Consider the following 72,089-nt stretch of genomic DNA (forward strand, 5'->3'; position numbering starts at 1 on the left):
AAAACTAACAATGTATGAATTACCAACACCATTGATTAAATATAAATGTTCGTGTGCCTGTGAAGTGCTAAATGGTCACAAATTGATATGCACAGGTTATAAATTCGTTGTTTACAAGTTAAATGTAACTAAATAGATACCCGAGATAACATTCACAAATTAAAAGACATTGTGCACATCTCGCTAATTCATTTGCACATATTATAGATCAACATGTGACGAGATATACTGTGACGAAAACCTTCAATTTGTGACTAAATTGTCCGATTATTTTCAAAATAACAAATTCCGATAACAATTAATTGACCAGAGCCTTTAAATTGTTATCTAAATTGTCGATTCCTGCGCCAACAAAGGTTAATGGAATAGATCTCTTGGGTTGCATAGTGAATTTGTATTTTTGAGATGAGAATTTGTATTTTAGGGAGTCCGGCTTTAGAAGGTAAGTGCACGCTTGATTTTAGGAAACTAATTTAACATTACACACACACACACACTTGACTTTTGCATTTTGAAGTTTAATATCTGGAAATTGATTTGGTGCATACTTAATATCTGAGATGTGATTCTCTTCCCAATTATTAATGGGGAAATTAGGCTAATGACGTTCCAAAACAAAGAGAATTGATTAATAGACTTAATTATTAATTTATTTTATTTTGATTTTAACACGATTATTGATAATTCTTTCACAAGTAATAATTCTCTTCTAGTGCACAACTTTCGATAAGAAATTTTAATTTCTATCATGCTCTATTGCAATTACAAATTTATTTATTAGATAACGAACAAATGGTTAATTTGAGATATATGTCGATGGTCCTTAATAAAAAATGGCTTTTCTTAAAAGTAACAAGATAAAAATATGTCCAATCTCTAAATTTTTGCGTTTAAAAGAATTTTTATTTTATTTTTTTATATGTGAGAGTATGAAAAATATATATTTAGAAAAAAACAATTTATTTAACTCGTAAGCGAGGCTATTTTTTTGTGTTGTATCTATGAGACCAATAATATCTATGAGACTAATAAATTCATCTCTAATAAAAAAAGAAGGTATTTTTGATATCTCCGCTCTTAAATACGTGACAAACCGGTCTCACAAAATAAAATTGAAAACACTGGAAAAAGGGATAAAATCCATTTACCGTCATTGAACTTTTAATAAAATCTCAATTGTATCGTTAAGCTTTATACCATCTCGATTGTGACTGTATTTCAATTTATTCCTAAATTTTACTACAACGTCACATTTTGTTGCCTACTGTCCCTTGAACAGAAGAAAACTACTAGTTTTTAGTTATATTGTAGCTAATATTTCACATAATCGATAGGGATGGCAATAAGTGAAGAGTTCTTGGTCATCCCTAATTAATCGAGCCCTCATTGGGCTAAGAAATCTGTTTAGAGTTGGGGGACAAGGATCATGGTCCCTTTTCTGACACGTCCCATTAACCTATTTATTTTTTTATTAAAAACAAAAGAAAAATAAAGTGTACAAAATCCCAAGCACTTAAAGATCACATTGCAAAAATCAATGGGGAGGATTTTTTGTTCAAAATTTAGGTATTGATTTAACTATTAATATTAATAATAAAATATACCAACCCATTAATCTAATTCCAATCCCTAACAATGAAATTCATGTCACTCCATCTTTTCTCTTCACTCAACTGACACCTCCACCGCCGCCCACTGTCGGAGACCATCGCCCACATCAACAATCTACCATCGAACTCACAGCGATGATGGAGTTGACATGGTAAAGCAGTTCCACCGAGCGAAGTAGAACGTTAGCGTGCTTTTGTGGTTTTGAATGGTGGCCCACCACCCACGGCAACAATCCACCGTCGAACTCACAACGATGACGGTGTTGATATGACGAAGCAGTTCCACCGAGCACGAAGCAGACCACCAGCGCGATTTCGGGGGTTTGGATGGTGGATTATTGTGAGTTCTTAAAGAAGCAGATCCATCGAGCATGAAGCAAAACATGTCAACAAGCAAACGCTGAACTCACACCGCGAAGAAGACTACCCACTCTGGCGACTCTTCACAAGCGAAGCACACCACCAATTTGAAGCAGAAGCGGTTAGGGTGGTGGCAATTTTGTGGGTTTGGATGATATTTTGTGGTGTTTGTGTGGTGAAGGTGTTTGTGGTAGTGGCTTTGGTAGTTGGCGTTGGTTTGGATGGTGTTTGTGTGGCGACGGTTTTGTGGTGGTGGATCTGACAATTGGGGTGGATTTGGATGGTGTTTAGGGGGTGGTGGTTGTGGTAGTGGCGGTTTGATTGAGATTTATTGAATTTGACAGTGGTTTAGGGGTCGTTTTGGTGTTGTTTGAAGGTTTTATGTGGTTTTTGTTGGTTGTGCAAGTAGAGATGTTAGCGGGAATGGTGGATCTGGAGATGGTGCGGTGGTGGTGGTGTTGTGGTGGTAGCAGCGATGATTGCAGGGAGAGGGTGGTCACAAATGACGATAATGTTAGTGGCGATGATATGTGACCAATTATTTGGTCATCTGTGACTAATTACTCAATTGTGACAAAAAAAAATTAATAACATGTGACTAAAAATTAAATTTGTGACAAATTAAAAATAATATGTGACAAATTAATTGTGATCGACAAATGAACTGTGACCTATTGATTTGTGACCTTGAAATAAACTGTGACCAATACAATTTTTGATTTGTGACTTCAAAATAATTTGTGACTAATTAATTTGATAATATGTGACCAATAAATAAATTGTGACATTTACTTATGTATCTGTGATTATTAATTTTATAACTGTGAATTTATTATAATTAATTATTTTATATATACACCTGAATTTTGAACTTTTAAACTATTTACCTCACTTTTGAATTAGTGTAAATAATACACCTGAAATATGATTTTTTTCCCCAAAAAATAAATGGTCCAAATAGCTCAAATGCCCAATAAAGCCACGTCCAATGGTGAAATTATTGACTTTTGAAACATAATTCTAATTCTTAAAATACTCAAGAAAAAATTTATAGGCTCAATCGACACATGACACTAACTCCCTCATTGATTCACCCGTGAACACTAGTCCCTAGTCCTAACTTCGACTGTGATAAGTGTATTTTATACACTCATTTAGGTCGTTAAAATTGACTATTTGTTGATGAATTGGATGAAATATGGCTTAATCCTATGTATATATTGTGTGTAGGTTACAATCAACGGAAAATACGAGAATAAAGAAAATCAGCGAGAAAAATGACTCAATTACATCAAGGGCAAAGTTGGGGACTAGAATGCAATAATTCAAAAGTTGAATTGGACTGAAGAACGATGAGTTAAGAACACCAAGAGTCAATTGGAATTGAAGAGAAGCTAATTGGACAAGAAATTTTGGAAAATGACCAAAACACACACTTCAAAAAGTACAGGGACCAAATTGAAAATTTGCCTCTAAAATAATTGAACTATGCGTACGCACGGTTGGAGAATTAAACTTCGAAAACTCAATTGAGGCTACTATATGTACGCACCAAATGAACCATGCGTACGCATGGTTCAATTCCGACAAAAAAATTATGTTTCCTTATTTTGTTTTGTAGGGTCTTGGTTTGGAATTTTTGGCACCATATTTATACCAAGAGTCAGCTAAAACATGGGAGAACCTAATTTTTCTATCATCTTGCGAGCTGACAAAGAGGAAAGGAGAGAGAGATACATTGAAGAACAAGATTTCATCATCTGGATTCGGAATTGAAGGATTTCAGATTCGTTTCATACTTTAATGATTCAGGTGATGTCGTTCTTTTATTTTTCATGTATTTCCGACATTAACATGCTAGGCTAAGTATCTTTGTATTGGATGGATGACAAAACTGATTGATTCTTAGTTTTTAATTCAAGGCCTTATGTTTTTATCTTAATTCTTGTGTTGTGGTTCCTTTAATATGCATATCCATATTGTTTTAATGTTTGTGCACCATTAGGACAAGAAATTGCTTATACGTAGTGTTGGAAAATTCACGAGTGGGTAAAACACTGTTATTGGAACACATGAACAATGAATGTTAGGAATAATATTTGTGGCGCGTGCGATCATCTGTAATAATCCTATAAATCAATGCGTGTTTACCATATGAATTCAGATTAGGAATATGATCGTCTCATGGTAATCATAGATTTATTATATCTTGGGAAAGAATAATAAATAAAAGTGAAATTATCGATCGTCACAATTGCATGAGTTGAGATAAATGTCATAGGTTGAGAATTAGAATTAAGAGTTAATTAGTGGCGTCGGAAATCCAATACATTTACTCATCTGAATTTTAAAACAAATTCTCATTTGCAATTCTTAGTTATAGAACTTAAATAGCTATTCAAACAAAAATCAACATTTGGTTACTAATACGAATTTAATTATATCGAATACACTATAATTAGACCTTATTCTCTGTGTGATGATAACTTTTTCATCACAATTATTACTTGCACAACGAACCCGTACGCTTGCAAGATTCTGATGAACAAGTTTTTGGCGTCGTTGTCGGGGAATAACGGTGTTAATTTTAGTTATTAGATATTTTAGATTCGTTTTTATTTTATTTTATTATTTATTTAATTTGTTGTTTTTAGGCTACTATTACACTGCTTAATTCTCTTTTGTCTTGACTATTTGTAGGCTAATTTGGTATATACAAAATCCTGACGAGCCGGATATCTTTCCGATAGATCACGAGATAGAAAGAACATTTAGAAATCGTAGAAGAGTTCAACGTCAAGCGAGAATGGACGATAACCAAAATCAATCACAGAATCAGGTTCAGCTTCATGAGCAAATACCGTAGCCAAATCAATCGAGAGCTATCCAGAACGAAGCTCCTGTCTTAGTTGGGGATTATGTCAATCCAATTCTAGCACCAATGCAACCAGCTGTAGTATACACTCCCTTTGGACAACCTAATTTCCACCTTAAACCAGATGTCATCAATTTGTTCCAAAATCACCAAGACATCAAGTTCTTTGAAAAAGCCACAGAGAATCATCATGAACATATTTCGGTGTTTCTTATACTATGTGAGGTAATCAGTCACGAAAGAATATCAATAGATGCATTTTGAATGAGATTATTCCCTCATACCTTGAAAAAAACTGCTAGGGAATGGTTTCTTTGTTTACCACCAGGGAGCATTCAATCTTGGAACGATATGGTTCAAAAATTCACGATGAAATTTTGTCCACCTTCTCGAGTTCATCAAGTCAAGAATGAAGTTCACACTTTCAAACAGAAAGATCTCGAGCGCTATTCAAAGGCATGGGAGAGATTCAAGAATTTTTTCAGGAAATGCCCCAGCCTTGACATCCCTAAAAAGGCTCAGAAATATCTATTCTACTACGGTCTAAAGCAAGAATTCAGAAATATGATAGATGCTTCTGCAGGAGGATCGGTGATGAAACTTGATGTGGATGAGGCATATGACTTGTATGAAAAAATAGTTGAGAATCAATCGATGTGGCCAACTGATAGGGAAGCTCCAAGGAAGACATCAGGGTTGTATAATATAGATGCAGTGACAGCACTGGCTGCACAAATGGAAGTTCTTACAATGAAAATGGACAATCTATCTCAATTAGTTAACATGGTACACCAATCTCCACCGGTTTGTGAAGGTTGTGGAGCTGATCATAATACTACGCATTTTCATTTGGTGTCTACACATGTTAATCAGCCTAAAGAAGTGAGCTATACACAAAACTTTCAGAGACAGCAAAATAATCCCTTATCAAACACATTTAATCTGGGTTGGAGGAATCATCCAAACTTTTCATGGTCTAGCAATCAGGGACAAGGACAAGGAAGAAACAATCAGAATAAACAACCAGGGTTCCAACAGTAGCAACAACAGTAAGGAAAGAAACCATCGTTAGAAGATTTGCTGGCTAAGTACATTACTAAAATTGAGACCAACTTTCAAAATCAACAGGCCTTAATCAAGAACTTGGAACAACAGGTGGGATAGATTGCAGCCGCACTATCAGGTAGAGCTCAATGGCGTTACTTAGCAATACCGAGATAATCCCTAAGGAGCAGGTCAAAGCCATAACTACACGGAGTGGAGTCCACCTACCAGAAATACATGTAAAGCAGCCAGCAACTACTACAGAAAAGACACCTACCACAGGTGAGGAGCAAGATGATGAATCAGACAAAATAATAGAAGAAAATCGAATCGAGTCATCGGACAATCCACAAGTTAAGACAAGCTCTCCTATCAAAGTATATGTACCTCCAATCCCATTTCCACAGAGACTACAAAAACACAAGCTAGATAAGTAGTTTCAGAAATTTTTGGATGTATTTAAGAAGTTACACATTAACACACTGTTCGCTGAAGCCCTAGCTCAAATGCCCAGAGACGCCAAGTTTATGAAAGACATCTTATCAAATAAGAGGAAGCTAGAAGACAATGAAATGGTCATCCTTACTTAGGAGTGCAGCGTAATTCTCCAACACAAATTACCAATGAAACTAAAATACCCAGGGAGTTTTACTATTCCTTGTAACATTGGAAATTTTTATATAGATAAGGCATTGTATGATTTAGGAGCTAGCATTAATTTAGTGCCTTTATCTCTTTTCAAGAAACTAGGAGAGAAGAAAAAGCGCTACAGTTTCACTGCAGTTAGCCAACAGGTTGATCAAGCACCCACGAGATATTTGTGAAGATATTTTGGTCAAGGTCGATAAGTTTATCTTCCCAGTGGAGTTCATTATTCTGGATATGGAAGAAGATCGGGACGTCCCCCTCATAATGGGTCGTCCATTTTTGGCTACGAAAAGGGCTCTGATAGATGTACAAAAGGGTTGGTTGATATTGAGGTTAGATGAAGAGGAACTGACAATCAACGTGTTTAGAGCCTTCAGATTTCAGAATGAACCAGATTCTTGCATGCAGATAGACATAATAAAGGAAGCAGTGTTAGAGATATTCAAACTTGATCATCCTCAAGATCCGCTTGAGGCGTGCTTAGTGCATTATCAGGAATTGCCATCGGAAAAAGAGAAAGCAGAAGAATGTGCACACTATTTGGCAGCCATACCACCACTCTTCAAACAGCCATGTTTGGAGCTTGATGAAGGACACACAAAACCTTCACCATCTATAGAGTAAGCTCCAACTCTTTAACTCAAGTAGCTACCCACTCATCTGCGCTATGCCCATTTAGGATAAAAGAATTCACTTTCAGTAATTATCTCGAACAATCTTACAGAATCAGAGAAAGATCAGTTGCTAAGAGTACTTCAAGAGCACAAGACAACAATAGAATGGATGATATCAGACATAAAAAAGGATCAGCCATTCACTTTGCATGCACAAGATACTGATGGAAGAAGACTACAAAGCTTCAGTTGAGCATCAACGCAGATTAAATCCAACTATGCAGGAAGTGATGAGAAAAGAAGTATTAAAGATTTTGGATGTAGGGATCATCTATCCAATATTAGATAGCCATTGAGTTACTCCAGTACAGGTAGTGCCAAAAAAAAGGAGGAATCACGGTAGTTCCAAATGAAAATAACGAGCTCATCCCTACACGTACAGTCACAGGTTGGAGAATTTGCATTGATTATCGCAAACTCAACAATGCCACAAGGAAGGATCACTTTCTCTTTCCTTTCATTGTCCAAATGTTGGAGTCGTTGGACACACTTACTACTACTTCTTGGATGGTTATTTGGCGTACAACCAGATTCCTATAGCGCCTGATGATCAAGAGAAGACGATCCTTACATGCCCTTATGGTACTTTTTCTTATAGGAGGATGCCCTCCAGCCTTTGCAATGCTCCAGCCACCTTTCAGCCCTGTATGATGTCTAATTTTTCAGACATGGTGGGACATATTATTGAGGTGTTTATGGATGATTTCTCAATATTTGGAAAATTATTTAAGGAGTGCCTTGAATATTTGGGAAAATTTTACAGCGGTGTGAGGACACAAACCTTGTATTAAATTGGAAAAAATGTTATTTCATGGTTCATGAAGGGATTGTGTTAGGGCATTTGATTTCATCACAGGGTATTGAGGTTGATAGAACTAAGATACAAGTCATCAAAAAAGTACCACCGCCAGTGACAGTGAAGGGAGTTAGAAGTTTCTTGGGCCGCGCTGGTTCTACCATCGCTTCATTAAAGATTTTTCCAAACTCTCAAAACCATTATGCAATCTACTAGAAAAATGGGCCTCATTTCACTTTTCTTAGGAGTGTTTGATAGCTTTCAACACCTTAAAAGAAAATTTGGTTTCTGCTCCAGTATTTACTTATCCAAATTGGAATTATCCGTTCGAACTTATGTGTGATGTCAGTAATCACGAAGTAGGGCAGTGTTGGGTCAACGAAAGGAGACGAGTTCTCATGTTATTCACTATGCTAGTAAGACTTTGGATGAGGCTCAAATGAATTATGCGACTACAGAGAAAGAGCTTTTGGTAGTAGTGTTCGTCGTTGACAAATTTAGATCATACTTGATTGGGTCAAAAGTGATTGTCTATACGGATCATTTAGCCTTAAAATATCTACTGAGCAAGAATGATGCAAAATTGAGGCTTATTCGATAGATACTCCTATTGCAAGAGTTTGATTTGGAGATCAAAGATAAAAAGAGGATTGAGAATATTGTGGCAAATCACCTTTCTCGCCTCGAATCACATGAGTCAAACCCTACAATGGAGATCAATGAAGTTTTTCCTGATGAAATGCTTTTTCAGATTATCAATATACCATGGTATGCCGATTATGTCCATTATTTGGCCCGCTCCATCATCCCACTGGACTACTCAAGTTACCAGAAGAAGAAATTCTTCAGTGACCTAAAACAGTACTTTTGGGATGATCCAATTTTTTATGGAAGGGGTCCAAATTAGATCATCCATCATTGTGTGCCAGAAGTTGAGTAGCATCAAGTATTGGAATCATGTCACTCTACACCGTACGGGGCCACTTCACAGCAACCAAGACAGCAGCAAAGGTATTACAATTGGGTTTCTATTGGCCTACGTTATTTAAAGACGCACATTATATGGTGAAACATTGTGACAAGTGTCAAAGGACTGGAAATATCTCAAGGAAGAACGAGATGCCTTTAAATAGCATTTTGGAAGTTGAAATATTTGATGTTTGGGGCATTGACTTCATGGGACTTTTTCCTCCATCCTACGAGCAACACTACATACTGGTGGCAATGGATTACGTGTCTAAATGGGATGAGGTAGTGGCTTTGCCAACTAACGATGGTCGAGTGGTGACTAAATTTCTGAAGAAAAACATTTTCACTAAGTATGGAACCCCGAGAGCAATTATTAGTAACGGTGGAAAGCACTTTTTTAACCGTCTTTTTGCGTCACTACTAGCCAAGTATGGAGTAAAACACCGTGTTTCGACCCCATATCATCCTCAGACTAGCGGGCATGTAGAAATCTCCAACAGGGAGTTAAAGAAAATTCTTGAAGCTGCTGTCAATGCATCAAGTAAGGATTAGGCTATGAAATTGGACGATGCACTTTGGGCTTATATAAGTATACAACAGCATTTAAGACTCCAATTGGCATGTCTCCATATCGACTGGTGTTTGGAAAGGCCTGTCATCTGCCCATTGAGTTAGAGCATAAGGCATATTGGGCAACTCACTTGCTCAATTTCAATATGAGGGCAACAAGAGAAAAGAGGGTTCTATAACTTCATGAGCTAGAGAAATTTCGTTTAGATTCATATGAGAATGCAAATATTTGCAAGGAGAAGATAAGAGATGGCACGACAAACATATAAGAGAGAAGGATTTTGAAGTAGGCCTGCAAGTATTGATGTTCAACTCTTTCCTAGAAAGCTAAAGTCTAGGTGGTCAAGTCCTTTCATAGTGGCAGTCGTGCATTCACATGGTGCTGTAGAAGTGGTATCTCGGGATGAACAGAGGAGGTTTAAAGTGAATGGACAACGGTTGAAAGCCTATTGGAGAGGTCACTACTCCAATGGGAAGATGACCGTACCTCTTAACAGTGTAGAGTAGCCTGAGCAACAAAGTCAAGCTGTAGACTATAAAAATAACGCTTATTGGGAGACAACCCAATTCTCTTCCCTTTTATTTATTCCGCTTTGTTGCATTAGATTAGGATTTTTATGTTCCCTTTATTGCTTTGGCGTGTTAGATAGATTAGATTTCATCCATTCATTACTTAGTTGAGTCAATGCACAAGTCATGCAATTTCATATTTGTTTCACAAAAGTTTGGGGAGCTCAATCATCACATGCGTATAATTGGGGGACATTACCAATATCTAGGTAAAAACGAGATGTTAAGGTCATCAAGACTGAAAAATGTAATTTTGGGTACAAGGGTAACTTGTATAAAAAAATTTCGGGATTGGCGTTGAACTTTCATGTCACATTCATTTTGCATATTCTTAAAATATGTTATGTACTAGAATTCAATTAGGGGAGGATATGGGAATTAGTTTAATAATAATAATAATAATAATAATAATAATAATAATAATAATAATAATAATAATAATAAAATTCATGGTTTAACAGATTGGCCGTGTTTGCGCACGATTTAATAGATTGGCCACCTAGGGCCAATCTGTTTGGGCTGTGCATACGCAGGCCCAAGCCGTGCGTACGTACAGCCCAGTCAGGTGAAGGTTTAAATCCATCACCCACGCACATAATCCCCAAAATCTCCTTCATTCATCCACACACGTGACACTCATATCCTCTTCAACAACCAACGCCTCTTCTTCCCAATATCTCCCCCCATCTCTTGGGCATTACAAATTTAGCACATTAGAACACCTTGCACATCAAAGTCATCGAGTCAAATTCTCGACTTGCCAAGAACTCGAAGGTAACGTGTTTCTTTTTGCCAACTCTTAGGTTTAAATTTTTTATTTTTTTTATTGTCGTGCAATTTGATGGACCTTATGGATTAATGTGGAGGTTGGGCTTAGGAGACGATGGATTTTGTTGAATTTGTTGTCTAAATTGGTTAATTCATCAATGGCATGGAAGTATGGGTTTTTCTATCATACCATTGCCCACAAGGTGTTCGCTTAATTGTTTCAATGACTCATTTGTCTACATTTTCTCATGAATTCTTGCACAACACTTGGCCTATATACATATTAACTCCACCAAGTAGCCCCTTGCATCTACTTTCATGTATAGCCTAAAGTGACGAGAAACAACAGATTGTGCCTACTACCCTTCCACCACATTACATGTGTTCCAACCCACACACAGCACCACACTTTGCTCTTTTGTTTTGTACTCTCGGTATTTTCTTGATAACACTTATCCCGTTCATCTATCTCATGTTGCTTATTTTGAGACTTTTGCAGGAATGCCTCCCAAATGCAGACGCGACGCTCCCTCCACATCAAGAGGAACAGGCAAAGCCTCTTCTTCATCTAACCTGGGCCACTCTCGTGTTGATGAAGGTGGCTTGCAAAAATTTCTAAACCCAGAGCATAAGCTTCGATTTGAGCAAGTAGTCACAAAATGGATTGTTTTACCCGAGCAGGAAGTGGTATTGAAAGAATTCTTAGGGTTTGAAATTGAGACATTAATTTACCGTGCGGGCTGGGAAAAGGTGATAGCTAAACCATTTGCTAGTTATCCTACACCTGTTCAAGAGTTCTACACAAATTTTGACTTCTCCATTGACGAGCTTAGGATAGATCATCAGCACCGAACCTAGGTGCGGGATAAATGGTTTATGTTCACACCTAAAGTCATTGATGAATATCTTGAATTGAATCGAGAAGAAATCATCCCGATACCACTAGAGCAGAATTGGCCAAAGTTAGCACAGGTTTTATATGGAAGAGCAGATGCCTGGCTGCTTCGTCGACCAGATTTCTTATACAGTAATTTAACAAAGTCCTTCATGGTTCTAATGATATTTGTTTGCCACAATGTAGATCCCTCGAAGCATCTTTACAAGTTCGATCACACTAAAGCTGCTTTACTCTACCATCTAGCTAGAGGGCTCAAATTTGACCTGGGATCTCATATCTATAATTTGATCTGTGCTCACGCTGCTGAAGAAGACCCACAACACACACTCATATTTTCAAGCCTTATATGTGGAATATGCAAGGCTTGCTCCTACCAGCTAAGCAGGCAATGCGTCCTGTTGCCCAATCAACATTCTCTCTGCCCAAAACTCTTGAAGAAAAGTCAATCAATACAGACAGGGACGATGTGATAACCAAGACGAGGAGGGCCATGGGGATGACGTTGACATCCACCCGGCCCCGCAACATGAGCCACCAGTTGACACCTCCATACTGCGTCATATGTTTGCAACGATGACCGGGCTGAGTAGGGATTTTCAACAGTTGCAGTAAGCATTTACAGCTTTGGATTTATGGGTACAAGATATGCAAACTAACATTGGGATTGTACGAGCCAGGGCGAGCAGGACTCAAGAAGATGTCTCTGATTTACGTCGATGTGCTGATAGGCTAATTGGAAGGTTGGACCGTTATACTGGAATGATGGATGACATGTAATTTCGAGCTGATCAGACATACGACATGGTCAGTAACATGCAAATCGAGATGGGCCAACAATCTCCTTTGATGAGGAAGATTCTTTCCCATCTACCTCCACAGCCACCTTCCAATTGATCAGGGGAGTTATCAGTTCCTTTTGCACCCTTATTTTTGCATTTTATTCCCTATTGTGGTACATTGAGGACAATACACCTCTTAAGTTTGGGGTGGTTTAATCTTTTATCTTCATGTTTACTTCTTTTCGCATGATTTCTATGTTTTTATCTTTAAAAAAATAAAAATAAAAATTGTTTTTAACTTTTGTGTGCTTGTGTGGGTTGGATGGCCTTGCTGGAAATGATGCATATATTGGAACTGTGTAATTAACTAAGAACCATGGAAGAATTATATGTTGAGTTAGTTGACACTTGTTGATGTGAAACTTGATTTCTATTGAGCACGTTATTCATGTTTTGCATTATGAGTTGATGACTTGGTTTATATAAGGAGAAAGTTGAATATAGTTGATTCAAACTCTAACCAACACAAATAAATAAGACCATAAAACCTCTTTTAGGAGAATTTGGAGATGATTAAACTAGTATAGAGAAACATTGAGATAAGTAAGGATTCCATGTATGAAATGGTTGTGTGAATTATCTAAAGCCAATAAGATGAATTGAGACGAAAACCTCAAGTTAGGGGTTCGGTTTCGAGAATAGGTGTTTAATAAGGGGCATTGCACTAATCTTGGCAATTAAAAGAAGTAAAAAGAACTTCTATTCGGAGCCTTTTTTACTCAAGCAATTAAGCCTGCAAGGGTCCTTAAAATCTGGTGTCCTATTATTGTTTTGCATTTTACAATAGGAAAAATGGATGCTAAAGACATAGTGAACGTGAAGATAAGTAATAGATGTAGAATGAAATTGATCGATGAAGTTTTCTACAGCTTAGATGACAAGCATCGGGACCTATTCACCAACTCCTGCTTTGGACATTTGTTAAGCCTGAGAAACATAAAGTTTGCATCCTAATTAGTCCACCAGTTGATTCTGAGGTTGACAAGTACCTCAAAAGAAAATGAAGTATTTATTAAGGTTAGAGACAAGCTTGCAAGATTTGGATTGCAAGAATTCATACTGGTGACTGAGCTTAAAGTTGAGGATTTGGAGAACGAGGATCCGAAGCTAGGGCAAAATTGTAGACTGGTCAAAGAGCGTTTTAAGCGTAGCAATAGTAAAATAAAGAGAGGTTTATTGTTACAAGTTTTCAAACACTGTAAGCATAAGAATGATAAATATAAGTTGGGCCTCCTCGTCATATTGATGTACGTGCTTTTGGCAGCAGAGGAGAATACATTTGTTAACCCATGGTTTTTTTATTTGGTGGATGATCTCGATAGATTTAACGACTATTCGTGGGGGAGAAAGTCATACGAGTGCACTATTAAGGTCTTTAAACGTAATTTGGGAGACATTTTGAAGGGTTATACAACTTTTCAGTAATATCCGTATTCTCTGCATGGATTTCCACTTGTAATCATGGTAATATGTTCTAAAATCATATAAACTTTACATTTTCTTTAATTATGTTACTAAAAATTAAATTTATGATTGTACAAATTTGGGCATTTGAAGCAATTCCCAGTGTTGGAAAGAAATTCAATCGTGTAACAGTCGATTCTAGAATTCCAAGAATGATAGGCTGAGAAATGTCAAAGCAACTAAGGGGGGATATACTTTGCACAATTTTTGAATCGTCAAATGTGAGTTTTGTTTATCAAAATGTAAATGGCGTATTGATAACTAGAACAAAACAATTTGCTAAATAATTATACATTCTTGTTTTTTCAGATGGAGGTACATTATACGCTAAATCCTACAGACGATGAATTGCTGGAGCCATTCTGGAAGGAATCCAGACCTTTTGATGATAAAGTGGATCCTAAGTTGGATAATGTTGCTTCTAAGGATGAAGGCAAAAAAGAATCTCAAAGTGATGATGCTCAATCAAGTTTTGCTCACCCACAATGTCCTAAGACGTTCGATCGACCATCTATGTCTAGCCATTTACATTCATCCAAGACAGCTAGACGACCCTCACCTTCTTATGACTATATCACTCATATAATAAAACAAGAAATAAGATGTGTTGAAGAGAGGCTCCAAGGTAAGATGTCAGAGCGCTTCAATCAAGTAGAAATGAAAATTGATTTATTTCTCCAATTAGCTGGACGAGGTAGAGTTCAATCGGAAAGAAGTGAATTTGATGATCGTGCTTTTAGTACAGGCAATCAACAGAACAAAGAGGCAAGAGAGCAATATGATGTAATTATTGAAGATGCTCTCATGAAGAAGTCACGCCGAATAAGCAACTCGAGGCTTTTCCTACATATGATGATGGTATATTCTCTCTTGTACTTTTTGCAATAAGCTATAAGGAATTTTTATGTTAGGTCCCATTTGTTGGATTTGAAAGATTTTTATGTTGGGTCCCATTTGTAGGATTTGTGCCAAATCCTTCATATGTTATAGTTTTGTACCAACAATAGCCTTTAGTATGGACCGGAGAGACCTTTCGGATCGAGGAAGCTCGACAAGATGATCTCAAAGAGAAGGTAGCTAGGACAAAAGAGGATTCAAACATGTCTAACAAAGGTAAAACTAATTTACATTTCAATATTTCACTTTTCAATCTTGTATGTTAAAATGGATTGAATTGTGTTCCATCAACTTTTGTAGATGATTATGAGAAGCCTTCGACGTCTTCACATGTTTGCCAACCTAGTAATGAAATCATTGTCATCGAGGATTCGAATTCTAAATTGGCTGTAAGAAGGGGCATCGAGTTAAGAGAAGAGCAACCGTGCTGCTTTCTCCATACACTAATCCTTTAAAGAGGAGAAAATTGTTGAACATTCAAGCATATGACCCTTTAAGAGAAGTAGATCCTGTGAAAGTTGAAGACCTTTACAAGTGGTTGGCAAATGCATCTACGAGGTGATTTATTTTATTGCAGTGGTTGGCGTAATTTCGAATTTGCAAGTTAGCTTAGTTTGATATTATTGTTGTCACAGTGATACAATATCCTTGGCTATCTATGAAGTGCGAAGGAAATTCTTTGATGAACTATTGAAAGATAACGGGTGGCTTATTGATGATGTAAGTAATATTTGTATATTAGAATTATTATTACTAAAATAATGCATTTAATTAATCATGTTTTGGCGTATAGCATATCAACTCGACCTTATACCACATTAGGGAAAGGGCAATGACATATCCACATATATTTCAGCAAGATTGTCCTATATTGGATTGTTATTTTTGGCAACTTGTTAAGAAAGCCTACCTAAAAATGGGTGCACGTAAGAAGAAAAATGGTAACTACGTATTTAACCAAAAGCTCGTCGATTATGTTGAAGGGGCTTCACTGGTGCTCGGAAACACTAGAGTAAATGTAGATTTTTGTACGTTCCTTACTGTGTACCGGGTTCTCATTGGTTTGCACTGAAGATTGATTTGACGGAGCAAACTATTTATATTTACGATAGTTTGCCAAAACACATCCACGCTGCTCAACTAGCCGAATGCATGAAACCTAATCAAGTGGTAATTCCCTTGTTGATAAAGGAACACATAGCGCAGGAAGAAAATTTCAGCACCATCATATTTTCGTTATCAGAGGGTTGTAGTTCCTGGACAAACAAACTAGTAAACTTGGTTCAATATAACATTTAACACCAATATCTATGACTTCTTTCGTATATGTCATGTCTATCTAACTTTTTTCCCATTATTATTTTGTAGGTCTGATTGTGGGGTTTTCACAGTAAAGTACATTAAGTTTTTACAAACTCAATTGAATATGGATTTGATTCGTCCGGATTATATTTCTATTTGGAAGAACAAATTAGCTGTAGAGATATTTGCATGACACTTTGATCTGTAGATTTAGTGAATTTTTGATGTTATTTTTGTATTTATGCCTTGGAGATTGATTTTGTAGTCGTAAATGTTTGCTTCAAGTTGAATGTTAATTGTAGTTACAGCTTTTATGTCTTTCATTTAAATGTGCTTATGCATTTCTATGAAAATGACAATTCGATCATTATTTTGGTCAAGTTTTGTTCAAGGGAACGGCGTTTGTGCCGTTAATGATATGAGAAAAAAGCCATGAGAATGGCATAACTGTCGTTATGTTAAAACGGTCATTGTATACGAGAACGCCACTGGTGTCATTATTGATATTAAAAAGATAGGGAGAATGACACATGTAGCGTTATAAAGACACAAACATGTTCATAAGAACGGCACAAGTGTCGTTACCAAGCATAGAACGACGCTTGTGCCATTACTGGATTGCGATTAAACATTAAAATGTCATAACTGTCGTTATGTTTAAATATACTAGTCACTGTAACATGTGTTGCACGAATTTTATATTTATCGTATTTTTATTAGTGTATAAATTTTAGTTTTTTGGAAAGTTTTTGAAGTAATATCTAGAAATATTTCCACGATATAAAAAAATAATTGCTAATTATTTTTACAATTACATAATAGTATTGTGTCATCTAGAAAAAATATACTTGTATATTTCATACTTGAATAAGAAATATACGAGATTATACAAATTATTTTACTTGTATTCTTTGATATTGTTGATATGATAGAGTTGAATGTGAAGATTATATTTTCAAATTTTATGTAATTCAATGTTGGAAAACTGAAGATTAAACACCATATTCATATGCGTTTATATTTTGTGTCATCTAAAAATATTTTTATGATATAAAAAAATAATTGGAAATTATTTTTACAATTACATAATAGTATTGTGTCATCTAGAAAAAATATACTTGTATATTTCACACTTAAATAAGAAATATACGAGATTATACAAATAATTTTGCTTGTATTCTTTGATATTGTTGATATGATAGAGTTGAATGTGAATATTATATTTCCAAATTTTATGTAATTCAATGTTGGAAAATTGAAGATTGAACACCATATTCATATGCGTTTATATTTTGTGCTTTATATACATTTAATATTTATTTTATACTAATGCAAAAAAATAAAAATCTGGAAATTTTTCTGAAACTCGGTTTGATAAGTGAATATACGGTGTTCTGTATTCTCGATATTTGTAAGTGTCAAAATCGGTATATAAAAATACAGTAAGTTGCAAATACGGTAGGCAGCATATACGGTAAGTTGTAAATACGGTAGGCAGCATATATGGTAAGATGTAAATACGATAAGGTGCAAATACGATAGGCAGCATACACGGTAAGCTGCCTACAAATGCAGTAAAATGCAAATATTGTAGGCAGCATATACGTAAGTTATTTGCAAATACGATAGGTTGCAAATACGGTAAGCTGTATATACGGTAAGTTGCCTGCAAATACGGTAAGCTATATATACAGTAAGTTGTCTGCAAATATGGTAAGCTGCATATATGAGCTTATAATTTATTATAAATGTATAAAATTTATTTAAAATTGAATTTCTTAAGTATTAAATGTGGTAATTCAATATTATTTCCTTTTTTATAATTGTATTTTCAAGAATAAAAAAATAAAAAAAGTGGTTATGAAATTTCTAATTTTGAAATGTGTTTTTTTCTTAAAGATAAAAATGAATTTTTTTTGTTATTTTTTTAAAAAAAAATATATTGTAATTTTATTAGCGTAATAAAAAGATTTATTCTTCCACACACACACATCATGTCATCAGTATTAAAAAAATAATAATAATTTTAGTATATATAAATTTCATGAGACAAAAATAAATAAAAAATAAAAACTTGTGTCGTTAGACAAGTCTACGAGAACGATACTTGTGTCATTACTGATCTTGAAAAGATATGGAGAACGACACAACTATCGTTATAGTGACATAAACTTAATAACGAGAACGACCCAAGCAAAGATAATGTTCATATAACGATACGATACTTGTACCGTTATTGAGAAGCGAATGAGTATTAGCAGCGACGAGCCATCCGAGCCTCGATATTCCGTAAGTTGAACTCATTTGAGTCATGAGATAGACATGCCACTCACATAATTCGGAAGATACCCTCGTTACTCCACCAGCTCGACATCCAAAATTCATGCCAATTTTGCTGTTATCCATCACGTAATCAATAATTTTGACTTTCTTAAGTTAGGAGGTCCGATCCTTGAGGTCGACGCGGTGGAAATGAAGCGAAAAATGGGAGAAATCAACAGAACGACACAAGTGCCGTTAAACGTCACTTACATTGTTCTGTCCATAAGCACGAGTACGAGCAGCCACGAGCCTTTCGGGCCTCAATATTCGATAAGTTGAATGCATTTGAGTCGCGAGATGGATATGCTGCTCTCATAATTCGGAAGATACCCTCGTTACTCTGGTTTTCTAAAGAACGTGGATGGTGTCTTGTGATTTGACCAACTCGACATCCAAGATCCATGCTAATTCTGTCGTTATCCATCACGTAATCAATAATTCTGACTCTCTTAAGTTAGGAGGTCCGATCCTTAAGTTCGACGCAATGGAAATGAAGCAAAAAATGAGAGAAATCAACAGAACGACACAAGTGTCGTTAAACATCAATTGTGTCGTGTCACTTGTGTCGTTCTGTCCATAAGCACGAGTACGAGCAACCATGAGCCTTCCGAGCCTCTATATTCGATAAGTTGAACTCATTTGAGTCGCAAGATGGACATGCCGCTCTCATAATTCGGGAGCCACCCTCGTTACTCTGGTTTTCTAACGAACGTGGATAGTGACTTGTGATTTGACCAACTCGACATCCAAAATTCATGCCAATTTTGCCTTTATCCGTCACGTAAACGATAATTGTGACATCTCTTAAGTTGGGAGGTCCGATCCTTGAGGTCGACGTAGTGAAAATGAAGCGAAAAATGGAAGAAATCAACAGAATGACACAAGTGCCGTTAAACGTCACTTGTGTCGTTCTGTCCATAAGCATGAGTACGAGTAGTCACAACCCTTTCAGACCTCGATATTCGATAAGTTGAACTCATTTGAGTCGCAAGATGGACATGCCACTCACATAATTTGGGAGATACCCACGCTACTTTGGTTTTCTAAGGAACGTGGATGGTGACTTGTGATTTAACCAACTCGACATCCAAAATCCATGCCAATTCCCCCGTTATCCGTTACGTAATCAATAATTCTAATTTTTTTAAGTTAGGAGGTCTAATCCTTGAGGTCAACGCGGTAGAAATTAAGTGAAAAATGGGAGAAATCAACAGAACGTACTGTCTATAAGCACGAGTACGAGCAGCCACGAGCCTTCCAGGCCTCGATATTCGATAAGTTGAACTCATTTGAGTCGCGAGATGAACATGCCGCTCTCATAATTCGGGAGATACCGCCGTTACTCTAGTTTTCTAACGAATATGGATGGTAACTTGTGATTTGACCAACTCGACATCCAAAATCCATGCCAATTCCACCGTTATCCGTCACGTAATCAATAATTTTGACTTTCTTAAGTTAGGAGGTCCGATCCTTGAGGTCGACGCGGTGGAAATGAAGTGAAAAACAGGAGAAATCAACAGAACGACACAAGTGCCGTTAAACGTCTCTTGTGTCGTTATATCCATAAGTACGAGTACAAGCAGCCACGAGCCTTCCGAGCATCGATATTCGATAAGTTAAACTCATTTGAGTCACGAGATGGACATGCTACTCACAAATTTTGAGAGATACTCGTATTACTTAGACAACATGAAAAATGAGAACAACACTAGTGTTGTTACTGTTATGAAAACAACACAAGTGTCGTTAGTTATGTAAACATGATAAGAATGATTGATAACTTAAATATTTAGAAATAAATTGTTATTAAATCAATAATATTTAATTTCTGGACAATATTTCTTTATTTTCTAGGTAAAATACAAAAAATGACACTAGTGTCATTTTGATATAACAAAACAAAAGATATTTGTTTTTATGGCTTTATCGATTCTAAGACAATGACAAAATGAATTATTCCAATTATTTTAAATAGTTTACATTTACGAATGACGAAACCAGTACATCATAATTCCACTGTCATTTTTAATACTACAAAAGAAGCACATCATAAAAGTCAAAATTCAGCAGATATGCCGTTTTGTCTTTATCATTCATGTCTCTCGCTGAGTGGTACACGATCTGTACAAGTGATACGGTTATGCCTAGTTTTCAAGCACCTACTACACTTACGAGACTTGCGTAGCTCTCTTGCTGATTGTTTCCTTTTTTTGGTGGATGTCTTCTTCCTCTTCGTGTCAACGGTCGTATCACATTTCTTGATCGAACATTATCAGGAATTTCCCAGTCCGCCTCATTTGGCAGTGGATATATATATTCAGAATAAGCATGTTTCCAGTAAGCCCAGTCAAACATTGTTATTGTTAAAATAACCTTCCTTCAATGTTTTTTGATGAAATAGCCTTCACTTATAAAAAATAATAAAAAAATAAGATCAAATATCTAAAATACCCTCACCATTAAAAATACTCAAATACCCCTATCAATCCAATTAAATCTCTCAATTCCTCTACAAAAATCCGTCGACACGCTTTCTCAGTGGTTGCTTCCTTAAAATTTTGTTATTTATTGTATTCTTCATCTATCTTCTCTAATATTTTCAGTATTTGAACAAGAATTTTTGTGTCTATATTATCTACATTGAAATTTCTACCATATTTAAAGAAAGAAGAAAGGTATTTTTAGAAATCTCATTTACATTGGTACTTTTATTATTGAATATAGAATAAAATGATATTTTAGTTGATTTTATTTTCGCATTTGGTGTATATTTGTACTGTCTGCAACTATTGGACGATAACGACACTCCAATCGTTATTAGCAGTGTAGAACGACACTACAGTCGTTATCTTCATGTAAAACGACAGTACAACCGTTATCTATTATGATCTGTCCATTATTGATAATATATTGTGGTTAATTTGATAATTTAAATATGGTAACTATTTTCATATTACTTTGATATATACTTTAGTAAATTATTTAACTTTTTGTTTTATTTACAGCTATGGATTCTGTAGAAATGATATGGGTACAGGTATGCTATTTTGTCGAGTTTAAAAAGACTGAAGAAGGCAAATGGACATGGAATTATGTAGGAAAAGGTGAAGAAAATGTGAATATTCTTTATGTTCCATCTAGCATTTCGTATATAGAGTTGTACAACAAAGTGCAAGAACTTTTTAATGTGGATTCAAAGTTATATGAAATTGAGATGATGTCTCTTAATCCCGGAATGTCTAAGTTTTCAGTTCCACCACAAAGGATTAACAGTGACATGAAAGTGAAGTGGTTTCTTTCTATTTGTAAAAAAAATCCTCTTTGCGTGACTATTTTGAGAAAAGTTGCATATGAATGTGATAGTGTAAGGGAGTTTGAAAGAGATTATGGAGTAGAAACTAATGGTGAAGTAAAAAAGGGAGATGTGAGCCATCAAAATGAAGTTGAACAATATGATGGAGATCATGGAAATGATAACGTAGATGGAAACTCTGTGGATTGGGATAACTTACATATAATTGAAGGTAGTTCTGAACAACAAGATCTCGAAGATAAATCTCCTCTGAGAGATGAAAACAATGTTGATTTCTCCATGGAAGAGGACATTATTGGTACTTCAGCACGAGTCGTGTGTTCAATTCCTTATAGATCATCAGTTAGGATTTCAAAAAATGAGGATGTACATGATGATGAACTATTTCCAACTAAAAGTGCTTTGATATCAAAATTCTAGCTATTTGTCATGAAGTACCAATTTGAATTTAAATTGAAGAAATCAAATAATAGTGTGTATACAATCGTTTGTGTTGAGAAAACTTGTAACTAGCGTTTACGAGCAACGAGCATAGTTGAATCTGAGATTTTTCAAATACGAAAATATTCTAGCCATCACATTTGCTCCATGGGTGTTCGTCGCAGGGATAATAGACATGCTACCTATTCGGTAATTAGAAAACATGTAGCTCCAAACTATCAGGATGCCAACATAGTGTACAGACTAAGAAACATTATCAATAACGTTCATCGAGAGTTTGTCATAACTATAAAATATCACAAGGCGTATATGCCCAAAGAATTTGCTTACAAAGAGGTTCGAGGTAGCCCTGGTGATAGCTATGCAAAGTTACCATCCTATTGTCATGTTTTGGAGAGAAATATTCATGGCACGTTGACCTTTATTGAAACTGATAATGATGGACATTTCATGTATTTTTTCATGGCATTAGGACCAAGCATATGTGGATTCCTCTCTTCAATCCGATAGGTAATTTGTGTGGATAGAACATTTTTGAAATCTAAGTATCGAGGTACGTTACTTGTTGCCACATGCCATGAAGCAAATCGTCAAATTTACCCACTTGCGTGGGGCATAGTGGATTCAGAAAACAATGACTTATGGACTTGATTCTTTCAGAAGTTGCGACAGATAATCGGTGACACAGACGAGCTAGTCTTCATATCTGACCGTGCAACAAGCATATCAAATGGTTTCAATAGCGTCTATCTTAATACGCATCATGGACATTGTATATGGCATTTGCAAACTAACTTGAAAAGCAAATTTCTTTGCATAGATATTGTGACATTGTTTAGAGCAACCGCAGAGGCGTTAGTTTAGCAAAATTTGAGATTAATATGCAAGCATTGTGTAGCCTACACGAGAAAATCTGAGGGTACTTAGAGGATGATGTTGGTGTGGAGTATTGGTCAAGAGCACATTTCAATGGAATCAAATACAATAGTATGACTACAAACAATGCAGAATCATTAAATTCATTATTAAGAAGTGTTCGAGAATTTCCTATACTTGCTTTGATTGAGCATATCAGGGAAAAGATGCAGAGTTAATTTCATGATAGGCGCGTTGATGCCGAAAAATGTACAAGTGACCTCACCCCGCCCTTAGAGGAGAAAATGTACGATAGGTATAATGAGTTAAAAGGTTTCGAGGTAAAAGCTCTTAGCCCAGATGAAATGCAAGTGAGTGATGAAATGGGAAGTTTCATTGTTAGTTTGGAGAAGGGGACATGTACATGTAAGGAATTTGATCTTGACCAATTTCCATGTGCACACGCAATTGTAGTAGTAAAGGATGTTGGAGACTACTGTTACAGGTTTTGCTCTCCATTTTATAGCACTTCTTACTGGAAACAAGCTTATTCTGAATATAAATATCCACTTACATACAAGACGGACTGAGAAATTCCTGATAATGTTCGATCAAGAAAGGTGATACAACCGTTGACACGAAGAGGAAGTGGACATCCACCCAAAAAAGGAAACAATCAACAGGAGAGGTGCGCAAGTCTCATAAGTGTAGTAGGTTTTTGAAAACTAGGCATAACCGTATCACTTGTACAGATCATGTACCACTCCGCGAGAGACATGAATAATGAAGACAAAATGGCACATCTGCTGAATTTTAACTTTTATGATGTGTTTCTTTTGTAGTATTAAAAAGAACGGTGGTGTTATGAGGTACTGCTTTCGTCATTCGTAAATGTAAACTATTTAAAATGTTTGGAATGATTCATTTTGTCATTATCTTAGAATCGATAAAGCCATAACGACATATATCTTTTGTTTTGTTATATCAAAACATCACTGGTGCCGTTTTTTGTATTTACATAGAAAATAAAGAAATATTGTTCAAAAATTAAATATTATTGATTTAATAACAATTTATTTCTAAATATTTAAGTTATCAATCATTCGTATCATGTTTCAATAACTAACGATACTTGTGTTGTTTTCATAATAGTAACAACACTAGGGTTGTTCTCATTTTTCATGTTGCTCAAGTAATACGATTATCTCTCAAAATTTGTGAGTAGCAGGTCCATCTCGCGACTCAGATGAGTTCAACTTATCGAATATCGAGGCTCGAAAGGCTCGTGGCTGCTCATGCTCATGCTTATGGACAGAACGACACAAGTGAAGTTTAACGACACTTGTGTCATTCTGTTGATTTCTCCCATTTTTTGCTTCATTTTCACCTCGTCGACCTCAAGGATTGGACCTCCTAATTTAAGAAAGTCAGAATTATTGATTACGTGACGGATAACGACGGAATTGGCATGGATTTTGGAATCGAGTTGGCCAAATCACAAGTCACCATCCACGTTCATTAGAAAACCAGAGTAATGAGGGTATCTCCCGAATTATGAGAGCGACATGTCCATCTCGCGATTCAAATGAGTTCAACTTATCGATTACCGAGACCCGGAAGGCTCGTGGCTGCTCGTACTCGTGCCTATGGACAGAACGACACAAGTGATGTTTAACGTCACTTGTGTCATTCTGTTGATTTTTCCCATTTTTCGCTTCATTTCCACCGCGTCGACCTCAAGGATCCGACCTCCTAACTTAAGAAAGTCAGAATTATTGATTACATGACGGATAACGACAGAATTGGCATGGATTTTGGATATCGAGTTGGTCAAATAACAAGTCACCAGCCACGTTCGTTAGAAAACCAGAGTAACGATGGTATCTCCCGAATTATGAGAGCGCATGTCCATCTCGTGACTCAAATGAGTTCAACTTATCGAAATCGAGGCCCGAAATGGTCGTGGCTGCTCATACTCATGCTTATGGGTCATTCTGTTGATTTCTCCCATTTTTCGCTTCAATTCCACCGTGTCGACCTCAAGGATCAGACCTCCTAACTTAATAAAGTCCGAATTATTGATTACGTGACGGATAACGACGAAATTGGCATGGATTTTGGATGTCGAGCACGTTCATTAGAAAACCAGAGTAACAAGGGTGTCTCCCGAATTATAAGAGTGGCATGTCTATCTCGCGACTCAAATGAGTTCAACTTATCGAATATAGAGGTCCGGAAGGCTCGTAGCTGCTCGTACTCATGCTTATGGACAGAACGACACAAGTGACGTTTAACGGCACTTGTGTCGTTCTGTTGATTTCTCCTATTTTTCGCTTCATTTCCACTGCGTTGAACTCAAAGATCGGATCCCCTAACTTAAGAGAGTCAGAATTATTGATTACGTGACGGATAACGATGGAATTGGCATGGATTTTGGATGTCAAGTTGGTCAAATCACAGGTCACCATCCACGTTCGTTAGAAAACCAGAGTAACGAAGGTATCTCCCGAATTATGAGAGCGACATATCCATCTCGCGACTCAAATGAGTTCAACTTATCGAATATTGAGGCCCGGAAGGCTTGTGGCTGATCGCACTCATGCTTATGGACAGAACGACATAAGTGACGTTTAACGACACTTGTATCGTTCTGTTGATTTCTCCCATTTTTCACTTTATTGCCACTGCATTGACCTCAAGGATCGGACCTCCTAACTTAAGAAAGTCAAAATTATTGATTACGTGACGAATAACGGTGGAATTGGCATGAATTCTGGATGTCGAGCTGGTGGAGTAAGGAGGGTATCTCCCAAGTTATGTGAGCGGCATGTCCATCTCGCGACTCAAATGAGTTAAACTTATGGAATATCGAGGCTCGGATGGCTCGTGGCTGCTAATACTCATTCTCTTCTCAATAATGGCACAAGTATCATTATATGAACATTATCATCGCTTGCGTTGTTCCCGTTATTAAGTTTATGTCACTATAACGACAGTTGTGTCGTTCTCCATATCTTTTCAAGATCAGTAACGACACAAGTGTCGTTCTCGTAAACTTGTCTAACGACACAAGTTTTTATTTTTTTATTTTTTTTTGTTTCATCGAGTTTATATATACTAAAATTATTATTATTTTTTTAATATTGATGGCATGATACGTGTGTGGAAGAATAAATCTTCTTATTACGCTAATAAAATTACAATAATTTTTTTAAAAGAATAAAAAAAAATCATTTTTATCTTCAACAAAAAAACACATTTCAAAATTAGCAATTTTATAACCACTTTTTTTATTTTTTTATTCTCGAAAATACAATTATAAAAAATGAAACAATATTGAATTACAATATTTAATAATTAAGAAATTCAATATTAAATAAATTTTATACATTTATAATAAATTATAAACTCATCTATGCAGCTTACCATATATGCAGGTAGCTTACCGCATATGCTGCCTACCATATTTGCAACTTATCGTATTTGCAAATAACTTACCGTAGTTGCAGCTTACTGTATATGCTGCCTACCGTATTTATACCTTATCGTATTTGTAGGCAACTTACTGTATATGCTGCCTACCGTATTTACAACTTACCGTATATGTTGCCTATCATATTTGCAGCTTATTGTATTTTTATATACCGATTTTTGCACTTACTAATACCGAGAATGCAGAATAACGTACATTCACTTACCAAATTGAATTTCAGAAAAATTTTCAGATTTTTATTTTTTTACATTAGCATAAAATAAATATTAAATATATATGAAGCATAAAATATAAACACATATGAATATGGTGCTCAATCTTCAATTTTCCAACATTGAATTACATAAAATTTAGAAATATAATTTTCACATTCAACTCAATCATATCAACAATATCAAAGAATGCAAGCAAAATAATTTGTATAATCTCGTATATTTCTTATTCAAGTATGAAATATACAAGTATATTTTTTCTAAATGACACAATACTGTTATGTAATTGTAAAAATAATTTGCAATTATTTTTTTATATCATGAATATATTTCTAGATATTATTTCAAACACTTTCCAAAAAACTAAAATTCATACACTAATAAATATACGATAAATATAAAATTCGTGCAACGCATGTGACATGACTAGTATATTTAAACATAACGACAATTATGTCGTTTTAATGTTTAATTTCAATCCAGTAATGACACAAGCGTCGTTCTATGCTTGGTAACAACACTTGTGCCGTTCTTATGAACATATTTGTGTCTTTATAACGCTATATGTGTCGTTCTCCCTATCTTTTCAATATCAGTAACGACACCAGTGGCGTTATCGTATACAATGACCATTTAACATAACGACAGTTATACCGTTCTCATGGCATATCTCTCATATCATTAACGGCACAAGCGCCGTTCTCTTGAACAAAACTTGACCAAAATAATGATCGAATTGCCATTTTCATAGAAATGCATAAGCACATTTAAATGAAAGACATAAAAGTTGTAACTACAATTAACATTCAACTTGAATCAAACATTTACGACTGCAAAATCAATCTCCAAGGTATAAATACAAAAATAACATCAAAACATTCACTAAATCTACCGATCAAAGTGTCATGCAAATATCTCTGCAGCTAATTTGTTCCTCCAAATGGACATATATTCTGGATGAATCAAATCCATATTCAATTGAGCTTGTAAAAATTCAATGTACTTTATTGTGAAAAGCCCACAATTAGACCTACAAAATAATAATGAGAAAAAAGTTAGATAGACATGACATAGACAAAAGAAGTCATAGATATTGGTGCTAAATGTTATATTGAACCAAGATTACCCGTTCGTTTGTCCAGGAACTACAACCCTCTGATAATGAAACATGCTAGTGCTGAAATTTTCTTCAGGGGCTATGTGTTCCTTTATCAACAAGTGAATTACCACTTGAATAGGTTTCAGGCATTCGGCCAGCTGAGCAACACGGATGTGTTTGGGCAAACTATCGTAAATATAAATAATTCGCTCCATCAAATCAATATTCAGTGCAAACCAATGAAAACCCGTTATACAGTAAGGAACGTACAAAAATCTACATTTACTTCAGTGTTTACCGAGCACCGGTGAAGTCCCTTCAACATAATCGACGAGCTCTTGATCAAATATGTAGTTACCATTTTTCTTCTTACGTGCACCCACTTTTAGGTAGGCTTTCTTAACAAGTTGCCAAAAATAACAATCCAATATAGCACAAACTTGCTGAAACATATGTAAATATGTCACTGCCCATTCCCTAATGTGGTATAAGGCCGAGTCGATATGCTTTACGCCAAAACATGATTAATTAAATGCATTATTTCAGTGATAATAATTATAATATACAAATATTACTTACATCATCAATAAGCCACCCGTCACCTTTCAATAGTTCATCAAAGAATTTCTTTCGCACTTCACAGATAGCCAAGGATACTGTATCACTGTGGCAATAATAATATCAAACTAAGCTAACTTGCAAATTCGAAATTATGCAAACCACTGCAATAAAATAAATTACCTCATGAATGCATTTGCCAACCACTTGTTGAGGTCTTCAACTTTCGCAGGATCTACTTCCCTTAAAGGGTCATATGCTTGGATGTTCAACAATTTTCTCCTCTTTAAGGGATTAGTGTATGGAGAAAGTAGCACGGCTGCTCTTCTCTTAACTCGATGCCCCTTTCCTATAGCCAATTCAGAATTCGGATCCTCGAAGACAATGATTTCATTACTAGATTGGCAAACATGTGAAGATGCCGAAGGCTTCTCATAATCTTCTACAAAAGTTGATGGAACACAATTCAATCCATTTTAACACACAAGATTGAAAATTGAAATATTGAAATGTAAATTATTTTTACATTTGTTAGATATGTTTGAATCATCTTTTGTCCTAGCCACCTTCTCTGTGACATCATCTTGTCGAGCTTCTTTGATCCGAAATGTCTCTCCGGTCCATACTAAAGGCCGTTGTTGGTACAAAACTATAGCAGATGAAGGATCTGGCACAAATCCTGCAAATGGCACCCAACATAAAAATCCTTCAAATCCAACAAATGGGACCCAACATAAAAATTCTTTGTAGCTTATTGCAAAAAGTACAAGAGAAAATATACCATCATCATATGTAGGAAAAGCCTCGAGTTGCTTATTCGGTGTGACGTCTTCATGAGAACATTCTTCAATAATTACCTCATCTCGCTCTCTTGCCTCTTTGTTATGTTGATTGCCTATACTAAAAACACGATCATCAAATTCGCTTCTTTCTGACTGAACTCCACCTCGTCCAGCTAATTGGAGAAATAAATCAATTTTCCTTTCTACTCGATCGAAGCGCTCTGATATCTCACCTCGGAGCCTCTCTTCAACACCTCTTATTTCTTGTTTTATTAAATGAGCGATATAGTCATAAGAAGGTGAGGGTCGTCTAGCTGCCTTAGATGAATGTAGATGGCTAGACATAGATGGTCAATCGGATGTCTTAGGACATTGTGGGCAAGCGAAACTTGATTGAGCATCGTCACTCTGAAAATTCTTTTTCGCCTTCATCCTTAGAAGCGACATTATCTAACTTAGGATCCGCTTCATCATCAAAAGGTCCGGATTCCTTCCAAAATGGCTCCAGCAATTCATCGTCTATAGGATTTAGCGTATAATGTACCTCCATCTGAAAAAACAAGAATGTATAATTATTCAACAAATTGTTTTGTTATAGTTATCGATACGCCATTTACATTTTGATAAACAAAACTCACATTTGACGATTCAAAAATTGTGCAAAGTATATCCCCCCTAAGTTGCTTGGACATTTCCCAACCTATCATTCTTGGAATTCTAAAATCGACTGTTACACGATCGAATTTCTTTCCAACACTGGGAATTGCTTAAAATGTCCAAATTTGTACAATCATAAATTTAATTTTTAGTAACATAATTAAAGAAAATGTAAAGTTTAAATGATTTTAGAACATATTACCATGATTGCAAGTGAAAATTCATGCAAAGAATACGAATATCGCTGAGAAGTTGTATAACCCTTCAATATGTCTCCCAAATTACGTTTAAAGACCTTAATAGTGTACTCGTATGACTTTCTCCCCCACGAATAGTTGTTAAATCTATCGAGATCATCCACCAAATAAAACGACCATGGGCTAACAAATGTATTCTCCTCTGCTGCCAAAAGCACGTACATTCACAAAGGTTCAATTAGGTGGACTACTTTGATCCACATTTTCTGAGGACTACAAGAAACTTGATTCATCTACACAACTTGAAGCAAAATCTCCTATACTGAATAGCAGAGGCTCAATGCTCTGATACCATGTTAAATTCTCCCTAACATAGAACTAGAGAGCAGTAAAAAGAAAAAAAAGGATAAATTCAATATGAAATCATATTAAAGATTAGAAAATATTCAATGAATTAGAAGGTATACAAAGTGCTCTATTTATAGACTAAATGACTAGCCAACTAACAAACTATCTAACTAATCAACCAACTAACAAATTAACTAACTAACTACTAACTAATAACAGCTGGAGACAAAACTGTTGGAAGCTGAAGTCTCTGGAATGAGCTGGAAGTAATTTCTGGTTCTATATTGTAAGACATGTTTTACCTATAATACCTAGAACTTTGAACAGGTATATTAATATACTTAGGCAAAAATATATCTACCGGAGAATGATCCATTCGGCCACTAAATGTGGTGTTAAAGAGGCCAATACTAATGAGGTGAAGTATGAAGAAGGCATGAGATGAAGAAGTCGTACTTTAAATTTGTGCTCACCTTCACAATCGCAATAGCAAGGAGAGGAATTTTCACAAACTCATAGTTCCAAAACAAAGTCTTCGAGGCGGCAGGGGGAGTCACTTCACTCGCCTATGCTCGTCATGTTCTTTTGTATGGATATCAGAGACCTGGTCAATTTCGTGAGATTCGTAGTCCATTTTGTGAGATTTTCTCAAAGGGGAAGAAGAAGAGAGACGTTATTTTTGAATTTGGGAGAATAGGGTTTTTGCCTGAGGAAGAAACGGGGTGAAAGAGGGAATATGGAAGGATTTTTGTGTTAAAGTGTGAATGATAGTTTGGTCATTTTGTCAATTAAACTATTTTCATTTTTTTTCTCCTCTTTGTATTGGTCAAAGGCTATTTCTCCAAAAACATTGGCAAACCCGGCTATCTCACCAAATTCCCCAAAAAAAAATCAAGAAATGCCCACAGCAAACTACAAAAACTCACAGCAAACCAAGTAACTCCCAATAGCTCTAATCAAGAGTTCTGGTCAACCCACGCTCTCTCACCCATCAAAACCGGAACACAGAATGCCAAACAAAATTTTTCAACCGCAAAAACCAGAACATACGAATGAATCGAATCAATTACCAAGCACAATCCCAATACTGATATAGATGAAACTTTACAGAAATATCGAAACAAGCACCACCGTTTAATTTCACAGCAATTTCCTCCATCGCTTTTGCCCATTCGTCGCTCAATTACATAGAAAACCCCGAACCTAGCACCACCGCCCATTTCCCATTTTCTCTGCTAAGCTTCTGAATTGACCCCCAAATTCATCGAACATGGTGTATTGTCTGAAAACTATGCAAATGGGACTTGAGTAATTCACGACGAAATCTAGTTGCTGCTAATTCTTGAATTCGGCCACTGGTTTCTATTCGGCAACTGTAATTCTTCAATCTTATGTCGCCATTTTCGAATCCGGCTATTGTAATTTAGTTCAAAATTTTTTGTTCCATTTTCGTTACAATTTGGTGGGTCAGGTTGGGGGTGGTGGTGATGGTGATGATAACGCTAATGACGTTGACGATGGTGGAAGAAAATATAGCAAATAATTACAAAAAAATTTGAATAATCTGATCTGAAAATTATTCCAAAATTTGAGAAAATATACAAAAACATAATAATGAATTGTCGATTACTCTATCTAGTCTTGCTCAATACTATGGATTAAGCATGAATTTAAGTGTGATAATTGTTAAATTGGCAAGCTTATAAACTTTCAATAGCAAAGCTAGCTAACAGGTATTAACATTAATCAATTGAGAATGGAGTTAGGACAGAAGCAAAAAACAGCTCGTTTTCTACACTTCCCTCTTTCCCTATATACACACAAACAACTCAATCATTAAAATGCAGTGGTATCCAGAAACTATCATAATTACTTAAACAAAAATAAGTCAATTTTTACTTAAAAGCATGAAGCTTTCTACTTTGATTTTCCTTATTGTTATAGCCCAGGATTGTGATACCAGCCCAGGATTGAAGAAGCCGGAGAAGAGGGTGAAGACGGCAAAAAAAAAAAACAGTCACTTGGGAGAATAGAGATCATTTTTTCTCACAAAAATTCCACTACTGTTTCCAAAGGCAGGATTTTGAAGATTTCTGTTTATTGTGAGCAAAATGGGATCCATTCTTCCAACTTATTGTCAAATAATCCATTATTTATTATGCTTTTCTACCTCAAAGTTAGCAACAAGAATAAGATGGTATCCGATCTGCCCCCTCGCTAATCATCATAATAAATCGTGACATAACTTGTGTCGATGATAGATACTGACTAGATTGAATTTACCATCAAAACTAATTTTAACCTGTTATGACTATAAATGATTGTAAAATTAAACAAATTATTGGAAAAGTATATCCTGAAATATGGATTAAATTAACCCAAAAGACAATGGATTTGTCCAAATATATACATATGATATAAATTGGGAACCACTGTCCCTTTTAACACATACCAATCAAAATAAAGTATAGCAAGTCGATCTTTAGTGTCCTTCACAAAAACAGCCCCTGAATGCACAAAAAATTACAAAAGATGCAGCGAATCATTAGGCCATATAAATGTATCACAAAATGACTTATCTAACACGATAAGCATGTGGACCACAAAAGTAAAGATTGTGATCCACCAAAAAGAGTTGTGCAAACTGAATTTATTACGTGGCTTGGTGCGTGCTGGCGTAGACACCCCAAATTAAAATCTATACTCTTTAAAATTAATACAATAGTGGAAGCAATGGTCGATTCCATGAAGAGTGATTAGTTTATTTTCTATGCTAGATTAACTAAAATGGGGGTTTTAATTTTTGAAACAATTAATTTTTAAGAAAAACAACTAATATTAATGCAAATCAATAAATTGGATGAAATCAATAAAACGAACACTAATCTAAGTCAATATCCACTATTGAAAATTTATAACCGGTCATTGATCCACAAATAATCATCAATTCACGATTTTAGCATTCATTGTATAAAACAATTTTCCATTCAAAACGATTTCCTATTTCTCCTTAATTTTAATTAATTAGAAACAAGTGATTAAATTAATCCTAATTATCGAACAATCACAGACAATCGCGAAGAGTTAATTCAATAATTGCTTTATGAACTAGAAAAATCAATGAATTAGATAACACAAGTACACGCAGTTGCATTTAACCTAGATAAATATTCTTCCTAAAATTCAATAATTTCCAAAGCAGCAAATCATTAATCCTAATTGCTTCACAAGTTAAATCAATCAAACAATTATGGATTTGAGCATTCAACTTAGCTATAGATTGTAGAAAATTACAATCTAGTGTGTACCCTAGCGATTAAACTCAACAATCATAAAAATACATACAAAAGAATATTTAATACAAAGGCATATGGATTAAACTAAGAAAACAAGGTAGATTTCACAGTTATAATTGTTTCAAGGTTTCGTCTTCTTCGATCAAGTAAAGAGAAATTAGCTTCACATATTCAATTCTAGATCAAAAAGAGAGAAAATTAGGTTTGGGGGAGTTCTCTAGGTTTTGGACGAGATTTGGGGTATATATACATTATGTACAAATTTTTTTTTCCATGAATAGTTGAATGAAATTAGGAAACTTAAAATCACGCTTCGGAGATGAACCATGCAACCACATGGTTCAAATGGTTGAGGTTGCATAGAACAACTATTTTCAACTTTCAAGTTCTCTGAAGCAATGTGTGCGACCGCATGGTTTTATGTTGTGAAGCCGCATAGTTTTACAACTTTCTCCGTCGAATAGTTTTCAGTATTTTGATCGTAACTTTCTCTCCTGATGTCCGATTGAGCTGATTCAAATTGTGTTGGAAAGCTAAAAAAAAAAAGGGCTACAATTTTATTAGAGATAGAATTTTTCCAATTCGCAAGTTTACTATGTCGAAAATGGGTCTCAAACAGAGATTGAAAACCTGGAGCGTAACTTTTTCGCCTAAAAGTTGATATGTGATAACTCTTCGACTATATTTCATCTCTTTGACTTCTTTTCTCTTTCAATTGACCTCTAACACTTTGGAATCTTCATTCTATTGCCCATCTCATCTATGGATTATTTTCAACTCGATCCACGAACTTTTATTTGCTTCCATTTTAGTCCTTTTTCGCTGTTTTCTCCTAGCTTTCATGGTTTCTATCCAATTGCAACCTAAATCAAAATATAAGGGTACTAAGTATATTTAGGTATCAATTAATCACAAAAGTACAAGTATTAATGGATGAAAACACGACATTTCATGTCTTATCAAATTGCCCCACGCTTCGCTATTGCTCATCCTCGAATAAAATTCAAATTGACTTTCACAAAGATAGTAAAGTTACAATGCTATCAACATAGAACAATCAAACGCTTCAAAACACATCACACATCGTGATTAGACAATCTCAAACAACTTGTAATCAATTAGCAAGTATTCTCATATAAAAATAGAGTAAACCAAACATATAGACTCTCACTGAATATAAGCACTCAACTCTCATATGTTTAAAAGGTAAGTGTTTCATTCAAGTACATTCCAATGAACATAGTCTACCATATGCTTGCATATCTTCTCATTCTCCACCAATTAGATCACATGCATTACACAAATCATAAGGTCTTTTTCACGGGTCATAACGTGGCTTCGGGTCTAGTGGGAAATATTTGGGTAACTCAAAAATAATTGAAACTAGTGGAGCAAAGATAAATTAACTAAATCTCAAATGTATATTAAAACATGTAAGACCAATATCTTCACTTAGCAGTTTCTTTGTATCTATTTCACACAAACCAACCATTTCTTGTGATGTTAGGAGGAATCACGAACATAACTTCATCAATTTTCTTTTCTTTTATTTTCTTTTTCATCATTTTTCTTCTCATCATGTTTCTTTTTCTTTGCTATTTTTTTCTTCAAAATATCACCAATAATGGAACTTATGAATTGTAATTGAGAACATGTTTCATTCTACCATCATAATCCTACCAAAATTTTAAACACCCCTATACTAATTTCTTTCGCACTCCCATATGTACAAAAATATTCCACTAGGTCTACGACTTGGGTAAAGACATTGTTTCTCCGGGTTTAAAGTTTGTAATGTGGGTTCACGAAAGAAAAGGTTATAAGGCTTAAAGGGGTTCAACAAAGGGAAAAATTAATTACAGGATAGGCTATTTGGCTAACTTATGCAACAAAGATGACCTTCACTATGTTCATGCATGCATGTATCAATATGGCCTCGAAGAGAATCAAGACAAGTTCTAGAAAAGCAAGTCCCGGAAGAAAATTACTCATGAAAGAAAAATAGTGAGACTGGTATGGATGTGTCAGTCTAAAGACTCAAAATCTCATTGACTTTTTGTCTACAAAATTTAGTTACTACCATTCTCAGAGAAAATAACTAAACTAATTAATTCTAAGTTGGAAGATCATTCATTAATCATATTATGAATCCGTCAAATTCTAATTAAATCTACCAGATAGCACATGCAACCAAAAATTATTTAAAACCGCAACTTTTCCTCAATTTTTCGAAAGATTTTCTCAAAAAGTGCTTGTGAAACGGAAACATGACCTAAATTAAAAATTTTAGGAAAACCTAAATTTCCTCCCCTACACTTAAAAACTTACATTGTCCTCAATGTAAAGTGAAATGCAAAGAAGAGAACAAAATTATCTTAATATATGAATGCAAAAAAACAAAATGAAAACAAAAATAAAAATAAAAAGTAAAGGAACGAACTCTCCTGGGTTGCCTCCCAAGCAACACATTTGTTTATTGTCTTTGGCTAGACTTATTGCTTTCTTCCCTAATCGTCATAAATTGTATATAATCAAGTCACTGACATGTGTTATCCATGACTAATTGTGATCCAATTTGTATTAAATGTGACTAACTGTAATCAAATTTATATTCAATGTGACTATCTGTGATCAAGTTGATTTTAACTGTGATAATATATAATCAAGTCACAATTTACACAGAATTGGTCACAACTTTCATAATAAACACATATTTGACCACAAAGAGTCATCACAAATAAATCTTCACACACCGTAGACCAACACCACAGTCAACAACCATCACCTCCAACTTTATTACATTCACTGATTTGCGACTAATTGTGATCACCTTTGTTAAGATAGACTTGATAACACTCGATTTTCATCACCATTACCATTTTAGCACTACCACCACTCCCAACAATGTCAACTAAATCACAACCATCAACACCTTCAATAAATCCTAACCACTACCGGCATTATCGTATTGTCGCCACCACATGAAAGATTCATTGCCCGTAGCTGCAAGAAGTGGTGCCTCCTTCAAAGCCTCTAAACACCAACCAACCACCTCCCAAGCAATCGAACTTGACCACTGACATGACCATCTCAACATCCTCTACAAACCTCGACCAACATTTAAGCATGATGCCTTCCCAAAGTACCAAAAATCAAGCAAACACTAGTAGCTACAGACTATTTTTTGGGCAACACCATCTTCAACAATGCCCATGCCAGTACCACCACCTGCATAAAAACACACCACTACCTCCTCCAATCCACCAATTCATTACCATAACCACCGTCACATCCACATCAGATATAAATTGAATCACCACCACAACCCATACACTACACCACAAATTCAAAGATTCACAGCACCACCATCCCCATCCCCTACAGCCCTACATCATATCACTTGCAAAAAATTCATCACACATAGCTGCAAGTCTCACAGTGATGCCTAGCACGAGATGTGTGTGTTGTGTGCAGCCACTGGAAGAGAATGAGTGGTAACGGTTGGAATGAGCCATCAAAAGAAAGGGAGAGGAGCCGTCGAAAGAGAGTGAGAGACAAGGAATAATGTAGAAGAGAGAGAGAAGACGAGAAAATTGATTTAGAGGTTTTGGATTGGTGTAGGGTGGGTTGTGTTGGGTTGGGTAGCTTGGGGTAATTGAATTTCATTATTTCGACTAATCTTATTTACTACCTGGTTTTTGAATTTAAGACTAATCCTCCTTAATTATGACAATTGATCTTTTCTAGATATCTTTTCTCATTATTATTTGTACATTATTGTTACAATAATTAACTTTACATTTACACGGATTTCATTAATCATTATTTGAAAAATGTTGAAATCATTTTTAATGATATCTAGATCTTTATACCTTAGTAATAAACAACGTATAGTTCTATAATAGATAGATATATTATTGTACCCTATCAGATTGTTAAGTGATGATCTTTGTGATTTAATGTATACTTATTTATTTGTAATTTAATAATTTAATTAGACATAATTAGGTTCAATATAAGAATACCATTAATTGACCTTGAGAGAGACTGTTGATTAAAATTTGATTATTGATTTTCAACGTAGACAAAAATTGATAGTTTACAAGTAATTTAGAATTGAATTAAGGTCAAAATCAATGCATTTCATAGTTTGATTAAACTCTTAAATTTTTTTTACATAATTTTAGTTGCATACTTTTGTAGATAATTAGATATAATTAAAGTCAAAATTAAGTCATTAGTTATTGGATTTTAATTAAAGTAAATAAGTAGGTAATGAGTTTTAATAAATATAAGACATATCACTTTATTTATGATCCTTTCATTTACATGATAAAATTATTAACACCTTTTTACTGGAACAGCCATTTATCGTATAGATAAGCATTAATACTTTTTCCTATCAATATGCATTTGATGTTTGAACTCATCCTCATGACTTCACCGAGGAATGCTTCGATAAATTCCTTTTTCCACAACCTTGCAATTATTCATAGAGCCCCTATTTTGGGGGAAAAGTGTTTTGGAAAAATGATTTTTGAAGAATGTGTTGTTAAAAAAATATTTAGGACTCATTCGGTAGTGATTATGAGAATTGATTTTTTGACCGTTAAGGAGAAAAGTGGGGACCACAAGTGATTGAAGAAGTAAAAAATGGCGGCTAAAATAATATAATAACACTCAAAAAATCAAATTTTTTGGGATGAAAAAGCACTATCAAACCGGGGCTTAAAAGTTTTTGGTTTACGTGTAAAATTATTTTATGAAAAAAATATATTGTTGAAAATGAATTTTGAAAAAAATAAGTTATGAAAAATGGGGCTCAGGCTGAATTTGTTCACATTCAGATATATATTCATTATTCAGGGTCCGAACTCTCTCCTCTCTACCATCAATTATAATTATCAGTTTTTAAGAATTAAAAAAAGTAAAATTTTAATTGAAATCTGATTTTTAATCTAGAAATTACAAGCTTTATAGAATTCTTAATGTCGGTATAATAAAAAAGATTTGACAGTCATTGAAATATTGGGATTTATTTGAAATGGTTGGTTTGATTCCACATTGTCTGGATTTCGATCTTTTCAAAACTGAATTAAACCTTTTGAAAATAGTTTGATTTAGGCTTTGACACTTAAAAATCGTTTGAAAACAAATCATCTCGTTCACCATTTAAAAAAAAAAAAACTTGTTTTTGTTCAAAATATATAATTTATTAGATCAATTTATACGTCAACAAATAAAATTTGTTAGTCGGCCTCTATTGATTCCTAAGTAAAATAATAATTTTCTTTCTAAAGAATGAAATTACAAGTTTAAATTTTATGGTTGAACTTATAGTAATGTTTAAATTTGTATTGACACAAAAACATTAGTACTATATCATTTATGTTTGGAAGGTTTCAAGAAAAAACTAGTTCCAGAAGCATCTTCCATTCATATCGATTTGAGTTTTTCCGCACCATCAAGTTTTCTAAAAAGAGGAGCTTAATCAACGTTTTTACTCCAATGATGAAACTTCTATATACGTATTATAGCAAAATTTTAGACAAATATATTTATTTTTTTACATCTTTGAAAAAGGGTAATTAGCACAAAATGTCCCTACCTTTTGATGTTTTTGTGGAAAACGTCCATACCTTTCGTTTTCTGACGGATTACACTCTCACCTTTACATTTTTTTGCACAAAACGTCCTTCTGCCTACTCTCCGTTAAAATGCTCCATTAAATCAAATGGTAATTAGCACAAAAGGTCACTATCTTTCAATATTATTGTGCAAAATTTTCATACATTTTATTTTTTTGGCATAATTAGCACAAAAGGTCCCTACCTATCAATATTATTGTATAAAACGTTCCTACCTTTCACCTTTCATTTCCCAAAAGGTCATTTTCATCCATTTTTTTCAATAAAATGACGATTTTACCCTCCTATTCAAATAAAAAAAAAAGAAAAGAAAAGAAAAATAAATAATTAATTACAATCATAGTCCTAAATCTTTCAAAACATTACAGATAAATCCTAAATTCTCCACTACCGCCACTTTCACAACTCCACCAAGCCACCACCTATAGATCCATATAGCACTACCTTTTGACCATAACACCTATTGCACTCCACGACCACCAGTCTCGCCTCACTCCCCCCAATATCCTTCCCCATAGTATTGGTCACAAATGTATCCGAAACAACCATATTTACGGTAGTGGAGTCTTGTGGGCATGGTGGCCGAAAAGTGGTGTTATGTGGATTTATAGTTGACAATTTGATAGGTTGTGAAAGTGGTGGTGATTGAGAATTTATGATTGTTTTGTAATTTTTTACAAATTTAAGGACTATGGTTACAGTTGGTAATTCATCTTTTTTTTTGTTTTATTTAAATAGAAGGGTAAAATCGTCATTTTATTGAAAAAATGAATGAAAATGACATTTTGCGCAATGAAAGATGAAAGGTAAGGGTGAAAATGCTAAAAATGAAAGGTAGGGACTTTTTTCACAATAACATTGAAAGTAGAGACCTTTTGTGCTAATTATGCCAAAAAATAAAAGGTAAGGACATTTTGTACAATAATATTTAAAGGTATGGACCTTTTGTGTTAATTACCCTTTGATTTAACGGAGCATTTTAACGGAGAGTTAACAGAAGGACGTTTTGCACAATAAAATGTAAAGGTGAGGGTATAATCCACCAAAAAAATGAAAGGTATGGACGTTTTCCACAAAAAACATCGAAAGGTAGGGACGTTTTGTGCTAATTACCCTTTGAAAAATGTTATTTTGATTTCACTATAAATATGATTTGAAACTAATAAATCTAACAAAAAAAAAAATTGATTTGGTTTGAAAATTTTGATCTAATTTGATATTTTTTTCGAACCATTTAAATTTTGGTACTTTATAAAAATAAAACAGAAACTGCCAAAATCGAAACATGGTGAACCCCTGATTACAACTTACAAGACCGTGTCGGAAATTTCTCAAAATAAGTGAACAAAGCTTACGTGGCAACATCTTGCTGAGGAAACTGTACTCACCGTACCCATTTCACCGTAGTCAATCTTTCACAAATGAATCTCACACTCACTGTTATAGTGTTACACAGAGAACAGAACCCTCACCCTGTAAAGGAAATCGCAGTGGTGTGTGCGAGAAAATAATGGAAGACGAAGTTCAGACAATAGTGATGAAAGATTATTTTACTGAATTACAGAAAGAAATGAATTTCGAGGTTGAGCCAATGGAAATGGAAGACGATTTTCTCGAGTTCACACTAGCTGAGGTAATTTCGGTGCCTGTTTTTCTAAATTCAATGGTAATCTTCAATTAAGCTTTCACAAGTTAGCTATTTTATTTTTGTTGAAGAATTTTACATAATTTTGGTGTCAATGAACTGAAGTATTTTTCCTTTTTTTTTTTTAATTGCGATACGACTGCAAATTATATCTTTGCATGTTCTGAATGGAGCATCAATCTCGAACACAGCTTTGATTTGCTTGACTTATTTTTTGTGCTTCATGACAGCGGTCACAATTAAAAAAAAAAAAACTTATGCTTGGGCATTCGACTTGATACTGGTATAGAAGTATGCTTAGTGAGCGCGTTACGGTGTAAACTTTAGAATGTGGTGGTTTTCGCTTTCCATGCTGTGATATTTGTGGATTTGCTGTTACCCTCTTACTGTTAATCCAACAAAATCGTGAATGAAGCAATAGTTTGAGTAGAACTGTGCCACGAGTGTAATAATTAGTTCAAGAGGTAAGTCCTGGGGGTAAGAAAAATGGAAGCCTTTTGGACTCATTCTGGAAATACCCAGAAAAAATTAAAATAAATAAAATAAAATAAAATTCAATAGCAACATGTCGAGGAGAAATAATTTTCTTTCCCAGTAGTTAAGGGCTTAGTTACTGCTAATTTGTGTGGATTGCATTATATGTAGTACCGCTTTACAGTTTATACATACATGATGTACTCGAAGAAATCTATATTGACAAATATGAGACATGAGTTTTATTATTTTCTAAATAATAATTCAATGCACCATATAGAGGAGAAAAACAATTTTTTCCACAGTAGTTAAAGAGCTACGCTGCTTTGAATTTGCTAGGATTGCATTGAATAGAATAGCATGCCCTGCTTCAAATTTCATACATACTTGATGCACATGTTGAAATCATTACTGACATCTACCAAGCACTGTGAAACAAGTTAAGAATCATGTGACGAATCGAAGGCAGTACAGTACCTTCAGTTTCTGTTGGTCGGTGTGATTCTCCTGCCGGAGTTAATGTTGCATTTTACATCAATGAAAATACCAATCTGAACTTCTGTTGCGGTCTTACAGACCCTGCATGCTGCGTTTGCATTCTTCACTTTCCATGAATTACACTGTAGTGGAGAATGATAATTATCTTGGCTACACTTCAAAATGATCACCCTTCTGTGTAGCTATCAGCCATCCAATTTCCATCTCTAGGAGTTGCTATAGTATCCGAGTATTAAATTGTGCAGAATCTGGTTCCTAGCTTGTATGTGAAAGGGCAAAGCCGCAACGGAGAGTACTGAATATATGCATAACAATACTAACCCACACAATTTTTTTCTGCTCACGTGATCTCGTCATACACTTCTACATCCTATCAAATATGTCTAATCTTCTCAAGTATGTCAAACAAATCTGAAAAGATTCTGAGTACTGAAGACGAACTCTTCTGATCTGGAAAATGCTGCTAGTACACTGCATGCCCATCAGTACTGGGAAAAAAGTATTGAAGCAGTGAAATTAAATTCTGAACCTCAGGTGTAAGTATCCTTCCTTCAGGGGAAACTCAGCTGTCATTCAGGATAAGAGAACTTAACAAAAGGGAAAAATACAGTGAAATTTTACCATTTTGAAATTAAATGTTTCTTTTCCTTGTATTCTTAAGTAGAAAAGTTTACGATGTTTTGCTGGAAACTTGTCATTATACAGCCACTGAGATTGCTTTAGATACATACGGAGGAATCATTTATTTATAGGTGAACATGAGATCATATTGACATTTGCTTTCTGAGAGAACTTGGTTGATATAGTGTTGTAGTCATGGTACATTTCGGTTCAGCTCTTTCTCTAATTTCAATAGTTTGAAAAAGCAAAACTTTCATGGGTTTTCTTTCTATTCCCAAATTTGAACATTTCAGAAATTAATTTCTATTGAAAATAACATTTTCAAAACAACGAAACTAGAGATACAGTTATAACAACCATGACTAAATGGGTGCTGTTCATGTTCTATGTGTACTGGGTTTCATTGTGACTTTGCACTTTCTTAAACAGATCGTGGAAATGGAGAAAAAATTTAAAGAATCGAAAGAGAAAGCAATCAGTCAGGTGATTTGTCAAGAACTTGCAACTAAGTTTAGGTATGTTCTTTCCTTAAGTATATCTTATTACCGGACTGATTGAGGCTAACTGAGTGCTTCAGACAGTATTTCAGTTTGTGCTCTTCCCTTTATATTCATTTTATTTTTCTGAATTTATTTGATGTCTGTATTGTTTGAGCAGTTGCTCACCACACCGATCTGAAAAATCTTCTGTAAAATGGGAACAGGTGCTTCTTCTAAATTTTTTGGATTTTGCTTTTTTGGTTATATAAACAGTTGAATTCTCTTGAAAATTTTTATTACTTTATTTACCCGTCTTACGTTGTAGGTGCAAGGATGGTTCCAAGATAAAGAGAAAAGTCTTGCAGCTAAAGTAACCTCATCTTCTTCTTGCAAAGCAATTGTTGCTTATACCAATCCTGCACCGAGGAGGAAAACACCTAAAGGTTTTTCAATGTTTTCGTTGATAAAATATCATTAAAAAAAATAATAATAATAATAATAATAATAAATAAAATAAAATAAAATAAAATAGAAAGAAAGAAAAAGAAAAGAAAAGTAATTAGAGCTCATAATAGCTCAAAATTCATCTCTTATACATGGTTGTTTTCAAGGTGATTACTTTAAATGAATTCTTGTCATAATTGTCCCAATAATTACTGGTTATATGCATATCTAGCGTCCTTAAGGTTATACATTAGCTATGTGGTGGTTTCACTCATTTCAGAATAAGTTGTACATCCTGTATCCTTCCTTGCCTCATCATTAGTATGAGTAAGTGGCCTATTAAAGCTAGTATAGAATTAACGAATAACTTGATGTTAAATATTAGGAAAAAAGGAAACACCTAAAGAAAGAAGGTGGTTGACATTATAATGTTCTTACGCTTCTTGGACATTTTCAACATAGGAGACTATGCCCGAAGAGAAAAGAACCCCTCTCATTTGCAATTAGGGTGCGTCTATTTTTTTTATTTTTTCAACTGATTAAAATGCTGTTGTTTGGATTTATGTTAGCCTTTTACTTATCTTTCTGAAGTAGTTTCCAAAATATTGGGTAAATATTTGTTCAGAGTGCATGATATTGTGTTTGAATAAGACCAACCCAGCTTTTATCCTATATTCATAGAGCTGAATGTTAAACTGGGTTTTGATATGAAATAGCATTTAATCAATATTTGGATTCATTCTTAATATGAATTATTTTTAGCTGGCTTTTATTCTTATACGAGTTAGGAAGTTAATTTATTCTTAGGTAGCATGTTACACTGTCATCAAACATGGTTTACGAAGCTAATTTTTCTGACTTCACATAGTTGTTTAATTTTCAAAAGTTTAATTTTCTTTTTGAATAAGCAAACATGTTTGATTATCTTTTAGTTGGTGTGACTTGTGAGATTATTTTCTTTCAAAGATTGAACAATTCGTACGCCACTTCAAATACAATTCAGTGGATAAGTGTTTCAATGACCTGCAAGTTATTTTCCTGAAATCATTTTTATGTGTACTTGATAATGATTGAGCAATTTATCATTTCAGATAAATGTCCTGTGTCTCTGTTTCTCCCTTTACCAATTTTTTTGGGTGCTTTTATTAATTAAAAGTCCCTTATCCATCTGAACTTTTATAGCCTTGTTTAGCTTCGCATTCACAAGAATTAAACATACATATAACTCGTTCAAGTGATGCTCCTATATTTTACTTGGGGCTGATGTTTGCTTTGCAAATTAGTGCCAGTATCGACAATTTCTGCTGATGAAGCAGCTGTGGCACTTTCAAACTTGATTTTTGAAGCTAAATCAGCAAAAGACTATGCTTGGTGAGCAGGCACTCAAGTACTTTTCAGTTGTTTCCTAATGTTTTGATGTTGATCTTCCTTTAGTATACCTGCAAACCAACATGGATTCAATTTGAAGAGTAGAATTCCCTTGTCATTTTAAACTAAATTTCAATTGGATTTTTGACTCAATTATTTTACTGCATTCATAACCAAATTATTATTGTTTAATACATACACACATCATTCAAGATGATAATTTTGCCTTCATTTTTTTCCCTTTTCCACCTGATATAGCGTGCATGCGAATAAATTTTGGCAAAACAGTGTTAATGACCCATTTAATCTGGAATATAACTGTTTTGACTGCTCATATATTTCAACATACTATTCAGTAACACTTGAACATCCTCCTGAAAACTTAACTCATTGACTGGGTGAAGTTAACAAAGTTCCATGAAAAATTTTGTGAATACAGTAGAATTTTCGTACATCTGCCTTGTCTCACATCATGATCATTTCATAAATGGCTTGTCCTAAATATTGATTTTTTGTTTTTGGGTTTGTGGTTTTGTTTTTGGCGAGACAAACATCTACGACACCAATTTAGTTTTGTCTCAAACAATGACATTCCAATTACGGATTAATGGAATAATATATTTGCATTCTACAACATAAAATACTAAATCTATCTTACTTTGTTACTAGTTTACATAATTTAGAAACATCCTGATAGAGCTTCTTTATATGGTTTCTTAGGTTTGATGTTGGTTCTTTCCTCAACTACAAAGTCCACAGTTCAGGGGAAGTGGTAAGATTCTTCCACTTCATTGCTTGTTGGTCTTCCTTCATACCCACAACCCCTCCCTCAACACAGAAAACCTCTGTTCGAAGACTTTGCATGTTTTAGTTTCCAATCTTCAGTAATTTTTATATTTTGGGATTCTTGTCATGTAGGCTAAATCAGTTCAATCTTATGATGATGATTATTTTTTCACATTACTTAAATATTTGTAATCATTATCTAGATTTGAGTTTCTACTTCTTAAAAACAAAAAACTAGTGTTAAGCTTCTGCAGCCAGTTCTTTCTGGACTTTTGATTACATGATAAATCTGAATGCATTTTCCAAGAAGCTGAGAACCTGCTATTTGGCCTTACCGAGATTCAGTTAATGTCTGTATACTGCTAGTGAAAACTATAAGATTTTTGGTGATATTAACCCTTAAATTGAGTATTAAGATCTTAAAGATAATTGTGTTTGCAGTTGAATTTATATGGAAAATAAATTGATTCCTCAAGAGTGCCAGAACTTGGAAATTATGAAATATTCCTGCATGATCCAGGGCTAGAAATTACCCTAACCTTCTTTCTTTTATGACATCCATTACAAGGAGATGCCCCTGCATCTGTAGACAATTTATTTAATGGAATTGGTATTATAACTCTAGTCACTTCATAGAGAGGAACTTAGCAGCCAATTAAATTTATTTCAGTGTTCATAATTTAATAGGTACAAAACATTATTTAGAATTTGTTGAGCCTCACCCAATAAAGGAGAACTGTTTTTCTTTTATGCACTAAATCTACTGATCTGAAAATCAAACTGGTTTATCATCATTGTGCAATAGGTAAGCCCTCCCTTGTATAATTGCATGCCTGGAAGGAAAAAGATAAAACAAAAAATAAAGAAGCATGAAAAAACAAATTTACATAATCCTTGTGCATTCAATGCAAGCATGCACATCCACAGATTCTGCCATGACTCGTCCTACTGCCCACCAGTCCCCAGACTGATATTAGAACTTATTGGACTGGGATACAAATGCTCTATAAGAACAAAAATTTACCTTAACAATTAATTGAATTATGCAAGTGTTGAACTTGTTGAAGTCCATTATATATAGAGGGATTTCACTTAATAATTTGTGTGCAAATTTTTGTTTTAATATGACAGGCGGTTCGTGTGAGATTTGCTGGCTTCAATAAAGATGAAGATGAATGGATTAATGTACAAGAGGCAGTACGAGAACGCTCAATTCCTTTACAAGTATCGGAATGTCACAAAGTCAATGTTGGAGATCTTGTACTCTGCTTCAGGGTATGCTTCAGTCCTTATTTCCAATCGCATTTTGCCTCTTCATCTTGTTGTAGCATTCTGTCTGGAGCAAATAAAAGCTGCACGATTCTTTCCTCTTTCCGAGACTTTTCAATATTAAATTATTAATAATATACAAATATAGGACCGATCTTCATGTAGGTTTTGCTTTTTGATAACATTCTGTTGTCTTTCCAGGAAGATGAGGATTATGCACTTTATTGTGATGCGCACATTGTGGATATCCAACGGAAATTACATGATATCGAAGGCTGCAGGTGCATCTTTGTGGTCAGATATGTCACAGATGACTTTGAGGTCAGTCGCCTCTCTTTAAGCATATTTTATATCACTATGGAATTATCTTCAAATTCATCTAGCTAAATTAGATAGCATAGAACTGGGAACATGAAATTGATATCAGCGATGATAGCAAAATCGTCCTTTTCCAAGAATTCTAATTCCATGGTACCTATTTTATGTTGTTACTTGGGTATATTTGACATGCTTAAAAATCGAATTTCTGATGGTGTTCTTTGTGATACCAGGACAAAGTTGTGCTTAACAAATTATGTTGCAGACCACCATCTTCAGCCTCCATCCCTGCTATCGACTTGGAGCCCAGTGTGATGAGCGAATGAAAAGAAAAAGTATTTGTACGAAGTGGTCAAACTTGGCATGCCATCTAAATATGGTTGAGTGATAATTAGAAAACATATATATCATCGGATTATGCAATCTGTGTAATTTCTGCTGTTCCTTTGTCACTCACTAGTTCTTGATAATGTCATTTAATATGCATTCAATGGGTACAGTTTATGCAGTTTTGCAGGCTCCTTACAACCCTCTTTGCTTTCTTGATGCTGATTTGCATTTAAATTCTGAAGGTACACAGGATGTGCTATGCGACCTTATGATTTCAAAGGTTTTAATCAAATATTGGAAATCAATGTCACATTCAACCATCGAAAAATAATAATGTTACTTATATATAATGAAGCTACGTAATTCTTTACATACATATGAGGTGTCAAAATAGGGGGGGGGGGGGAATATTTTTTCCCCCCCCCCTTTTTGAAGAAATTTAGACCCCAATATAAATCATTATGCACATGTAGAAATTTAGACCCAATCATTTTTCCACATTGTGTGTATAAATCATTATACACGTAGCACAACTAATTTGAAAGAGATATTGAAGCGGAAGATCATAAAATGCTTCACTTTCTACACTATTGAGTTTTCTTCTCATTTTTCAGTAAGAATCCTTCACGGGCCAAGTATTAAAAGTAGTGCAAACCTCACAAGCTCTTTCTGTATTCGAGGATCCTGCATAGATAAGGGACATGCAGGAATACTTAAAGACGGTTACCACTTTGGTTCTATTTGGAAGGATCAACTTTCCCCATGTGTTAAAAGACCATCTTGCTCTTGGAGCAAGATCAAACTGGTTGAAGACAGTTTGGCGTGTGCAATTACGTGCTCATGCACAAGGTCACAGTTAAGTCCACTGGTTTTCATCCAGAATGCAAACATTCCGACAAAGTAGCAATGACATTGATAAAAACGCATTCCTTTTTGAAGAAATTTAGACCCCAATATAAATCATTATGCACATGTAGAAATTTAGACCCAATCATTTTTCCACATTGTGTGTATAAATCATTATACACGTAGCACAACTAATTTGAAAGAGATATTGAAGCGGAAGATCATAAAATGCTTCACTTTCTACACTATTGAGTTTTCTTCTCATTTTTCAGTAAGAATCCTTCACGGGCCAAGTATTAAAAGTAGTGCAAACCTCACAAGCTCTTTCTGTATTCGAGGATCCTGCATAGATAAGGGACATGCAGGAATACTTAAAGACGGTTACCACTTTGGTTCTATTTGGAAGGATCAACTTTCCCCATGTGTTAAAAGACCATCTTGCTCTTGGAGCAAGATCAAACTGGTTGAAGACAGTTTGGCGTGTGCAATTACGTGCTCATGCACAAGGTCACAGTTAAGTCCACTGGTTTTCATCCAGAATGCAAACATTCCGACAAAGTAGCAATGACATTGATAAAAACGCATTCGCAAGAAATGCAAAGTTTGTGAGAAGTGAATTAGATTAACTGAGACTGTATATAAGCGTAAAACTGAATTCTAAAGTATCAGAGTTCCATCCCGTGCTTGGCAATGTAAACATGACAATAGAAGATCCGGGCTTAAAGCCCATACAGAGACTTATTATTGAACGACTATACACAATTGAGGTCAATATGTTAAAAACTCCTACCATCCTCAAATTTGCATGCAAGTGAATTTTGGTAATACACAACAGATATCAGCCTCAAGCTATAACTTCTCTTACGGTAACTACAACTAAAAAACTCTTAAAAACATGGATGCCTCTACAGAAACCCAGGTTCTTTCTTCCAGCTGGATTGCCCAAAGTCTTGATTTTTGAAATTATGGAAGGTAAATATAAAAACGTAGCAGCCCTACGAAACTGTACGGCCATAACAAACAGATGCAATGTACAGATTTTTTCCCCATTTCTCCTAAAATTCAAGAAAAGGAAAAAATATTTTTTAATCTGAATAGATTACCAAGCAAATAATGTAAATAGAGGCGAAAAAAGAAAACCGACTTGTTTATGATAGATCTACCTTGACATGCGTACTGGGAAAGGCAGAAGTCCGAAGTGTCTCTTGTGTTTCATCAGTTGGTTTTCTTCTTGGAACACTTAAAACAAGAGCAGTCTGATCTACAGTTGCTGCAGTAGCAGTTATACGATATCCAGCATCCCAGCGCCGATGAACGCCTTCACTTGGATAAAGAAAATCTAGCTCCACAACCTAAAAATGGACATATTTTTAGCTAAGATTATCAGAATGGAAACACCAATGCAAGGGGAAGGAAGATAATTTTGCGTAAGAAACCTGGTCTGAAAACCCAGCACCACGAGACATGACAACTGCCCATCTACTACCAGACGTGGCCATGCAGGTAACGTAAAAACCTTCTCTCCACTTTTTGTTTATCCACTTGAATGGGAAAGATTCACTCACTTTGTAAGATTGTTGCAAATACTGAGTGCCTGAGTTTAATTAAATCAGATCTGAGTCAAGTACAGCATATATAAAATTTAAACAACGGTGATAAAGCATTCATACACAGACACTTACCTTTTGACATTACTACTAATGAACTCCCATTTGTTGATCCTGCAACTGCACTGATGTAATAATTCTTTTCCCATTGCTCCATTATCCATTCCTAAATATACAGTGAAAAAAAAAAAAAAAATAATAATAATAATAATAATAATAATAAATCATAAATTGAATGTTGTCATCATCTCTAGATCATAAGCATCCTTATCAATAATCCAACATTTGGAAAATAACCCTAATTTTTACATACCTTGTGAAGAAAGGAAGGTGATAGGTCATAAACTTGTGCATTAAAGCCAGTGCCTGCATCCATTATTAGTGCCCACAGATTTTGAGAAGATGCTACAGAACTAATAAATAGGCCATCTTCTGTTCCTCTTTCAATGTGCTGGGCAAGCCTTGAATCCATCACATTGTAGTGATACCTTCAATATCAACACAACAAAATCATGAAATTCAGGTGAAGGTAGAGCAAAAAAGAATTTTACTAAAACTCTGAAACAAGTAGTTGAGAATCTATGTATTGCGGAAAAACCAAACAAATTAATAGTGTTGAAGTACGCCCTGCTATAAGTCACATGAGCACAAATTCCACCAACCACTAGGCAATATTATAATTAAGGCCATCTAAGGCAAACAGTTTCAATAATAGAGGAAAACCACATACCTTTGCTTCATGGGTTTACGAGCATTATAAACACTAATCCACTGTGTAGCAGGCATTCCCACACGAACTTTCTTTCTTGGTTGTTCTTCTTCCTCATCTTCAAAAGTCAACCGGCCTCTCTTATGACCAACCTGATAGATTAGCTTCATTTGCCAAACGTAAAATTAGACATGCAGCCAAATTGTCTTTAGGTAAAATTTTACATCTTGGCTTAGCGAGAGAGAGGGAAAAAAAATCAAAGAAAATTGTAGGTACCTTCTGTGCACCCTCCGTGTTGATCGGTCTGATATTTGGATTTGGTCCGACGATCCCATCAAAAAGGGATATACATTTGGCATAATTTGGTTCCTCGTCAAATTTCAGATTTACGACATACTCCACGAACAATTTGAAGGGTTGAGGACAAAAGCAGCAAAGAGCCTCTGGCGACGTTGCCATCTTTTTCTTGCAAACAAGAAATCCTTTGTTCTCACCCTAGGAGAAGAATAATAATGCCAAGATAGTAAAGAGAAGTTGTGAGTATAAGACACGATCATAATTGGGCATTGCCAAATAAAGCACGTCGAAGAAATGAGCATGTTAACTTTTAGCTTCAGTAGTTCAGAAGACCAACCTGGTATCCTTGCCAAGGCAACCGTCCACGCAGAAGGAAAATGAGTGTGTAAGCAAGAGATTCTAAATCATCTCTCCTGCTACCAGTTCTCCCTAAATGAGCATGAACACTGGCATAACGAACAGTTCCCCTGAGAGAAATAAAATAGTTACCACCATTCTAGCCAGAACTTGTCCTCACAGAACAGAATAACTACTCAGAAAAAGAAGTTTCTGTCTACAATGAATGCCCGTACCTGAAAACATCTGGCCTTTGGTCATAGTGGACATGCAGACCAGTGCCGTCCCTCCATTTTGTAGCTGATTGCCAAACAGAACTTGAAATGAGATTCTTCAAACAATAGTGGAGTACAAACTGAAACCTGGGATTAGTTGAATATGTGAAGTACCTAAACCAAGATCAACCAAGAATAGTTTTTTCTCATCAGAAGTCCCTGGTGGACCAAGCAAGAAATTCTCAGGCTTCACATCCCCGTGAACGTACCTGCCATCACCTAAGATATTAGCTAAAAATTCATAAATGATACATCTAAAAGATAGCAGGCACACGAAGTGATATTAGCATATAAGAGCATAAGAAAGTTTGGAACATATTCCAACACATCTAAAAGATTCAGAGAGTAAAGTATACTAAGAAATTCTCCAGTATTGGTTCATTGACTTTTGATACCATCCATTTTATTGGCACTATTACTTTTCCGTTCTCTTTAAATCAGTCCCAATACAATGCGAGTCTGAAACAAATTTTACACTTCCTAAACTACCCTCTACCAAAAGACGTCAATTGTTCAAGCAACCTGTATTAAGAAAAAGTAAATCTGGTCATATAAACATTTTACCAAACATTATAACTAACAAATGATTTGGCAGCAGGCAAATAATTTGGGTTGTAATGCGAACTTTCACCACAAGACAAACCTCACAACAGTAATGATAAGGCCATTTGTTGTACGCAAGAAACAGCATGCTGATAAAATGTGAGCTTCCTAGGCTATTGTACCATAAAGTTGTGGAAAATCAAAAAGTTACTGTAGCAACAAGTTATCATAGCAACACAAATTATCTTTTGATTTCTAAGATATACTCGTAATTCTATGATCCAGACTAGCTCTCTCTCTCTCTCTCTCTCTCTCTCTCTCTCTCTCTCTCAATAATAGTATCCCAGGCAAGACGCTTTCCTCATTAACGAGAACAATCACAACTGTAACCAAATTGTTTATCATTTGGTTTGCAACCCCTACTACATATGCCTTCACATATTTACTATAAATAATATGTTTCACAAATATATCACTCCCTTTCTTTTTCTGAATATATGCCACATTTAAAAGCAGATTCCAAACGCTCCATGTTATTACAATGAAATAAGCTTAAGCAAATGTTGGAAATGAAATCAAAAGGAAACTTCGCATTGTTTGCAAAAATTATCGAAGAAATACAACCGGAAGAAAGGGAAAAGAATAAAGGTCATGTTTGAGGAGGGGGTGAAAATTGATGAAAGTAAAAGGAAGCAGATTAACGCATCTCAAATGAAAAATCCAGCCAGTGAAAGACTCACCCCTTGGAGTGCATCTTTTCCAATATAGATATTGCTTCAATGCCAATGCATGCCACCATTTCATTGTTCATCCTGAATTTTATGAGCCAAAAGATTTAATTAAGCACCAGCAAAATTTGATAAGCATCAACTATTGATATTAAAATCAGATAGCCTAATATCTTTGTTTTCGCTATACTCACGAGTGAGAGTTATTATTCCAAACGTCCCACAAGCTAGGACCAAGCATATCCATTACCTGCAGAAATCAAGTCTCTATTTATGTAACCAAATGATTATAAATACTGATTACAAAGTTGAAAAGGAAGTACTAGAAGAAAAATGACAGAGCAACCGTAGCATTAACATACCATCACATAATAGTCACCTTGTCGGCCTTTGTAGTGCACTCGTGGTACACCATGGCTTCCCCCTAGAGTACTGTGCAAATGAGATAATATGAATAAGACACTCAAACATAAATAGTTCAAATTGCTGCAGCATAATATCAGAAAACTTACTTATAAACTTGCCACTCATGAGGTGGTCCGTAGTTACATCCTTTACTATTACGATGTTCAAATTTTAAAGCCACCTGGAAAGGTCACACAAATTATGTCTTTCTTTGAAGAAAAGAGCTTGAAAAATTTTAAATCTAGCACAAGATGAATGCAGTATACATACTTCTATGGCTCCAGGGCCATTTCTATCATTACTGATACCACCAGAAATTCGGCGACCAACACACACTTGCCCAAAACCTCCCTTGCCAAGCTTTCTCTCAATCCTGTACATCGGTGAACCACCAACCTGAACCTGCTTTAACGGAATCATAGAACTCAATTAATCACAATACAGACATCCAAATTCCAAATACATTCGTTAGGTCCGACATTATTTCTCTGAGGAATAATTGACAGTTGTCTATAGTAAGAATCTTTTCCCTAAACAAGCCCATAAACACACTTTTAATCAGTAAAATATAAGCTTTTTTCAATTTAACCATCCTACTTGACCACAAAGGAAAATGCCATGATAACTCCAAATCTGTTGAACCTCGAGAACTCAACTGCTTCAATAGATGAGCCCACAGTACATGTCTGAGTTGATAACAATCCTAGGCATTTCTTATAATTGTATGCCAAGCATATCATCGTGAGTGGTGATAAAGCAAGAGTATGTGGAAGAATGTGCAGTTGAGAAATACAGTGGATGCTTAAAGAAAAGGCTATATTTTCTCAAACTTTAAAAGAAAAGGGGAAAAAGTAAAAAAGACACAAAACGAACATATTAAGAAATACCAAGAATGCAATTCAGATAGCGTCGATAAACACAAACCATTCTGGACATATTTGGCCCTAAAAAACCAATCAACTTGATAAGAACAAACTGGCCCACCAATTAAGTTCCACATGAAATTCAAGTAATTTTACTCATATAAGTAAAAATTAAGCATTGGCTTTAGCAACTAGGGTCTGACATGTCATTTTGGTAATATTTAAATTTTAAACTCCTACTAAAATCTAATAACATATATGAAGGTTATAAAATAAGTGGGATGGTAACTTAAGGTTATGCGACATCAGAAAAGGAAAGAGTAGGTACATAGTGAAAGCTAGATATTTTGCAAACACCAAAATATCCAGCATGAAAACTTACCATCCAACTTTCTTAAAATGAATTTCGCATGTTGGTACAAATTAAAGCTGATTCTAATTTTTCACTTTTAAAATTTTCAAAAAGAAAAGACATTTTTAATTAGTGACAGTTTTAAATTAGTAAAGAGTGGCTGCTGAGAATCATTTAAGACATACTAGTGCCAAGATGATGGGTGCAGACACCCACAGATCCAAAACAGAAAAATGGCTGCAACAAGTTTCTCACGTCAATTTCAGGTAATGAGCAATGAGCTAAATTTGCTTAAAGTGCAGAATGGAAGAGAAGCTATAAAACAGTAACATTATTATACAAGAATTGTTTAATTGACAATATGATCACATGGCTGTAACTAATATGATCAATATAAGTCGAGTAATAAGAGCTCTAAGCTCAAAAGAAGAGATCAGTGAACTCTCAGATTCTGAGAGACTCAATACACTGATTGAAAAATCTCCTTGGAAGAAGGTACCTGATGTTGGCTATTAAACAACTAAGGGAGGTCAAAAGTGAAGGAAATAAAAAGCATTTTGTATTTCGGACTAAATACAAGAGTTTGCCTTTGATGCAGTAGATGAATAGGACAATCCTTTAGACACAACAAATGATCTTTGTGGTCTGCATCTCAGAATCTCTAAACTTCAAGCTCTCTACGTCACACTACTACAAGCCTCTAGACGAAACCACAGATCTCTGCCTTCAGGACCCCAGAATTAATATAATGTAAGCTCTCTATGTCAAACATCAGCCAAATGATCACATCTATCTTATGCGTAGCACGTGCCATGACAAGAAATCATAAACAGAATACAACACACGAGCACAATCCACAGGGGTCAATTTTGGATACACGGTTCTATAATAACAAAAAGGCAGACATCACTTACATACTGGTTTTACCACTCTGTCATGGCTGGCACTTTTTCTGATACAACTAATGTTATTGGAGTGAGTTTTCAACTGTACCGTCACATTGACAATTAAACAATTTAATATTAATCATACTTTTCAATCAGTATACCACAACAGCAGGCAGAGAAGTTATTATTTGTTATATCCATTCACAAAATAACATTAAGCTACTTTTTTCCATCATCCAAGTCATCATTCAATGCTCCACGTTTAGCAATTTCATTCTGAGCAAGAAATTGAAACTTTGTAATACTAAATTTATCCAGCAGTAGTTTATACCAGACTCCAAACAGTTATCCAAAAATGAAATGCATATATAAACAAATTGTCAAATCTCTCCTTCCTTAATCACACATAAAGATTCAACCTTTAAATTCCAGATCACAATCTTATGAATGGAATATGCACAACAAAATATTTTTTGTTCTTTTGATACGAAAACATGCAACACAAAACATAAAAATTATAGCACCCAAAAACCCTTTATGTTCTATATTATCTGACTACACGTGCAATACAAAAATCTAGAAACTATAGCACCCCAAATGATCTTATATATGTAATGCATAAAGAATATACGAGACAATATTCTCACCCTTTCGGGAAGAGGAGCAGATACTGATTCATCAGCATTAGCCTTGTCAGCACCGCCACTACCAAAATCATCCATCGGCCTCTCTCCCACCTGTTCTCTCCACTCTGGTTGCCCCAAAACCCTCTCCTCCCGCTCTGGAACCTCCCTAATCTCGTTCGCCGCTCCTGGTGCAGCAACTATGTTGTCATCAACCGGAGCCGCAACAGCTGCAGCCGCCGCCCTCCTCCTCCTCCTTGTTCTCGTCGCAATTGCCGCGTTCTCCTCAATCGCCTCACTATTATGATTATTCTGATTCTGATTATTATAGTCTTCGTTGTTTGGTACTGGCTGCGGCTCTCTCCTGCCTCTGCGCACTCCGCCACGCAGCACCGGCATCGTTCATCCTCCAATTACCATACCCTTTTCACCTATTAAAAATAATCTCCAACAAATAAAAAACCAAATACCCCAATAAACACGCAAGCGATATCTTCCTATATATCACTTTCTTGAGCATTACAGTAACTATAAAAATAACAATAACAACAATGAGGCAAAAGCGTACCAAGAATTCGAATTGAATTGAACTGAAAAAAACAACAGATGATCGGTAATCGCGCGGAGTTAAACTGAACAATTTCAGCTTCGGATCGTTAGGGTTTTCACTTTTTCAGATAAGTAATAAAAAATTAGGGATCCGTAGAAAGAGATTGATCGAATTTTATTACGATTATATATTTCAGCTGTACTCTGCAAGAAAATCCCGAAAAGGAGAAAGGGTTTTCATTGGGAAGTAGGATTTTTTCGACCGTCGATTATGAAGAAATGACGGCGGAGATGTGTTAATGGAATAAAAGGAATTTATGGATAATCCTAAAGGTAAATTATGGTGTATCCATGATATACACGTGGAAATTCATGATTGGAGGGCAGAAAAGATTGTTTTTCAATCTTCCAATGATATTACGCCACTTGTATATTATGAACACTTTTATGGACACTATAATGTACATATAGTATGACCTGAAATTTATTTAAATGAAAAAAAGGGCTTCTTCCATTATACAGGCATTAAGTATTTAAAATTTTGACCATTGTTTGGCGATTCCAAAAAGGCACAAGGATAAAGGTCAACTAATTCATCTTGTATGTAAGTAAAATAATGGAAATTTTGTAGTGGTGTGGGGTCTCAAATAGGTTATTAATGTTATTTGATTTTGATTTTATCAAAATCACTTTTCAATAAAATAAATTCTATAATTATATGCATGAATCAATAATTTTTATTTTTACAACACATTCCTAAAAAAAAAAAATCACCCTTTTGCATATCAGTTCTCAAATTATTAACTTCTTTTTTTTTTTAATATTTGTAGCGACGCATGTCCAAATTTGACATTCAAGTAAGTAGTGTGCGTCGAAATTTCCCAAATCAGATAATATAGATAAAGGGATGATCACAATCGCGGTTGTAAATCTTCTAATTTTTGCCAATTTTACTCAAATTTTATATTTGTAGCTGTAATGGTCCAACAAACTACTTTCATTATGCCATTGCATGCATTACTTTTCTATGTCATCAAAGCAAAATCCATTACCTTATTAATCGCCAACACCCCTTAAGTGTGAGAAAAAAATCCTTAAAATTCTCCCGATCAGCACTCTCTAATCCAATTTAGGCAAAGAAATCGAATCCCTAACTTTCGTCACCAAATTTACCGATCAACATCGTAGATGAATTAATTTCAATGGCAATAGTATATTTCTAACAGAGAAATAAATAACAATTAGTAAGAGGAAACAAAAAGGAGTACCAAATATTTTATCGGAGATGTTGTTGGTATTCCAATTATTTCCTCCGAAATAATCAAACAAGAAGAAAGAGATAAAGTAGAAGAGCAACAAGGATTAGAAGATGAAGACGACGATGAAGATAAATTATTGTTTACATTTGAACTAGTAATGCAGTGATCACTAAATCGAAGAGAATAACGAAACAAAGGAGTTGTAGTTGCCATTTTATTTTTAAACAAAAACGAAAGATTTCAACGTCCATGTTTGGTTTGGTTACAAATCAAATTTTTAATAGATTTTGATAAAGTTGAAGAAAATTTGATAAAAGTCGTGGATCCTATAATTCGTGGCTGAAAAATGGGTTTTGACAAAAGGTTTTTGACAATTAAGCAAGTGGTGAAGGCGGGTGGGAGTAGGGAAGAAGATAAAATATTTTTTTTTCTCTTATTTATATTTTTTTTTCTCTTATTTACTTATATTTAATTATTTTATGTGAAAAAAATAAAAAAGTTATCATTTCATCATTTTTTAATTTGATCAAAATAAGGCTTGAACCTTGACTTTTGATCAACTAAATATTTTTAGATGGAAACCGTTCAGATATCCTTTAATAGCACGAGTCTAAAAAGTTTAGGACTAACGTTGTTACAAATCAAAAATTTGGATAAAATTTGCTAAAATCTAAAATGTTTGAGATTGTGATTGCAATAAACGTTAAATAAAAAGAAAATGAAAAACAAAAATAGAACAAAATCAACATCTCCCCCACGGTCCCACCCCATACACACCATGTTGACAATCCGTACCCTACAATTTCGAGCCACATCCTACTCAACCCTTTTGTTCTAAACCCAAGTGTGAGCCCTCTCACTTCACCTAATCTCTCTCTCTCTCTCTCTCTCTCTCTCTCTCTCTCAAGCACAAAACCTTTCATCTCCATCTGAACAACTACAACTCTCAAAAATGGGGCTCGAAGATTTCTGCATAGTTGCTACGGTAGACTTTGTCGAGCTTTGTAGCATAATCTACCTAAACTTCTCGACAGGTATCAAACGAAAAGTTGAAATTAAGCTAAAAATTGGTATTGAATCAAAGTTACCAAACATTTTTCTAGAATTCCTTTACAAAACAAGGAATTATACCGGCTAATGGATAAATTCTTAAAATGGCAATTCAATTTGTCACTTAAAATGGGGTTTCTCCATATATATATATATAGGCTATAAGGTACTTTTATCGTTTGTGGCATGCTGTGAGGTCCGTTGTTTGTTGGAGACAGGAAGCTTATGGAGTTCAGAAGGCTGATGGAGTTCAGATCAGTTGCCTTAATTTGTTGTCTCCATAGTTATCCTGCAAATAAAAATAAGACACATCAATACAATTTTACACATAATCAAATTTTAATTTTAAATTTTAATTTAATGCCATTAAAATTAAAATCTATTTTGAGGATTAAATTAAAATTTGGTGATATGTAAAATTGCAATGATGTATTTATTTTTTATTAGTAGGACAATAGTCAGCAAATTGGGGACACGAGGAGGAGGGATAAAGGTGGACGACAATGGTTGATATAACACCTCGAAATATAGTGTTTAAATGAGAAGTTTAGAAGGTTTAAACATTTTTCATTCTTTTAAGAACGAAATATCCACTTCATTGAAAAATGGTTAGTTTGGGAAAAATATACTCATAAATAGAAATTTATCATTTGTTGAAAGTTAAGGGTGCATTTAATTTGATGTTTTCAACTGTTTTAGTTTTAAATTTTGTAAAATATTGGAAACGTGTTAACAAAGTTGAACTTATAACATAAAACTCAATGTATTTTTGACATTTTGAGGTGAAAATTTTGAAAATATTCAAAATATGGAAAACATGCGTTTAAATAAATATTTATTAAATGAAAATATAAATTTCCAACAAATAAAATTAAAAAAAATTTTGAAAAAATAAAATCTAAAATTCTAAAAAAATAAAATTATAAAATTTCAAAAAAATAAAAATTATAAAAATAATAAAAATAATTCGAGCTCTTATGATTACTTACATAAAAATTTGAAAAATATATATATATATTTTAATGAACACCAAAAAAAGAAAAAAAAATTCTGAATCCACATCATTAATTTTTATTTTAATATTGTGAACTATTTATTATTTATTTTACTTTTGTATCAAGAAAAAAGTTTTATAAGATTCACCAATTTCAAATTTCATGAAATAAAATATTATATAATAATTTTTCAAAATTTCAAGTCAAACGTGTTTTCTAATTTTCTATTTTGAGAAATAAGTTTTCAAAATGAAAAATCAACGTGTTTTTAACAATCATAAATCAGACTCTCAAAATAAAATAATTTAAAATGAACTCAAACTAAAAAATGAAAATTGAAACCGAAACCAAACAGATCCTAAACTTTTGAAAACGAAGTCTTGCAATAAATGGAAAAGTTGTTTTGGCCAAATCTTGAGAGAACTAATCCTTTTTCTGAGCCCCATTTTTTGGAAAAAATGAATTTTTGAATAGTGTATTGATGGAAAATGTGTGGTTAAAAAATAAAGAAAAGTTTTAGATTTGCGTATAATATTATTTTATTGAATAATGTGTGGTTGAAATGATATTAAAACACTGTTGAAAAATGTATTTTTCCAAAAAAAATGGGGTTCAAACAAGGGCTAAATAATAAATAGCGATTCCTAGAATTTAATTTAAACTTTTTGTAGATAGATTTTATTTAGCTGTGATTATTATTTTGAACTTTTAAATAATTAAGGGGGCATTTTAAATTAAAATTTTCATTTAATTGAGCATGGCTCAAAAAAAATTATTCAATGGTGCCCCCCATATCCAGGACTTCATTTCTAGCCCTGGTGGAAATTAAAATTTAGATTTTAATATAAATTAAAGTCAATAATTGATTTCAACTACATATTTCATGGGGTTCACAACTTTTCAATCACACATTTCATCAACTTTTATTAAAATCTACTAAAAATTTAAATTTAATTCCTGCAAAAGAGGCTAGAGTATATTTAAAAATGAAAACTAAATCTTAGAATCGAGTGAGTATATTTGGCAAGTGTTTATAAAAGTCAAATTATTCTTTATTCATATATTTTATAGTATTCACAAGTACTACTCATTTTTTTATCCTTCATTTCTATTTGTTCGTAAACACCAGCAAGTTGGAACAAACATCAAGAGTAGATCAAGAAAATGGAACATTAGATCATTAAATTCGATCAAGAAAAGTCAAACATGTAATGATTTTGACTAGTGACAAGAAGTATATTTGAATGAAACTTTTCATTTAAGTTCTTGTAAAAAATGGAAGAAGTAAATATACATAGACCAAGTTTTGCATCCAATATCATTTTATAAATAATGCTGCTTGAACAGGCTTTGGAGATAGGGATGTTGATAGCGCTCGTGTTGCTAAGCATTTTTTTTTTTCCAAATTGTCCAATGAGGTTACACCATGTGTCCCTCCATTTTTATCCTCGGTCACTGAACCTATTTGTGTAGCATGATTACTATTTTATATGGATGAATAACGATTGTTGATCTAAAAATGGAGGTTGCCAAAAAGAAATAATGTCATATTCTATAAGTAATATTTTCCTTTTTAGAAAAAGAAAAGTTGAAATAAGTATTTGCCTATTTAAAGTTACCTTAAATAACATCTTAAGCAAAAAAATGTCTATTAGTAATTGACAATCAAAGGAATAATATGCCAAAAAGAGTACCCTCAACATCAAAATCAATGCTCTAAAAGGCGTAACGTGTGACAATGCATGGATGTCAAGTTATGGGTTAGGCGAGTTTAGGCAAGGCATATACATAAAAAAGCGTTATAAGCGTTTTCTTATTTTAATATTATTTTAATTTTTAAAATTTTTAATCAATCAAAAAATATTTAATAGTTAAAAATAATACAAATTAAACATCTAAAATAGATTTATATGAACTTTACACATTTTTTCAAAGTTTTTCCAATAAAAGGATAAGTTTCAAATGAAAGTTTTCATTTGTTCAAGACTTCAAGTGACCATTTTGAACTAAGGCAGATAGAACAAAGAAATCGGTTTTTAACTTAAAAGAACTGTAAAAAAAAATTTAAAAAGAAGAAGATAATAGCGGTCAACGATTGTCGTTAACTGCTAAATAAGACGCGAAGCTACCTGACTTGGCGTTTCCGCAGTGCATCGCACTTAGGTGTCACCTTTACGCTGGCTAGGCGTTCCTTTTAGAACATTGAACGAGATCTAACCTTCAACAAAGTTCAATTTCGATCCTCTATGTTTTTATTTTGTGCATCGAAGTAATTGGTTTCAATTGAACTTTCTAAATGTCATTCTATCATCAATTTCTTACTATAAAAGCATGATTATCATAATCAAATTATATGAAAATAATTTCATTAACCTCAATTTTCGTAGGGGTGATGTGGCCAACAAATCCTCACTCCTTTAGCATTCACGTAAGCTTTAGTACTGCACACTTTGACAAATCGTTAGAGCATACGACCAATTTTCGATAGTGGAGGAGGCAACCGTAGGAATTCGACATTCAAGTTAGTTTGAGTGGAATATGTACTTGGGTGTGAGACGTGCAAAAAATGTAATCCAGTTTTATGTAAGCCCTTGTTTGGTGGGGGATTAAAATTAGATTTTTAATAGACTTTAATAGAAGTGGATGGAATGTGTGGTTGAAAAGATATAGGACTCATATAATATGTAGTTAAAATTAATTATTGACATTGATTTATACTAAAATCTATATTTTAATTCCTACGAAACAAAGACTAAAATGGGATTCAAAACTGAAGGATAAATAAAATAAGTTGGGAGAGCAAAGTTAAAGTGTGAGAGTCTAGTCTTTGCATTACCTTTGAATGACACTAGACATGAGTTTTTATAGTAGAAGGTGATGAACGAGGGCTTTTAGATGAAGATACATATGACTTCATCTCTACAATTAGGTCTTCTTGTCATAAGTATCAACCAATCAATCCTATGTTATGTTGCATTTAATGGTACAAAGATTTGGCAATTTTAAGCCTGCCAAGTGAGACTAGGCTTGACTTATTGATTGAATAGAGCTACTTATTCAGTGAGTTGTTACATCGCCAACTTGATACAAGTTCTTGCATAGAGATCTTTTCTATAGCGCCCCCACTGATTGCCTCAATTGCATATGTTCAAATATCGCAGTTTGTTTCCTCTTACTAAATGGGGGTTCGTCTACTCATGGGATTGGCCAATTTTATTGTGTCAACGCGATGAGATGGAGTACAAGACTATATTTATCTATCATGTGGCTCTGACTAAAGCCTTGCTAGTGGAGGCATAATAAATTTAACAAGATAAAAATCACATATACTCATTTCAAAAAAAAAAAAAAAAAAAAGGAAAAAAAAAATTTTGATGAAAAAAAAAAAAAAAAAAAAAGGAAAAAAAAAATTTTGATGAAAAAAAAAAAAAAAAAAAAAGGAAAAAAAAAATTTTGATGAAAAAAAAAAAAAAAAAAAAAGAAAAAAAAAATTTTGTAGTAAAAAAAAAAAAAAAAAAAAAGGAAAAAAAAAATCTTGATGTATACAGATAATACTAAATATAATACATTAAGTATAAAAGAACACCATAAATAATGATCCCAAGTATTTGTCTTTTACATTTTTATAACTGAAATGTGTAATGACTTGTATTATGCTTGTTATTTATTGCAACTCCATAAGAAATGCTAATTCTAAAGTCAATGGAAATTTTGCGCTACTACAACACGGGGAGTTGTGAGTGTTATTCTTATACTCGGAAATTTGCACAGCTCTAGGTGATTTTACATCATGTGAATTAATCTAATCTTTGAGGACATGCTCGGCTAGCTGCTCTGCTAGTTGTCTGGTTCGGGATGCATTTAAATGTTCAAAGAACTGAAAAAAGAATGAGAACCAAAAAATACGACGAATTCCAATTAATGTATGTACTTTACAACAAAGGAATATACCAAAATATGAACAATATATCATACATCAGACTTTGAAATTCAGCATCTTTCGAATCACATAGTTATTGAGCACATTTATCTTCAAGGAAAGTCCACGCGACGTAATTTCGTGGTCTACCATTTTCTTTTCTTGTGCACTAGAAATCTCAAGTTTTTGTCCTTCCTTAAGCACGTTAACAAGGTTACAACATCATTATGCCACAAACCTTGACTTCATTTCTAAATAATATACATCAAACATTGACTTAGTTTTTTAATAAACAGAAAGTTTAAGATTGACCTTTTTTCCTCATTTGTCTCTCCGTTTGTCTCTCAGCACAATTTTTGAAATTAAAGAAGCACAAAAATGAAAAAAAATAAAAAAATACTATGCAACTCAAGTCGTCTAGGTTGAACTTGCAACTTACACAACAAGATCACGAGATACTGCCCTACTCCCACTCGCACTAGTGTCATTATTCTAGCATTGGAAAAAATATTTTTTTCAAGCATCAACTAGGACCCAGTAGAATTCTCTCCTTAATTTATCATGATACGTAGTGTTGACCTCAATTATGGCAAAGGTTACGTGGCAAACAGGTAGATACTCCACGTAGATATCCTTCTACACATAGTAGCACACCACTATTCACCTGTGGCCTTTTCAATGATGGTAGAAGCGACTGCTATCACTTCGATTGTCAAGTCAGTCGATGGTGGAAAAAAGATAATATACGATTTTCAAGATTTCCCAAATAATAAAGCAAAGTGAATGTTTAAGTGTATAGTGGGTATTGGAAAAAAGAGGATTGGGACTGTGAGATGGAGGGACACATCGGTCGATCGAAGCGTCCTCTCCTAGGTATTAATTAGTTAGCCCCTAGATGGGTAGCATTCAATGCCCCCTGATGTGTAGATTCATGACTTGACTCTTTCACGTCTGCACAAACATCACATCAATCAATTGTATAAAATTTTTTATTTTGGCTAGAGCCTAGATATTTGTACAAAAGATCTCATGGTTAATAGAGACGAAGCAATGTAACAGTATCTCAATAGTGTTGTTCCACGTCATACCACTTTAACATACATCTCTTTGATGCATATCACTTCAGCGCCTCAGTCAAATGGCGGATGTATATGTGTGTGTGTGTGTGTGTATAGCAATGATCTGGAACCTTTTCATAAGAGGTGTAACAATAGTCTCCAAGTCCAAGTATGGGTATTTATATAATGCATGAACTTTCAGTGTAAGTTTGAGAATTGTTGTTGAGATAAAGGCAAGATCCTTGCCTGATTATAAAGCACTGAATTATTGCAACTTTGAGAAAATTTGTGGAGGCAAAGGCAAGATGCATCAAAATTTCAGACGTTAGATTAATGATCGTGAAGGTCTGAGCTGATGAGATATTTCATTGCATTATGTGCCAATGATTTGAAAGCCATTGTACATTTTCTAAGAAAATCGACTGAGGCAACATCTACTTCCAATGCATGCGTCTTTTGGATCATTAATGTAAGTCATGGCGTATGGCCACTGAAGTTCGAGGCAACTCGCTTCATGTTAGTATAAAGGATACTACTCTATCTTGGCTGTCTTTCATCTTAACGATTTAGATTGTTCGATGAATGAAGGGCTCAAATTGAATCTAATTTCATCTGATGGCTTGGATTTTCAATATCTGTCGATAAAAGGCTTATTTTCTACTTTTTGAAACTTTTTAGTTGGCAAAAATTCGAAAACGCACAAGCACTCTGCCAAAAAAAAAAAAAATTCAAGTTTTTGGCTACAATCTCCAGTTTTAAACGACTTAACACCTTAGCAACACCCTTACATTTAGGTAACTCTTATTGTTTCCCAATCTTTTTCTCTCTTCTTTGGAAAAATGGCTACTTCTGGGAGTTCTTATAAGGATAGGTTAGCTATAGTCAACTCGAGTTTGAGTAAACCTAGTGGTCTTCAAGCAAGGTGTCGAGTAGGGATGTCAAACGAGTCGAGCGGCTCGTCGAAATAAGGCTCGTGGGTGGCTCGGGCTCGTAAAATAAAGTGACCGCTTCGATCACTTTTTTGGGTCACTGAATTTTTCAATGACCGTTTCGGATTACTGAACTTTTCTTTTCCGTCTATTTTAAATACCCCCTAACTCCTTTTTTTCATATTAATTATCTCTTCATTCTCACTTCTCATTTCTCAACTCTCTTTTATATCAATTATCGAGTTTTTACTCCCTTGTGCTGTTGTGCAAAATATACAATATCAATTCATTCTTTATAGTTTATTCAGTTACAATTTCAATTCACACAATTCTCAATTCTCACTACATTTATATTTTTACTAGTTATTATATTTGGATTTCATCATAAACAATCAAACAAATGGATCAACGCTCATTTGTTGAGAGTTTATTCAATACAAGATGTGGGCCACATGGCGAATCACCTAGGATGCCATAAAGTCAATTTTCAAATGAATTTGTCGGTTTAAATGACGTACTCATACCTGAAGATGTTCACATTTACGGTCATGGAAGCCACAATACAATTGACTTGGATGATATTAACTTTCCCGAAGCGGAACATGAGGACGAAGATGCAAAATTAAACATCTCAGATGCGAGGGGAAAGTGAAAGGGTGAAAAAAAGCAAAATGTTGGGATCACTTTAAGTTGATTTTAATGGGAAAAGTCGTCGATGGCCTCGCAAAATCTAAGGCAGTATGTAAATATTGTCAACAAAGATTGACATGACAAAAAGGAATTGGTACCACCCATCTCAACCGTTACACAAAGCATGTGCGGCCAGACATGGACTTCTTCCAACTGGTCAAACACAATTGCAATTTGACAGTCCAGGCACTGGTTTTACGACTTCACTCCTATCCACATGAGTGTATTCGGAGGACAATAGTCTAACCGAAATAGTGAAATTTGTTACCATCATTGAGTTGCCTCTGGCTATTGCCGACAACCAACACTTCGTCTTGTTCGTGAAAGAATATCTGGAACCAAGGTACGTTCGGGTAAGTCGAAACACTCTTCGTGCCGATAAAATACAATATTTCAATAATTCAAAGTAACAATTAATTATGAATTTGCAATAATATAGGGTGTTATATCTTTAACTTCTGATATATGGAGAGGGGTTAATAAAAGAGCATACATAGTTGCAACCGCAAACTATATAGACCCACTTTGGTGCATGCATAAAAAATTATTGCTTTTAGAATTATTGAGTTTCCTCACAATGATAATAATATATAAAATGCTATTATCAATATTATTGATAATATAATTGCGAGACTAAAATTCGATCTTTTACTTTTGATAATGCTATTGTTAATAATGTAGTCGTCGATAAATTGTGTAGGGTACTTCAACCTGACTTCGGTGGGTATTTGTTTCATATTCGTTGTGTATGTCATATCTTGAATTTAATTGTGCAAGATGGCTTAAAACATATAAATAATGAACTTCAAAGGATTAGGAACGCATTAGTATATATTACGATCTTTCCCAGTAGAAAACAAGTATTTGAAGATTTTTGTGCTGGACTAGGGGTGACGACTGCTAAAATATTTGTTAGCGACGTAGACCATAGATGAAACTCTACTTCCTTGCTATTAAAGTCATGTGAAAGTTTCGAACATTTAATAATTGACTTTTATAACAATAGACTCATTAGAAGCGATGACGATGGTATGTTGAATGAACCGATTGGATTTTAATTTTGAAAGTTAAACGATTTTTGACATCTTTTTATGAGACCACAAAGATTTTATCGGGCATTTATTATCCCCACAAGTTGTATGGTACTTGAACATCTTTATATAATTGTAAGAACATTTCATAAATATAAAAATGATCCTGATTTTAGTGAAATTATAATTGCTATGGAATTAAAGTTTAGAAAATATTAAGAAAAACTGCCTATGTTATTTCATTTAGCATGCGCAATGGACTCTCGATATAATATTTTGAGAACTAAATATGTAATTGATCAAATCAATAAAGCCTTAATACTGATACACTTATCACCTATAAGAATTTAGAGCAAACATTCTGTGGAATGTATGATTTATATGCGGAAAGAATGGGTGCGAATGTTAGTTGGGTACCCTCTGCATCTACTCCTTCTACTGAAATAATGAATTTATTTCAAAGCATTAATACATTTAGATATGACGCAACTGCAATGTGTTTATTTAGTGTCATGTCGTCTACATTTGCATCTCATCAAACATCGGCCGCAAGTCAAAATGCAATGCCTGTCGAATTAATTGATTACTTCAATCATAATATGCCAACAAACAGAACAATCAAAAAAAGTTCAGAAGAAGTAATTGAATTCTGGCGAAAGTATGAAAGACGTTGGCCAATTATTTCTACAATTGCGAAAGATCTGTTAATACCTCTGGTTAGCACTGTTGTTTTGGAGTCTGCTTTTAGTGCAGATAAAATGGTTTTGATCGATGTCATGAGCCGACTGAAAGAAGACGTTTTGAAAGCGTTAAAGTGCGTGAAGGATTGACAGGACGCTCATTTTCAACTACAAGATAAATACGCTAAAATTAGATGTCGTTAGATAAGTGATATTTGATTTAATTATATTAATCAAAATTTTCTTATTTTTTAATCGTTAATTTTTTTTTTAAATTGTACACGTTACAACAAGTTGTTCGTGTACAATTTTTAACTCCGTTTACTTAAAATTGATGTAACCGATTCCAAATCCGGATAAAGGAGGAGTGTTTACATTTTATCTATTTTAAAAAGAAATCGGAAAAAAATGTATTTTTTGTAAATGTATTTCAAAAAATAATTCGTCTTCATTATATAAATATTTTATACTTTATAAAAAATATTACAACATGATAAAAAAAAAGTGTTTTCATTAAATTATTTTTTTTAAAAAGTGTATTAAATTATTTGTATTTTTTCAACACTTTTTTGTTTTAAGTGTCTTCATTAAATTATGTGTGTTTTTCTGTATTTAAAAAAAATGACGAGCTCACCCAAAATTAACGAGTCGAGCTCTCATTGAAAACAAGCCACAAGCTCGACTCGACCTATTGACATCACTAGTGTTAAGAGCCATATTGGGTGGGAAAAAAATATGGAGAAGATTCGATACAGTATACGACTTGATATATTGGGAGGCATCGAATTACCCATCTACACTCAACCACTGTCGACCTCAAAAAACATTGGGCAGATTATAAGATCTCGGATGCTATACGACTGATAGTGCCGAATGAGTGTGTACATTACCCGAGGTCTAGGTACGTTGTTGTTAGCGAGGCCATTTTCAAAGCTGGCCTTAAGTCGCCTTACATCATTTTTCTTGCTTAATATTGAAGTCTTGTGGTTTGGCTTCGACCCAATTAAACCCATTGCATCTTTTTGTGCAAAGGTGATATATGGCACATTGTCAGGCCCTTGAGGATGGTTTTTGTCAATGTAGATAGCTAAAGAGGGATTCAGCTTTTTTGAGCATTTCAGGACTATGCTCCAACATGTGGACCTATGATGATCGTGTCTATTTTTCGAATAGTTGCATTATCTACATCAGTTGGGAGGTACATCAGTCGGGAGTCCCTCCTTTGCCTCTACCCACTTCTAGGCCTTTCTCTATCCTCATCCCTCTTGTGACAAGATGAATGATCTCTGGAAGGTTGAATGGCCTCGTATCGCCTAGGATGTTGATCTTGTCTCGGTGGGATTGATTCTCTTGAGAGTGACAATCTTTCTGTGCAAAGGATTATTATGCATTGTAGGCTTATGTGCTTTCCCGCATTCTTTGGTATTGTGGCTAAGGCATCTATGTAATGTGCAATGACGCCTTACTTCAATATACAGCCTATTTCTAGAGCTTCTATCTTTCTTTCTATTCATTTGGTATGAGGGTCTTTTGGAACTAACTCTTGTTTCTGCATGGGTTCTTGGTCCAACCTCCTCATTTACTAAGGTGGGTACAACATTTAGAGTGGTAGTGGGCAAGGCTTGGCCCTATGTGTAAACCACTACATGCCCTGTCTGAGTCTACTGATGGTTAGCTAAATGAAAAGTGGGATTTCTTTCCATTTTCTTTGAGGAGATAGAAGCCATTCGGCTGCCTTGTTACTATGATCATTCATCTCCTCATTGATGATTTCAATTCTCATCATTTCCACCAGTTCATCATAGGTGGTAGGGTTCTTATTTCGTACATTTCTTTAAAATATGGTGTTTGTGTTGAGGCCTCCTTTAAGGGCTGGGAGTGCTTTACTATCAGTAACCTATTAATAGTAGGTCATCTCATCATTGAAGCAAGATGAATTGCTTTTTAGTATTTTGCCTGTAGCTTACCTCAGGTCATCTAAACATTGGATAGGAGCTTTTCCATCTTTGTTGGCCAAGTATTGATTTAGTAAACCTTTTTAAGGCCTGGACAACTTTTGATGCTCTAAGCTAGGATCTTACTATACCAAACCTCAGTTGCTTCGTTAAGTGTTAGATGAAAACCTCTGCAATTCAAAGATGGTAAAGCACCCTTGAACTCATATGAGTTTTTAATTGTTGAGGTACTTAACTGGATCACATTTGCCTTCATATAAAGAAATTTTTAGGAGGATAAAGTGGTTTGGCATATGCACACTTCAAAGTTTGTTGGAGAAATGAAAGCTATGGTCATCATCATTGAGTTTATATGACTTGCATGGCCCTTCAAAATCTCTTTCACAGCTTGATACCGAGGTGGCGAAGAAGGTCTTGGTTGATCTCTTACAGCCTCGACAACTTTCCTCTCGCGCCTATTTCAAGGTAAAGGTTCACTCTGATGCCTTTATGTCTGTTCATGAAGTCTGACAATGGGAGGTGTCTGCTTAGGCCTATTTTTAGGTGTGTCTTGATCGATCCTATCAAAGACACTGGCAAACCATAATTCAAAGACACTTTATTCTCACTTTTCTTTTGTCTGGGTTGGCACGGCTCCTATGCCTACTAAAGTAAGCCCTTTGACTCTGTACCTCATCCTTTTCTTATTGATTGAAAATGCCTTATTAGTATGCATTTTGGGGTATTTGACAACCTCATTGTCCATGCATTTGCATGAGGAGTTGTTGCATGACTTCATTTTACATTGTGATACTTCTTGTGTTGGTAGCCATTTTTGCAACCTTCCTAGTAAAGAGTACAATAATCGTTCCACTTCGTCGGTAATGGTGATGAGGTCTATTATGACTAACAATAGTTCAAGTATCCTCTTCTTCAGATATGTCCCTGGCTCCCCTTAGATTTACATCTTTATTGCTTGAACTCATAATGGGTAGATACCTCTTTTTTTCAAAGAGACATACTTTTTTTTTTAGTATATTTTGACCTCAAGAAGCTTCATTTTTTTCAAGAAATATCTACCTAAAACCATAAAATACTGTGAACTTATAGTTTTCGCTTGTTTTTTATTCAAGAACAACACCTTTCTTCAAGGAAAAATGACGATCAGTCAATCACTCGTCTAGGGCCTTCCTCGTGGTCAGGCAACTCTTTCCTCGTCGACAATCCCAATCAGTTGCTAAGACAAGCTCTCCTCCTATTTCTGCACTGCTTTCAATTGTATCGATTTTTTTACTTCGCAATAACTCGGGATTTAATCCCATAAAGATGATAAATCTTTTGCCTGTAAATTCAATGAATGAATTACCTTTCAACGATCTTGAATTGGATCAATATCATGAATAACAATATCTGAGCTATCAAATCAATTCATCATCGAGATTTCTAGAATACTTTTTCGACAAACATTGTCCACAATGATGTAGTGGTCGAGTGTGGTTTTTCACAGACTGCGCCAATCTATTTACCTTAATTTCCATAAGAGTTATATGGCCAACAAGTAGATTCTTTACATAGACATCTTTTGTGCATAGTAATACATCGTTAGTCAATTGTGGCCTTCTCCAGTGATGGTAAAAGCAGCCATGAGCACTCCGAAGATCAAGTAAATCGATGGTGAAAAAGGAAAGATAATACATGATCTACAAGACTCCCAAATAATAAAGCAAAGTGCATGTTTAAATATGTAGAATTGCATTCCCTCTAATAGGACACTAGTATAGGTA

The 72,089-nt window shown here is 34.5% G+C and overlaps 2 protein-coding genes across 3 annotated transcripts; one reads left to right on the top strand and one right to left on the bottom strand.

Annotated features, from left to right (window-relative positions):
- Nucleotides 1-40,903: 40,903 nt before the first annotated feature.
- LOC111401573 (protein SAWADEE HOMEODOMAIN HOMOLOG 1) lies at nucleotides 40,904-47,931 on the top strand. 2 transcript variants are annotated; one of them, XM_023029375.1, is made up of 9 exons: nucleotides 40,904-41,141; nucleotides 43,176-43,261; nucleotides 43,404-43,449; nucleotides 43,551-43,668; nucleotides 44,959-45,040; nucleotides 45,758-45,809; nucleotides 46,955-47,098; nucleotides 47,294-47,413; nucleotides 47,644-47,931. In XM_023029375.1, the coding sequence occupies exons 1-9, from the start codon at nucleotides 41,019-41,021 to the stop codon at nucleotides 47,734-47,736; spliced, it is 864 nt and encodes a 287-aa protein (XP_022885143.1). In that variant the 5' UTR covers nucleotides 40,904-41,018; the 3' UTR covers nucleotides 47,737-47,931. The 2 variants fall into 2 exon arrangements, with proteins under 2 accessions (XP_022885143.1, XP_022885142.1); XM_023029374.1 differs by having other exon boundaries at nucleotides 40,910-41,141; nucleotides 44,953-45,040.
- Nucleotides 47,932-49,188: 1,257 nt separating this feature from the next.
- Nucleotides 49,189-57,056, bottom strand: LOC111401575 (casein kinase 1-like protein HD16). The gene is made up of 17 exons (XM_023029376.1): nucleotides 56,780-57,056; nucleotides 56,236-56,642; nucleotides 53,757-53,888; nucleotides 53,594-53,667; nucleotides 53,444-53,513; nucleotides 53,276-53,331; nucleotides 53,094-53,165; nucleotides 51,925-52,019; nucleotides 51,772-51,835; nucleotides 51,537-51,666; nucleotides 51,179-51,397; nucleotides 50,924-51,066; nucleotides 50,507-50,681; nucleotides 50,269-50,359; nucleotides 50,023-50,180; nucleotides 49,750-49,938; nucleotides 49,189-49,641 (listed from the first exon to the last, which is right to left on the bottom strand). Exons 2-17 carry the CDS (start codon nucleotides 56,608-56,610, stop codon nucleotides 49,582-49,584), a joined length of 2,103 nt encoding a protein of 700 aa, XP_022885144.1. The 5' UTR covers nucleotides 56,611-56,642; nucleotides 56,780-57,056; the 3' UTR covers nucleotides 49,189-49,581.
- Nucleotides 57,057-72,089: the final 15,033 nt, after the last annotated feature.

The sequence above is a fragment of the Olea europaea genome, chromosome 10 (genome assembly GCF_002742605.1).
Source record: "Olea europaea var. sylvestris chromosome 10, O_europaea_v1, whole genome shotgun sequence".
Classification (NCBI taxonomy): domain Eukaryota; kingdom Viridiplantae; phylum Streptophyta; class Magnoliopsida; order Lamiales; family Oleaceae; genus Olea; species Olea europaea.

Excerpts from the sequence above, each read along its gene's own strand:
- LOC111401573 (XM_023029374.1), top strand. The coding sequence starts at position 41,019 with ATGGAAGACGAAGTTCAGACAATAGTGATGAAAGATTATTTTACTGAA. Across the intron at positions 43,450-43,550 it reads CTTCTGTAAAATGGGAACAG|GTGCAAGGATGGTTCCAAGA; the intron begins GTGCTTCTTCTA and ends CTTACGTTGTAG. Across the intron at positions 43,669-44,952 it reads GAGGAGGAAAACACCTAAAG|TGCCAGTATCGACAATTTCT; the intron begins GTTTTTCAATGT and ends TTTGCAAATTAG.
- LOC111401575 (XM_023029376.1), bottom strand. The coding sequence starts at position 56,610 with ATGCCGGTGCTGCGTGGCGGAGTGCGCAGAGGCAGGAGAGAGCCGCAG. Across the intron at positions 51,398-51,536 it reads TGCCTTGGCAAGGATACCAG|GGTGAGAACAAAGGATTTCT; the intron begins GTTGGTCTTCTG and ends TTCTTCTCCTAG. Across the intron at positions 50,360-50,506 it reads CACCTTCCTTTCTTCACAAG|GAATGGATAATGGAGCAATG; the intron begins GTATGTAAAAAT and ends CTGTATATTTAG.